The sequence below is a fragment of the Microtus pennsylvanicus genome, chromosome 6 (assembly GCF_037038515.1).
Source record: "Microtus pennsylvanicus isolate mMicPen1 chromosome 6, mMicPen1.hap1, whole genome shotgun sequence".
In the NCBI taxonomy this organism is placed as follows: domain Eukaryota; kingdom Metazoa; phylum Chordata; class Mammalia; order Rodentia; family Cricetidae; genus Microtus; species Microtus pennsylvanicus.
The window spans coordinates 123,213,826-123,274,773 of record NC_134584.1 but is presented as its reverse complement, the minus strand read 5'-3'; the positions used below and the strand labels follow the sequence as shown (position 1 = coordinate 123,274,773).

At 50.1% G+C, this 60,948-nt stretch overlaps 1 protein-coding gene and 1 long non-coding RNA gene across 2 annotated transcripts; one reads left to right on the top strand and one right to left on the bottom strand.

Moving 5' to 3' along the window:
* Positions 1-240: 240 nt before the first annotated feature.
* Positions 241-22,586, bottom strand: Rab4a (RAB4A, member RAS oncogene family). Its single transcript, XM_075977633.1, has 8 exons — positions 22,266-22,586; positions 8,709-8,789; positions 6,308-6,422; positions 5,408-5,470; positions 3,986-4,140; positions 1,797-1,892; positions 1,514-1,646; positions 241-780 (listed from the first exon to the last, which is right to left on the bottom strand). Exons 1-7 carry the CDS (start codon positions 22,294-22,296, stop codon positions 1,531-1,533), a joined length of 657 nt encoding a protein of 218 aa, XP_075833748.1. The 5' UTR covers positions 22,297-22,586; the 3' UTR covers positions 241-780; positions 1,514-1,530.
* Positions 22,489-54,953, top strand: LOC142852624 (uncharacterized). Its single transcript, XR_012910975.1, has 3 exons — positions 22,489-22,547; positions 26,676-26,829; positions 54,743-54,953. It is a non-coding gene; the product is annotated as an uncharacterized LOC142852624 (long non-coding RNA).
* Positions 54,954-60,948: the final 5,995 nt, after the last annotated feature.

Here is a 60,948-nt window from a genome sequence, read left to right as displayed (position 1 = left end):
AGCCCAAGGTTTCCTCACAAATAGACTCCTTTGCTAGAGGGAGCGAGTTTGCTAAAAATGACTACAAAACAGTGTAAGATGTGGAAGAAGAGGCACAGATGCCCTCACGATGGGAGACAGAGTGGAGGTTGAGGGTGATGTGGAAGCAGAACAAGATGGGCAGGTGGACCTGGCCCACGGCAGCTCTTGCACTGACCTTGGCTAAGAGCCTTGCAGTCCACAGAGCAGGACAGTGCAGTGTGCGTGAGACACTTGGTTCCACTTTATTTCCAGATGACAGTGAGTCCTTGAGGGTTAGCATTTCAGGTGTGGGTCACAGACACACGGTGTAGAAAGGGCAAGAGGGATTAAATTAGAAACACGCTGGCTCTTAGCGCCAGAGTCCTTTGATACTGAGTCGTGTGTAACCAACGCCATGAAGCACGCTCACATTCACAAACTGCATTTCCTGTGAGGTGAAAAAGAAAAGCTTCATTGGGTGCAGGATTCTATCTTGTCACTGGCTCCATGCTGGAGGAACGGGCCAGGCTGTGTGCAGCACAAGCTTGGTTTCTCGGAACAGGAAGGGGTAGACGTGGGGCGGGGATCTTTGCATATGTGTGGTATCTAAAGGTACTGTCCACTGAGTTAGTTCGCAGTGTGGCTGCTGAGCCCTGTCTGCCAGTGTGCACTGCGGCTTCCCCCATGAAGATCTGTTTCTGTGTGGAGTAGAAAAGGTGGCAGTAGAGACTCCAGACTCTTCAGGCTCCAGCAGCTGCGCTCCAGAAACCGCCACGGAACCTGAGAAACATTAAGTGTGGTTAGATACCTGGGTGGTTGTAAATGCAAAACAGCTCCCAGCCCAATGGACAGGACAGTTTTACTTTTGGATTAACACTAGCTCATCCTGCTGGGCAATGCCACGGTGAGCTGGGCAGGATAGCATACACACGTGATCCCAGTATTTGGGAGGCTGAAGCAGGAGGAGGGTCATAAGGTGGTAGGCCCATCTTGGGCTATATAGTGAGCTCCTGCCTCAACTTCCCTGGCAAGAAAGGTCACTGTGGTAAATGGGAGAGAGCTATCAAAGTATAATAGCTGGGCAATGGTGGCACATCTTTAATCCCAGCACTTGGGAGGCAGAGGTAGACAGATCTCTGAGTCCAGGCCAGCCTGGTCTACAGAGCGAGTACCAGGACAGCCAGGGATATACAGAGAAACCCTGTCTCAAAAAAACAAGAAAAAAGTGTTTAATGGCAAGCTTGCTGGTTTTAGAGATGCTGCTGGGGAGGCTTCAGTTGGGCCAAGTCTGCTCCATGGTTTACCGAGAAGGAATTGCTGCCCCAGCAGATACCACAGGGCTCTGTGTGCCCTGCCTTTGCCTCTGAGTGGTCGGGAGGAGTTCCTGCAGGGTTGGTCCTGTTGGGCACACCTCTGACTACCCCTATGGATCTCCTCTCCTGCTCTCCCCAACACTTCCATTGCAATTTCACACTCTCTTTTCTGTCCAGCATGCAGGGCCTCCAGCACCCACCTGTGTTGCTGGCGTGCCTAGCAGCCACACTCCTGTGCATTTGGGGCCTGTGTACGCCGTGGTGACCGTAGCTGTCTCAGGGCAGCGTCTCCATACTGGATGCCAGAGCCCATTCTCTCTGGGTCCAGCTCACCTGAGGACCAAGAAAATGGCTATTGAGTCTGTATTCAGGCGAGTGTGATCGGCATGCTATCTAGGGGTGCTGTACTACTCCAGCAAGCAGCAGGGGGCACTGTTGAGCTACAGGGTAAAACCCACAGCTGAGGTCAGGGAAGACTGTTACCTGATTCGATTTTGTTAAGTATTTTCCTTGCACACTGCATGAAAGCCTCTTCGACGTTCTCACCAGTCAGTGCGCTCGTTTCCAGGAACATCAGCTCTGAAAGTGGCATCAAAGAAGACAGCGGATCATGTTAGAAGACAGCAATCTTCACAGTTTTAATTATTGCATTTACTCATTCACTTTGGAGAGAGTGTGAACTACGGTGCATGTGTGGTGGGAGAGAACACGCTGTAGGAGTTAGTTCTCTCCTTCCACTACGTGGGTCCCAGGGATGGAACTTGGTCCTTTGTCCACTGAGCCATCTCAGTGGCCCAATGACAGTGACTTTGAACTGCTAACAGCCTGCACAGCATTCTCAGAGTGACAAGCAAAATTCAGTCCAGTCCCTAAATTCTCTAATTTCTATAAACATAAAATTAATATACATAAATTTACATTTTTGTTGTTATTTGTTTGTTTGTTTTTGAGGTAAGGTTTCATATAGTTGAAGCTGGTTTGAACTCTTGATCCTTACCTCTTCTGTCTCAAGTGCTGGAATTACAGGTACCGTCACATCCGGGTACATTAATGTATTGAGTAATGGGGAACTTATTGAAGAATGATTATTATCATGCCCTAATTCCTGAACTGACAAGAAGAAGTAAGCCGCAGTTTCCTTCTCCACGTGATCTGCAGGTCTCCATGAACGCAGACACGGAGCTGATGCGTCATGGCATTGCATTGCACACAAGCAGGACCCATGTCTGTCCAACCAGACACGGCCCTGCAGCCCAGTTTGAAAATGTGTGCGTTTGGGTGTCCTAGGTAAGTTTACTAATGCTACTCTCTTCTAAGCATCAACAGTTTTCATTGGGGAGGTGGGGCAGAAGTCTCACTGGATTTACTTTTAATATTTTGTGTGCATGGGTGTTTTGTCTGCATGTATGTCTGTGTACTACGTGTGTACCTGGTGCGAAAGGAGGTGGTGGGCTGGGATTGAACCTGGTCCTTTGCAAGAACAGGTGCGTTTAACCACTGAGCCAGCTCTCGAGCCCTGAAGTCTGGCTCGAAGTCAAGCTGCTCTATCCCCAGAGCAGTGGCTGAGTCCAGTGGAAAGCCCGCTGCGGCGTTAGCTGCACCGCCGCTATTAGCCTCTGGTCTGTCCTGATAAGGGACTTTCTTCATTGTACTAACCAGCTCCTGCTTTCTGAGTAGCTCTAAAACAGCGGTTCTCAACCTGTGAGCTAGGACCACTGGGAAGCAGATATTTAGATTACGATTCATAGCAGTAGCAAAATTACAGTTATGAAGTGGCAACAAAAATAATTTTATGACTGGGGGTTAGCACAGCATGAGGAGCTGCAGTAAAGGGTCGTGGTGTTTGGAAGGCTGAGAGCCGCTGCTCTAGAACACCCATGTACGTAGTCTGCACTGGGTCTTCCTTCTTCCTACCCGCCCCCCCTCCCACTTTTTGAAACAGTTTGCTTTGAGCTTTCAGTAATCCTCCTGCCTCTGCCTCCTAAATACAGGGATTACAGGCCCATAACAGCATGGCTGGCTTGTGTTTATTTTTTTAGTAAAAACCCATCAAACTGGGAAAACAATTTTCTGTCTTTGAGTCCAAACAGATGGGCCATAAGGATATATTAGTATGAGCTGGCTCTCAGAATTAAGGCTCTTCCTGAATGTTTATAATGCCATTATCTCTATAAACAATGGATAATTTTGCAATGCAGTTTAAACATTATTAAATTTGTTACCTAGTCTACATAGTGAGTTCTAGGACAGCCAGGACTACACAGAGTCTGTTTCAAAAACCAAACAAACAAAGATTCGTTACTATTAAACAAATGACTTAATGTAAGAAAATGAAGCCAGCTTGTCGAGTGTCTCTTCTGCTTCCTTTCTATGTGGGATGACTACTTCACCAATTAGGTTTCAAGATACACAAAATGTATGCCACCCTAAGATGGCTAACATCCCAGAGACCTAAAAGTCCTTACGGAAGGTAACTACCTTGTTTTCCCAGCACACTGGCCTTTGTCAGCAGAATGAGATGTACCGAGCTATGCTGAACTATAGTCTGAGTTCCACAATTTCATAAGATAATTTAAGCTCAAAACTCCACCAGATGTTTTAAACCCAAAGAAATGCTACTGTGCCCAGCCCACCAACCCTGTGAGAGGCTATAAGAGGAAGAAGTCACTTGCCATTCTCTTGTGCGAACCTGGAGGCTTCGAGGAAGGTGACTTCACGGTCAGCATCCAGGTCCTTCTTGTTCCCGCAGAGGATGATGACAATGTTCTGGCTCGCCAGCATTCTGGCATCTGTTAACCAATTAGTAAGCGCATTGTAGGTTTCTCGGCTGTGTAACATAAGATTGTGGAAATAATACATGTATTTTATAAAACCAGCAACTCTTTCCAGTCATCCTCACCATGCACACTGCTTGTCAACATTTCAGCAAGGGCAACGGGCCTCAGAAGTGATGTGGGAACCCAGTGCTTGGTGAGACATCAGACCCAGGGGCTATGTTTAGCTTGTGTTACGACGAAGTCTGTGAGTCAGACAGTCTGGGTTCAGAGGGAAAGGGGTCTTTTCATTCACTTCACAAATGCACCTGAGCCCTGAGGATGTGCAAGGTACACGCCTGACTGTCACCTGCAGAATTGTGGGCACCTTGATCCACAGGAGTCCACCACATTGACTTTGCAAGGATGCTCCTGCTGCTAGGAGCTGGAGGCTCAGGGACATGCAGGACTTCCTGTCTCTGTCTACCCAGGACCAACTCAGACCTACGGATTGGCTCTCCCATTTAAGGAATGGCACAAGTGATGCCACACCCTGGTAGGTTGAGCCTCTCGTGGCACCGGGGGAGAGGAGGGTGGAGTCAGGAGCGTCACCCTCCCAGAAAAGAAAGACAACCACGCACTATTCTCTTTTGGATCAGATTCCTCCCAGGAAGGGCCCCTCAATGGATCACATGCTTCCAGGACAATGTTGCAAATTCTGAGGTCAAGGCATTGATGAAATATCCCCGAGGACAGGAATGGGCTGCAACCTGCATTGGCCAATCCTGTGGTCACCAGCCACAGGAGGCATGGAGGATTTGAAATGTGGCCAGTGCAATCCAGGAAGAAACTAAGTTGTTACATGCAGCTAGTAACTGCAGTAAGTATTTCACTAGTTGGTTTAAACCCACTCCCTTCCATAGCTTTCTGGGGGTTCGAGAATGTTACCCTCATCTCATAGATGAGGAAACCAAGACCCAAACAGGGAGATCCAGGCCTGCAGAGATCACAAAGCCCCTGGCTCGAGCTGGGATCTGAACCCAGGTGATCTGAGCCTGAGTCTGCATCTTTAGCCCTTTGATTCACTTCCGAGAACTCACAGAGCCCTGCTGACCTCAAGGAATGTGTCCCATGTGGTGTGAAGGAGACCAGTGAGGCAGAAGGCTCGTTTCAGCCCCCAAGAGCTCACAAAGAAACACTAAAGACCTCTATGAATCCCCTGGAAAGGGCCCAGAGGTTTGCTGGGTTCAGCCATGCTGCCTTTCTAGACCCAAGGGAATCACGCGTCTCACCAGCACGGAGCAGAACACCAAGTCGTCTGTGGTGGGAAGCTGACTTTACCTGGTGATGTCGTAGACGAGGAGAGCCCCAGCTGCACCTCTGTAGTAGCTTCTTGTCACAGACCTGAAGGAACGACAGGGCTTCTAACAATCGAGTCCCTCTACCTCTCCCCATAAAAACCATGCTTCCTCTGTGAACCACTGCAGAGGGCTGAGACCAGCAGGGGGCTCTCTCCAAAGCAGGGACGGCTCTACTGAGCAGCTCCTTAGAAGGCACAGGAGGCTCGGGTCAGCATGTGGCCCTAATGTCCTCAGCTCTATGTGGATACCACGCTCCAGGAAACCCTCACATCTCTGTCTGCCACTTCCGGGTACCCTGTGCTATCCCCTCCCTTCTTCCCAGGAAAAGCTTGGATGGGAGCAGCCTAGATCCCTGCCAGCGGCCCACATTTACTCTTTGCTCTACAAGGACTGACTGGCCTTTTGTCTACTTCACATTCTCAATGATCTGTTTTTCAGTAAAACATTTTCTCTTCCGTAACGCCAACTTCTCTCTGTTTGCTAGTTTTATTATTATTATTTATTATTAATTATTGATTATTTTCTATTTATTATTGCATATATGATGTTGTGGTGGGGCATGTATGTAGAAGTCAGACAAGAACTTTGTGAAGTCCTTACTTCCACCTTTGCATGGGTTCTGGGGATTGAATTCAGATTGCAGGCTTGCCCAGCTTTTACCTACTGAGCTGCCACCTGAGACGCTAGACCCAGTTTTGCGTCTTGCTTGTTTTGGTATCTGGGGTCCAGTCTGGTGCTCTCTTAGCAGTGAGAGCTTCTAGGCTGAGCTGGAGCTTTTGAAATCAGTGTGCATGTTGGTTTGAGACCACACGCGGTGAGGAAATCTAGCTAAATGGTTTGGGTCCAAGTTCAAGTATTGTTAGTGAATTAGGAGAGCTACCTGAACCGCTCCTGTCCAGCTGTGTCCCAGATCTGCAACTTGACATATTTACCACCAACATTTATTATTTTCGAGCCAAACTCCACTCCTATTGTATGATTTGAGTCATCTTTGACTAAAAAAGAAAAACAAACAACAAATAATTACATTTTAGAACATGAAGGTAACAGTTCACAGATTTCAATAGTAACATTAAGATCAGGGCTGAAAAACTAAAATAAAAATAGTAAAGGGGGGGGGCTATCCCTAGGGCTCTATAGATGAAAAGGCCATTAGCTTCAGCCATCCCTTCTCTCTCAGTCAGCTGACGATCGGCACTAACTTTAGTAAAGCACACAATTCCTGCTCTTAGAGACAGTAGAGAGTTCCCCATCTCATACAAGGTATAGTTACTGGAAGAGGCTTCCCCTGAGCCTGAGACAGAAGACTAACATCAGCCACTTGACACCAGCCTGCCACGCAGTAGGGCGTGTGCCTGGTAACACTGGACACTTAGCAGTGAAGTGATCAAATTGTTGTTATTTCCAAAGAACTGAACAGAGGAGACCCGAAGATAACTTGATCATAGAACTCTGATTTGGGGTCTTTCTGGAAATGTTTTTTGGCCCTTTCTTATGTGTATTACTAATACCAAATGTTCATTAGCTGTAGCGTTGTAGAGCAAAACTATGAGTTTATTGGAGAGTCCCGTCACTGCCTACGACAGGGGATGAGCTAGAACAAATGCTACCCCTGTCCCCTGCTGGCTCTCAGGACTCGGACACAGCGTACTGCTTCGTAAATCAGGGGTCACTTGATGCATTTTTTTCTCTTCTGGAGACATGAGAGGTTAGATAATCTAGTCCTCTGTAACAGACACTCCTCCCAGGGACCTGTGACCTCCATTTTACTTCCTGACCTGTAGACCAGCGTAGGAGACAGAAGGGCCTGAGAGGCACTGAAGGCTGCCCCGAGCAGTCGAAGGCTATAACCTACCCAATGCACTCCAGTGTGGCTCTCGCTACTCGGCCAGGAAACGGGGTTCTTGCTGAAGAATCCATCACGCTTACTGTTCTGTCATCTCTTAGGATAAGGAAACACTAGAGACCGAGCCACTATTAAACTGGAACACTAACTTCAAAAAAACTCCATCAGGGCTGGAGAGATGGCTCAGAGGTTAAGAGCATTGACTGCTCTTCCAAAGGTCCTGAGTTCAATTCCCAGCAACCACATGGTGGCTCACAGCCATCTGTAATGAGATCTGGTGCCCTATTCTGGCCAGCAAGGATACAGACAGACAGAACACTATATACATAATAAATAAATCTAAAAAATAAAATAAAAAATAAAAACTCGATCGTGTAAAAGCTAAGAATGCAGTCCGAAGGCAGGGATGTTGGGTGGATCTATGAGTTCAAGGCTATCCTGGTTTACATAGTGAGCTTCAGTCCAGCCAAGGCTACATAACAAGACCTTATATTTAAAAACAAAATCCAAAACCACAACCTTGTAATACTACATAAAAGCACTTTTACCCAGGGCTAGACCCTGTGTGCCTGTGTATAACAGTAGCAATGCCACAGGAACAACCAGCCACACTCAGACTGGATCTGATGCCTGCCCTACCAGGGGAGATCCATTCTTACTACTGTAATCATGCAAAGCCCACGCTGGAGAGGTAATAGACCTCAGAGGAGAACCCGCTATAGTTGTTTTGCTAAATGGACATGCTGTCAAACTGCCTTCTGAACGCTTCTGTTTCTACCCTTCCATGAGTGCTGCTCTCAACCGTGGCCAGAGAAACTTCCTTTTGGAGGAGACAGAAGCTAATGCAGAGACGCCCAACTGCTGAAAGTGCTGAAATAAAGGCTGGCTTGTTGCTCACAGCAAGGAGGGTGGGCGGTGAGGAGCAGGTGAAAACCGTAGGGAGCCAGAGGAGGGGCTTCTGCACGGCCATGCACTCAGGAACTCACAGCGCCCATGGGAAGGTCCCTGCACAGGATCCAGCCTATCAGCATTCCAGCTCGGAGGACTGAGGGGCCCAGTAGGCTCTAGCCCTAGCTGAGGAGATGCTAGTCTGGCTGCTAGGGGAAGGAGTAATTTTACTTCAAGGGTGTAGCTACTGCTAAGTTGCCTGTTGCCTGTGATCCAGGATAAAACCCCACACACATGTGCATGTAAGCAACCTTAATCAAATTCAATGATATTACATGGAAGTAGGGAGAGGGTTGGGGGCATGCTAGGCTCTAGAGGGAGGTGGAGAGGATCAAAGTATATACATGTATGAAATTTTCAAAAATAAAATTTTAAAAGTGAAGCACTTTGAAGTTATGGTTTTCCCTCCAGAAAGCTCAGATTTCCCAGAAGCACCCTGTGCCCAGGGAAGGCTCACAGACATTACAAAACTTCTGGTTTCACTCACATTTTTTCTCAATGAACTGATGAAGCAAGCAAGATTTGCCGGTTCCCGCGTTCCCGATGACCAAGAATTTAAACAAGAAATCTGAAAGGGAAAGAAAGAGTAAGGAATTAATTTAAAGGGAGGTATAAACACACTCAGACTATGGTCATAAAAGTTAGTGGCGTGTTAGCTGTTGATAAGAAAGAGGACTTCTGCTAAAACACAGACACCAGCTGGCCTTTTCCTAGCTACGCCTTGCCCATTTGCATAGTTCCGGTACAGTCAGAGCTTTCCCAAACTGTTCCTTCAACGGCTTCAGAAGTTGGAAGGTTGGGAATTAACTGTGCCAATGAATGAAACGGGTCCCCGTTAGCCTCTACAAACATGCAGACCGAGCTGCAAGCTGCATTAGTCTAGAAGAGGAAGCCTCTTCCCAATCACTTTCTCTTTAGTAAGAACTCTAGTCCTGCATAGCTGGGAGCTGCGCGCCACGGGCTCCTTGTCCTCTGAATGGACCTCCTAGCCTAACTTAGCCCTGACCCACTGCAAGCCCCACCCTGCCTGGCACCCACGCTCTGTATTCCTAACTCTCCAGACCACATCCTCTTCCCGATGGGACCAAGTGCTGATGTCCCTAGCCACTCCTTGCTCTTCCCCGCTAAGCTGAGCCAGCTGCTGGTTTTTGGCATGGCCCCGTCACCAGCTTCTAAGAACTATCACCGTCACTCAGAAAGCAAACCTATTTGGTCTTCAGTGATATCCAAATGGCTGCAGACAATCATGGGGCAGTGGCATTAGAATTGTGCCAGCATTTAAATGCCAATAGCTTCAGCTTCTCACTGATTTTAAAGCATGACGTCGAGACTCCACTCTTCTTTGAGACGTCTACACCCACGTTCTTGAGACGCCTAGGCCCACGTTCTTGAGACGCCTAGGCCCATGTTCTTGAGACGCCTACGCCCACGTTCTTGGGACGCCTACGCCCACGTTCTTGAGACGCCTACGCCCACGTTCTTGAGACGCCTACGCCCACGTTCTTGGGACGCCTACGCCCACGTTCTTGAGACGCCTAGGCCCACTTGAGACGCCTACGCCCACGTTCTTGAGACGCCTACGCCCACGTTCTTGAGACGCCTGTGTCTGACTTTCTTCCTGAGTGCTTTTCTCTTTCTCTTATTCATTAAGTATAAAATCTGTATTAAAATATCTTTTAATAAACTTCAACTCTGGTTCAAAACCAAGTTCTAATAAGGGCTGGAGAAGTGACTTCATAGCCTCAAGCACTGGCTGCTTTTGCAGAGGACCTGGGTTTGTTTCTCAGCACCCACACGGCAGCTCACAGCCATCCTTAACTCCAGCTCCAGGGAATCCAGTCTCCTCTTCTGGCCTGTGAGGCACCAGGCACATGCATAGTGCACTTACGTACACACAGACAGAACACATACAATTAAAAAATGAAGCTTTAAATATTCATGTTCACACCAACATGGTTCACGGTAATAAAACAGGAAACAACTCAAATAAGTGTCCATCAGTGGAGGAACAGACACACAAAACGCGGTATCTCCATACAGCAGACCAGAACTTAGCCTTAAAAAGGAAGCGCTTCTAATAACTGCTATAGCAGATGAACTTAAGAATACTGGTGACATAAACCAGTCATAAGATGACAAATATGGGCTTGGGGGTGGAAATGGAGAATTGCCATTTCAGGGGCATGAAAATGAGGGTTCAAGAGATGGGTGGTGGTGACCATTACATTATGACAGGTGACTGTACTTTTATTTTTGTTCTCTATTGGAGATCTTATTTATTTTTGCTTTATTGTATGGGTGTTTTCCTGCATGCATGTTTATACACCCTATGCACGCAATGCCTCTGCACTGGCTCCCCTGGGACTGGAGCTACCAGGTGGGTGCTAGGAATCAAACCCGGGTCCTCTGGAAGAGTAGCCAGTGCTCTTAACCACTGAGCCATCTGTCGAGCAGCCCAGGAGACGTGACTGTACTTTAGCACCACTGAGATGCACACTCAAAATTTCAGTTGGTTCAGATTCCCAGTCTAAAGGAAACTGAAAATTCTCAACCTTATTCAATATTCTCTTCTGTTAGGAAGTAACATTATGTAAGTTATAAAGAGAGAGTAAAAAAGAACTTTGGTTGGGTCTGCTGTTGCCTTGGGTGGGGAGAGAGAAGGTAAAGAGACTGACAACAGGCAGGCAAAGGGAGACTCCCACAGAACACTAACGACTCTGCTCGAAGATCACAAATCCCTGCTCCTGGACCTTGGACTCGCATAGCCGAGTGCGCACTCTGCTCAGATTCGCTGAGCTGTCCTTTGCACACTAACCGCTGACTGCACCATTGCCACACCTGGTCAAAGGTGCCGCGTCAGCGTGCCGTGACGGAGAAAGGACTGGCAGGACCTAAACTACATATAGCTGCTTTAAAAAAAATGACAGCCTCGTCTGGCTGATTGTAGAAATACATACTAGAATTACTTAAGTGAGAAGTGGGACGCTAGGGAACTAGGAAGAGGGCTGGTGGGATGGCTTAGAGGTTAAGAGCACTTGCTGCTTTTGCAAAGGATCAGTGTTCAGTTCCCAGAACCCCTATAGCAGGTAACAACCTTTTGTAACTCCAGTTCCAGGAAATCTGATGCCCCTTTTGGCCTCCAAGGGCACTGCATACATGTGCACGCAGGCAAGACACTCACACGCATAACATCTTAAAAGTGAGGGGAGGTCGGAAGGAAGGAAGGCAATGATGTCATGTCTCTGGCTGTGACGCCAACAGTGTAGGGCAGGAGTGGTGTAATCGGCACTTTGTGGGGTGTGGATGCAGCAGAACCAGGAATTTAACGTCACTTCAGCTATGTAAGGACTTAGGAGCCAACCAGGGCTCTGTGAAACCGTATTTCAACAACCATAATAAATACAACAACCCCTACACCCATCCACCAACCAAACAATAGAAAGGAGAGAGTGGAGGGGACGTTAGCTACCATGACAAGGGGCTGGCGAGGTAACAGCACAGTAGGCTCTGAGTGGTGGAGTCTGACAGTTTTTTTATGAATATTTATTACATGACTTTTTTTTTTTGGTGACCTCTGTTCCCTCCCAAATCATGGATTTCCCTTCTCAGCGTCTATCTTTTTATTATACTCACAAGGTCATGGAAGAATCAGCTTGAAGGCAGGGAGAAGTCTGGATCCCAAAATAGGAATGCTAAAATGGGATATTATGCCGGTGCACTTTTAACTTTCCATATGATAAATGTCGGGTGGGATTATGGGAAAGCTATCAAGCAATCAGCAATCAGTGGGCAGGCATTAGCCACCCTCCCGCAGAGGCATCACAGAGCAAAAACAGTCACAGCTGCCAGAGGACATGACATTCAGTGCCCTTACCGTCTCCCCAGACCCTCGCAGACCCACAGCGGGACCACAAGCTAAGGCACAGAAGCAGGCTATACAGCAGGGGACCACTCAACATGACCAAACAGCACAACACACTGTGCTCAAAAGCCAGTGCCAGCGACCGCAGGCTCGGTTAGCAACAGCGCCTCTGCCCGTGTAGCTGCTGCTGGCTGTGACCTCCATCTTGCTTTAACCCTGGGCTTGTTCTCAGATGAGAGAATGCTGGGGGGGGGGGGGGGGTCAGGGAGGAGGGACTCGCCACCTGCAGTCTGTCAACACCAGATTTCAAGAGACACTGACCTGGTCCTCCCAAGAATGCTGCCCACTTCTCTTAGGAAGGGGAAAAAGATACACGAGGCACAAACATGGTGGCCTCCTCCCAGGATTTCCACCCTCACGCATGCTGCCGTCCTCACAGTGGAGAACACAGGTTCTATGACACCTCCCTAGTTTCCCCTTCCCATAGCCACTTTGATGTTAAGATTTCCATGCACCATAGCAGGTTGGAGGCCCTTGAAGTGCAGGACCCTCTCCGGGGGTCCCTCTTCTTGCCAGGAAGGGTTCGGGCTGGATGGTACTTGGTTTTGGATAGGTAGAATGTAGGCATTTGGGGGTTCCTTGCTTTCCTGCTTGGCTTGCGATGCGAAGACCCCCTATAAAGGATGCCAAAGGTTGCAAGAAGAGTCTATTTTGAGATACCGAGTGGCAGAGTCATCTGAAAACACCTGTAAGCCAACAAGGTGAGCCCACAGGAAGCTTCATTCACAGGGCTGACCATGAAGAAGAGACTAAGATAAAGGTCTCTGGTGAAGTCCGTGCCCCTGAAGCAGAGCAGAATCCTGACTCCAGAGGGCTGAAGAATCAAGTGATACCATGTGGATGGAAATGTGTAAGCCCTTCCAGAAGCTGGGAGGGAAGAGGTAGAGGATGAGGAGGGGATCAGAGTAGTGGGTACATGCCAGAGAAGAAGGAGGGGCTGAGACGTAAGCAACTGAGACCCGGGGCAGCTTGTGTAAAAGGCTGGCTCATCTTGGATGGGGAAAGAACTTCCTTCTGAGACAACAGGGAAGGCACAGGTGAGTGTGCTGCCTGGACGAGATGGGCACACTCTTCGCTGGCATCTCCATCTATTGGTGGGCTCCCCCGGGGCAAGTAATGGGTTGAGATGTGCAAGACCAGCTGACATCCAGGAAAGGGGAGTGAGCTGTACACCTGTCACGGTCCCCCTACAAAGCTCTCTGTCCTACAGCAGCAGGTCTACAGAGTAAAGGACTGAGCTAGGACTTGGCACAGCACATGCCCTAGAGGAGCATCGTTAGAAAGTAAAGATGCTGGAGCTTGGGGTGGAGGACTGGTTATCTGGAAAGGAGGCAGATGATAACCTATCAAAGAGCCAGGAATTTCCATGTCAGGCTGGATGTAGTCAGTAATGGGAAATGGACATAGGATGTCCAGGGTGAAGCCAGGGAATTGGATAACTGAAGCAGAAGAAGAGAAGGTGACCAGAAGTGACCCTGCGGAGCTGTGATGCTGAGGGACTGGCCAGTCCTCTGTCCAGAAGCTGCAGGCGCCAGGTCAGTCAGGAGCTGAGAACAAAGCAGGATGTCCAGCAGATGACCCGGATGATGGCTGGCCTGAATGTCCGTGGATGGCGGGGCTCAGCATGGAGGGGGTGCGTAGTTCAGAAAATGCCAAGTCTGGTGCTTTCCTTAGGGACAGGCAGCCCAGTATGGGAAGTCAGCTGCCAGTGCAGGACACAGTGAACCAGCGATAAAGAGGTCTGATTAGAACAGCTACCTTTAATGAGGAGCAGATTTGGGGTGCATTAAAGAGTAGACTGTTGAATCTGATCAGGTTAGCAGAGGGACAAAGCCTGCCAGACTCTATAAAGAAATAATGGCAAATCATCTGTCAAGATGATTTGCGGAATATTTCAACCAGAGGAGAGATGGAGAAGCGGGGAGAGCAGAATAGCTTCTCCGTTTTAGACAGGGTCTTAATATACAGTCTAAGCTTCTGCCTCTGCCTCCCAAGTCCTGGGATCACAGGTGTGCATGACCCCACCCAGTGTGAATAGCTAACTTGATTTGTGGCTGACCCGAAGGGCCTTCCTGATGTTCCATGATGAACTGGAAAGTCAGGTAAGCATGCCAGACAAAGAACAGTCAGCTCGCTCTCAGCTCCTCCTTTATGGGGAGCTGGCTCATGTGCCAGTTTTGACCCGCTGAGGACAGAGACTTCTCATCTTTGAAAGTCTGACCTCCTGCTGTTGTGATCTGGCCACCATAGACACACACAGAAAACAAGCGTCCTAACAGTACATTGTTCGGATGGACAGCGTCTGTGCTCTAGGGGCCTCCTAGGTCTGTGGTACCACTCAGCACTCTCACCTTTTAGTCCTAGTTAGCCCTGGATCCACAGATAGATTTTGCTCCCTATGGAACATAGTGAGTCAACAAGATCTGGTCACATCAGTAGGGGTGCTGAAGGCTAGCCTATTGGCCATCTCACAGTAGGTCTGAGTTCTACACACCAGTACACTGGGCATGAACTATACGATTCTGCTCCCATCTGCAGGCAAGAACATCTGCCCACTCAGGCACAGGACTGTCATTGGTGTCAGAAGAGCTTCAGACAGTGTTCAAGGTGTTGACCTGAAAGCTGAGGCCTGGCAATGGCTAGCAATAGTCCACTCGGGAGCATGCTTAACTAGGCAGCATGAACTGTATTCCTAAAACAGACTAGCCCATTTGGAATGTTTTTATGACTATAGAGAGCCTGCGTGGCATGCTTGATAGCCAGTATCCATAAGTTGGGTGTGGTGGTGCAGACCTATAATCTCAGCACTCAGAGGGTGGAGGCAGGAGCATCAGAAGTTGAAGGTCGTCCTTGTCTACGAAGGGAACTGGAGACCAAAGTAAATGAAAGGTTACCAAGGAGTCATCACTTGGGACAAACGCGAGTTCCTTCTGCAAACGGTAACCATGAAGCCAGACATCTGAATGCACAGGGGCCCTCCAGATCCCACTGGGGTTCCAAGCTGAGATCTGGGCACAAAGGTGCCCAACAGTACCTGGGCAGATCCCCCAGACCCTGCTTGTCACCCTGTTCCTTCTTTGGCTGCCCAGGTTTCATCTGACCATCCCTTGAATCTGGGAACTGCAGAACCAGGTCCTCCCACGCTTTTCTCTGAGGCCTGGCAGGGCCTTGGCTTCAGATTCGGGTCCTCAGCAGGGATGTTTGTGTTCCCTATGTTCAGGCTCTGTGAAGTGCCCACATGAACTCGTCAGTCCAGGAAATTCGATCTACAGAACGGGTCTTATTAGAGTTCTGTTTCCACTGGCACAATGGAACCGTCTGACTTCTTCCACAAAGAACAAAGTCAAGCCAGCCCTCCAAGTCAGGTTTCTATTTATTTTGGCTTTCTGCTTCATCTTCCCTGAGAGCAAAATCGTTTCTCAAATGGATTCGCATCAAAGTCTGTTTTGGCAGTCTGTGCCCTGGATCGTACAAGGCAGAAGTTCACCTGGACCCTCTGTCCCCGAAGATGAGAGTTTACCTTCTAGTACTGAAGGAGAGATTTTGCTCTGATCAGAAGAAAGAGCTGATCTGCAAAAGGCTCCAAGGGCTGTGCGCAGAGCCGCGTTCACTGTGTGAGCACTCTCCTGAGAACTGCTACGCAGGTACCCCAGGAGACACTGGGGCTGCTAAACGCACGCTCTATCTATCTTGCCAGCGATGACAAAGGGCGGCTGCTTTGTTCTTAAGCCTCCAATTGCTTTTCTGCACGATTAAAAATTTATATTTGAAAAGAAAATGATAAACGTCTCTCTAAAATAGACCTCACATTCATAATTTATTAGCACTTTATGAATAGTGTCCTTCCTTCCCCCACCTAAATATTATTGAGTCCTTAAGGCTTAAATGCCAGCATGCCACACCTGTGAGGGATGGAGCCAGGTATGGTGTAATCTGGGAATCTGTTTCAGGAGGTGGGGGCGGAAGGATCAGGATTAGGTCCAGCCTTGGATACGAAGCAAAACTAAGGCCTGCCTGGGTCATATGAAACCCTGTCTCTTTTATTACTTTTATTTTTAAAACATCCTATGTGTGCACGTGTGTGGGTATATGCACATGGATGCGGGTGTCTGCAGAGGCCAGAGGTGATGGGACCTCCCGGAGCTGGAGTTACAGGTTGTGAGCAACCTGATATGCAGGCTGGGAATTGAAGAGAGCAAACGTTCTTAACCACTAAGCCATTTCTCCAGCCTGAAACCATGTCTTAAAACAACAAAACAAAACCAGACGAGAGAAGCAGAAAGACCCACAAAGACTCGGCCACTAAGGTGCCGAGCGCCGATGTTTGAGGCAGGACTTGTTTTGATGCAGCACCGGCGCACATGGGCTACCTGATGCCAAGTTCACTGTCTGTTCACATACTGGTTTGTACTGACAACGTCTTTCACATCGTAAACTACCTTGGGAACTCTTATTTTTGAAACAAGTTCTCATTTGCAGCCTTTGCCGGCCTGTGTCTCTCTATGTAGACCACGCTGGCTCTGCTTGCTTCTGCCTCCGAGAGCTAGGATTAAAGGCCGTGCCACTACACCCAGCTTCCTTGGAATTCTTAGACAAGCTTAGAAAAATAGATAAATATTGAAACGTATAAGTATACAGTGCTTACTTGCCTTATGTTCTCTGCTATAATGGGGTTCCTTTTCTTTTATCTTTTTTTTTAAATATTTATTTATTTATTATGTATACAGTATTCTGTCTGCATGTATGCCTGCAGGCCAGAAGAGGGCACCAGACCTCATTACAGATGGTTGTGAGCCACCATGTGGTTGCTGGGAATTGAACTCAGGACCTTTGGAAGAGCAGACAATGCTCTTAATCACAGAGCCATCTCTCCAGCCCCTTCTTTTATCTTTTTTAAAGGCCGGGTTCCATGTAGCCAACGCTACCCTCCTTCCTCTACTTCACAAGTGTTGGGACTGTTGGTCTGACATCCAGTTCTATCCTTTAGATAACAGTGCCCTGTGTCATCTGATGTTTCATTCCACAGTTACAGTCACTGAGTCGTAAATGTCCTATGTGACACTGACTTCAAATGCACAGAAAACAGTCCAGCGGTGAAACAGGGAGGACAGCATCGCTCGGGCGAGGGCTTGATCCCCCCTCACCATCACCTGCTCAATCCCATATTCCAATCACCGCAACTCTGGTTCCACGGCATCCACAGCCGTCTTCTGACCTCTGCAGGCACCAGGCACACACGACATGTTTACATACATGGAGGCCAGCACTCGTACACATAAAAGAAAAGCAAATCTTTAACAAACTACTAAACACACACAATTGCCCTATCTCAGAAATTCCCTCACAGCAACAGGGGGATGGCGCAGGCCAGGATACAGGCCGGCAGAGGCTTCCAACACTTTAACTGGGCCATGTTCTACTAGAATTACTAAGAAGGATAAAAACAAACCAGCTCGGTTTGACCACACCCCCTAGGAGGGCTTGAGAGAAGAAATTCCAGAAACAACATGAACCTTTTCTCATTTCAAAGAAATGTTCAGGGTTAGAGAGATGGCTCAAACGTTAAGAACACTTCCTGCCCTTCCAGAGAACCAGAGTCCAATCCTAACACCCAGCTCAGTCACCTGTAACTCCAGATCCAGGAACAGGAACTCAGATGTCCTCTTTTGGCCTCTGTGGGTACCCATACATGTGGCATATTTACACACACACACACATACACCCCCAGAGATCCTCCTGCCTCTGCCTGTTGAGTGCTGGGCTTAAAGGTGTGTGCTACTACTGCCTGGCATATACATGAATTCTTAAAAAAAAAAAAAAAGAAACTGACATGGTCTCTAACAGAAAGACCACTAACATAGCAAGAAAAATATTCCAAACAGATTTACCCAATATCGTTTTTTGGAGAATTTGCAAAGTTTGGGGAATTTAATATACTCAATCACCATGGTTTTCTAACGATACTGCATTCCACCATAATTTTCTCAAGGTCCCTTCTCTCATGCACATCCAGGGACTGTGGGTCCTGAGAAGCCTGCAGAAGCATCCCAGGATAGCTATGAATGCTGCCCAACACATCTGTAGACTACAACATCTTGTAATGTCAAAGGTTGGACATCCCTGATAAAGCATCCAAAGACTGTTCCTGAGCAACAGCACCTCTCTCTCTGGAGCTTCGGGGGAGACTCTCCAGACCCTTGGGACTAACTCTTTTGTAGGTGAACCACAGAGGCTCAGGATTCGTGGGCTCTCGAAGCACCAGTGCTTGTCTCGAGACTTGGTCCCTTCCCTCTTTCTCTTTATTTCCTTCTTCCATAAATTATTTTTATTACAGTGTGTGTATGTGTGTGTAAAATGTGTGAGTGCACAGGTGTGCAATGGGTGTGTGTGTGTGTGTGTGTGTGGAGGTCAGAGGACAGCTTTGTGGAATCAGCTCTCTCACTTTCACGTGGGTTCTGAGGCCTGAGCTCAGTCCGACTGCAAAGCGTATGCATTAACCCCGCACCCCAGGCACCTTGCTAGCCTGCCTGTCTCTCCTCTCCTCTCTCCTTTCTTTTGATACAGGATCGCAAGTAGCATGGGTTGGTCTCCAACTCCCTATATAGCATAGCAAAGGATGACCTTCAACTTCTAATCCTCCTGCCTCCACATCCTAAGTGGTGGGGTCGTGGACATGCCCCCCTCCCACCCCAGCCCTAGACCTGGCTTCTTGAAATGCTCAATGGTTAGTTTTCAGTGAGTGAGAAAAAGAAAACCATGACTTTGGCAATCAAAAATGTACTGAATTAAAGAAATGTTCCATTTTCTGATGTCTGCTTGAACTGCTTAAACATTTTGTCAAATTGTGAACTAAGGTAATATTAATTCAGGTGATTCTCCTAGCAGGAAATTAATTTTACTTTATGAATGAGAGGGCTTTGAAAAGATTGCTTTTTTTTAAATTGGGGATATCCTAATTGTCGATCCAAACTGCCTTATCAAGTCTATACTTCTTAAAGACTCATCGTGTAACGACTTCGTCCTGTGAGTTAGCTTCCGAGGCTGTGCACCTCAAGGTGCCGATATTTGCTGTCAGAACCAGAGCCTGCAGAGATGTGGCAGCGTTGAGCTCCTGAGGCTCAGGGAGGGGTGCTTCCTGCCTCTTCCTAGTTTCAGGTGGTCGCGAGCTATGCTGGGGGTACGTTGGCTAGGTCCTGGTCCTCTTCAACCTGAGGTGCACCTCCGCAGCCCATTCTCCTTGCGAATGTTTGTGTCCATGAGCAGGATTCTTCTGTTGTCTCCGGAGTGTTTGCATAGCACATGGCATAACTGCAGTGTGTAGACACCTGTCTCAAACTCGTCCTCCGCACCAGTTCTCCAGCACTGAAGGTTTAAAAGCTCCCTGGCATTTTCCCACCACACACACGCTGCTGTGTCTCTAACAATAAGTAGGAGAACCTCTCTTCAGGTTAGAGACACTCGGGTTGAGGGTTTAGTCTTAGCTGGGACTAAAATGCTTGAGAGAATGAAGGGAGGAAGGATTGGTTTGGCTCGGTTTCCTAGGGGTCAGCCCATCGCAGCTGGGGATATGTGATGGACAGGTCACATCAACAGAGGCCAGGAAGCAGAGAGGCGGGACTATAAGAAGAGGCAGGGGTTAAGAGGGCGCTCCAAGGACATTCCCCCAGTTTTCTCCAATCATGTCCCACCTCCAACCTTTGATCACTTGTCAATAATAACATCAGATTAGTTTGGAGCCCTCGGGATCTAATCATGCCTAGAAACCCTCCTCAGGCACATCCAGAGCTGTGCTTCGCTGATGTCCCAGTGTCTCTGTCTAATCAAGTGGATAGGTGAACCACATTTCAATGAGAGGCCTACCTGTTTATATCCCAGTTTACATACGATATGATGTGACCGAAAGCACCGTGTTCACAGAGTGAGGAACTTCAAGGAAGTGCTGGACACCACACAGCCAGTGCAAGGCGTGGGGCTGTTCTCCAGGCCGCGAGTGGCCAGCCCATTAGCAGGAGCCATAAGAACTGGCTCCTATTTTTCATCGAATTTCCACCAAGCTGCACAGAACCTCATTTCACAGAAGACAGAAAACCAGCCCCAAACACACGGAACTAAAAGGTTAGGCAAACATTCCTATGCCAGCCAACAGGCAAACGTCGGGAAGGAGAGGTCTTGGTTGTTTTAATTTGGGGAACAATACTGTGTAAACACCGCCAAGGATGAGCGAAGGTGACAGCCTCTGCCTTGGTTTGGGGTGACTATTCTTTTACACCAGCAGCTTTAGAGGCCATTCTTGCCTTTCTAAAGATAAACTTCCCCTTAGGAGTTTCTATTCATTTTTTTGTTTATTGTTCTCCGTTGAAAGATTAAATTCAGACTTAGTTAAAAAGTAAAAACCTGGACCTGGGGGCACATGCCTATAATCCTAACACTCAAGAGGCAGAGGCAGGGAGGTTGCCACAAGTGTGAGGCATTCTTAGTCATTCAGAACTATAAAGACAGAAACTGTCTTGAAACAAAAAACAAAACAAAAATTAAAAATAAAGGCATTATTTGGAAAATACCTTAAAATGAAAGAAAAGATAAATACACCTGTGGCCCTGAAAAAGCCAATAACCCGTGGTTAGTGCTTACGTTTATAGGGTCAGACATTATGCCTCCATACCACAGGAGTGCTGGTGCCAGGAGACAGTGAACCAGGCTGCTGTGTGCCTCACAATACCCTTTCCAGGGTCCCACCCTCTCAAAGTCCAAACCTCAAGGTTCTTCAACTGCCTCCTCACCCTCCTCAAGTTAAAGTGCCCAAACCATGCTCTGAGACCTGAACCCCAGATCTGCCTGTTCACTTGCCCCTCTCTGACCCAATGGTTAGCTCTTTCTTACACAGTTGGCCAGACCACGCTCCTTTGCAACTGCTGTCTGGATTTTAATTGTTCATCTATTAAGGTCACAACCGAATTAGCAATCTATTCCTCACTAGACTGCAAACTCTTGGGGAAGTGTCTATGGCACTTTTACAATGATTAGAACCTTCCTGGCTGCCCCCTGGCCCCACCCTGGGGGCAGGAAGGAAGCAGGGGCACATTGAAATAACCTGGACTTGTTCACCATGCTTTAACATGAGAGTCCCTCCCTGGAACCAGCACATAGCAAGTCAAGTCTCAAGTCTCATTAGGGACTGGCAACCATGCATAGAATCGGTTGTTTATTCTTATCTCGATTGGGGTGGGAGGGGACACCCAGCACGGGGACACCCTGTACATGCATTGGCAATGGCTAGGTGCTGGAGGAGAGACAAAGCTGAAAGGCGTATGGCCATAGAGAGGGTATGTGTTTATAAAGAGCTATAATTAACCCATAACAGAGTGGAGGGAGGGAGGGACAGGCACACAAGGCCAGGGGGTCTCCAGAAAAGAGCTGCACACATCCATTTAAAACTCATTATAATCTCAATGCAAAGAAAGGAATTCCAAACCTCGAGAGACCCACAGCCAAGCCCCCAAAGACATTGAATGCAGGCGTAGCCCTGAGTCCTAGTCCCTGCGCTGGGGTGCTGCAGGGGGGAGGGGGAGAGTCAATGATAAACTGGCTCCCCCAACCTTGAGCTATTTAAATAATCCAAGGAGGAAAATGTAGGGTGAAATCAGGGTCAAAACAAGAGGGAACTTGGAACAGAGGATCACAACGCTCTGCACAGCTGGGGGCACCAGCTGGCCAGAGAGTCCAACCCAGCTCCTGACACCCCTAGATCCTCATGATTCCAGCCCAGCCTCAAACATTCAGGGGCTCTCGAGTTCTAGCCCGACCTTGACACCCCAAGAATCTCAGGATCCCAGCAGCTGACATCCCTGGATTCTCTACCCGGACCCTGAGACCTAGATTCCCAGAATCCCAGCTACTGGCACCCCAAGATTACCAGGAGGATTCCAGCCCAGCCGTAAACATCTCAAGATTCTCAGTATCGCCATCTGGCTTCTGACACCGCCAGATTCTCAGGATCCCAGTCCAGCCCCAACATCTCGCTATTCTAAACACCGGCTCTGGATACCTAAGCCCAGCCACAAACATTCCGGGACCCCAAGGCCTGCCCTACTACACACATGCATGCGAACCCGCGCAATTTACCGTAAGTCTCGGACATGGCGGTCTGCGCCATCCTGCCGCCACACTTCTGCGTGGTCCGGTCTGTCCTCCAGTCTCCGCAGAGCGAGGGGGAACCGAGTGTGGAGGGCCGGGTACAGGCCCACTGCGAGCCGGCCACCGGCTGCGGCCCAGCGGGACTCGGCTCCGCGCCTGCGCACCACCGCCCCGCGAAGGACCGGCGTGGGGTGGGGGGCCAGGGGGCGGGGTCGCAGGAGAAGGGAGGAGCCGGGCTGGGGAACGCGAGGAGGGAGAGCGAGAGAACTGGTGAGGAGAACTAGGGGAGGAGGTGAAGGAGGATGAAGAAGGGGGACCAGGAAGGAAGGAGGGGCGGGGCTCGGGAGGGGTGCCTGCACCCGGTAGGCCCGCCCAGCTGTCATTGCAACACAGACTCAGCCATCCTTAAGTGTGACCTACCAGGCTATGGTGGACAGGAGGCCGCCGGGGGTGGGGTGGGGTGGGGACTGTCGGGGGCGGTGGGGGCTTTTTTTGAAGGGTAGAGGGTTCATTAGCAGAAAGCCAAACTCTTACCCAACGCACAATTTGCAGTTGAAATTGCCTGGCACGGTAATCTCAGTATTCAAGAGGATATTTTTGAGTTGCAAGCCTACCTGGGCTACACAGCAAGGAGGGAAAACAAAGATAAAAGAGACACAGTTCAAAAAGAAACAAGTAAACAGGTTTTTAAAATAACAAAACTATTGCTTACAAAAATTTTAAATATAGAGATATTTCATATACGAATGTTAAAATAGTGATGAGCTGTGCTTCCGGCCCCAGTATGTGACCTTTAAGCTTAGCTTAGTTTCTTTCCCAGCTGTAAATCTGTACTATTTCTGAGGAACTGACAAACAGATTACATTCAAAACACACATCTCAGTTGGGCATGGTGACACAGGCCTTTAATTCCAGAACTCTGGAGGCAGAATCAACAGATATAGGGATTTGAGTGCAGTTTGGTCTACATAGTGAGTTCTAGGCAGGCCAAAGCTGCTTTGTGAGACCCTGTCTCATAAACAAGCAAGCAAGCAAGCAAGCAAACAAACAAAAATTTACCTTAGTCTTTGTGATTTAATATAGTAAAGAATCTTTTGGCCTTGTTGACCTGTTTTTATTTTGGCCTCTAATTTTATGGCATGTACCTCAGAAACAACTCTTAATCTCATTTTTTAAAAAGAAAGGGAAGACATCAAAATTGCCAGTGTGGTGGCATGTTTACAGCCCCATCCCTCAGGGGAATGGAGGAAGGAGGACTGAAAGTTCAAGCCAGCCAGTCTTAGCTATGTAGTAAGTTTGAGGCCAGCTTGAGCTACGTGAGACCCTGTCCTGGTTGGTTGTTTTTGTCAACTCGACACAAGCTAGTATCTGAGAAGAAGGCACTATGATTAAGAAAATTCTTTCATAAGACTGGCCTGTAGCCAAGCTGATGTGACATCTTCTTTCTTTTGGGGGGGGGGGGTGGGGGGGCATTTTCTTGATTAGTGGCCCATCCCATTATGGTGCCAGCACCGGGCAGGTAGCCTGAGTTACAAAAGAAAGCAGATTGAGCTAGCCATGAGGAACGAGCCAGCAGGCAGTGCTCCTTCATGGCCTCTGCTCCAGTTCCTGCTTCCAGGTTTTGCTTTAACTTTCTTCGATGACAGACTTTGATGTGGATGTATAATCTGAAACAAACATTTCCTCCTCAAGTTGCTTTTTGTCGTGGTGTTTTCATCACAGTGAGAGAAAACCCCAACTTAGATGGATCCTGACTCAAACCAAAGCAAGGGCGGGGGAGATGAGTCATTGGTAGAGTGCTTGCCATGCAAGGCGTCGGGACCTTAGCGGAGATTCTGAGTACCAGTGTAGAAAGCTCGGCACAGTGGTGTGCACATGTAATCCTAACCCTGGGAGTCAGTGAGAGGGACCCACGGGGTCTACGGCTCAGCCATTCTTGCTAAACCGGTAACCTCCAGATTTAGAAAGAAGCTCTGTCTCAAAAAAGAAGGGAGTGATAGAGAAAGACACTCAACATCAACATCTGGCCTCTGCATATATGTGCACAGACATACATGTGTATGTGTACACATACATACACAAAACCAAAACAAAAAACCCAGGGCTGGCAGGGCGGCCTAGTGAGTCAAGGTGCTTGTCACCAAGCCTGAAGACCTGTAACCCACATGACAGAAGGTTTGTCCTCTGACCCCAGTGCTCAGGCATGCACACACAAAATAAATAGTAAGCACACATGTGTGCAGGGACATACACAATAAATAAATGTATAAAAGAATTAAAACAAAAACCAAAATCATATATATGGTAAGGTTAAGACACTTGAAGCTGTTTCTCCCTCCCTCCCTCACTGTCTCTCTCTCTCTCTTTTAGATTTTGAGACAGGGTCTCATGTAACTAAGGCTGGTCTCAGCTTGCTATACAGCTGGAGGTAACGTTGAACTTCTGATTTTCCTACCTCTGCCTTTTGAGTGCTGAGATCAGAGCTTTGCACCACCATGCCTAGCTTATGCAGCTCTGGGGATCGAGTTTAGGTCTCGTGTGTGCTTAGTAAGCACTTGGCCATCTTCAGCCAGCACTCTCTCTTTTGAGAATGCCCCTCACCCATGTCCTTTCCTTTTTCTTTCTCTCTCTCTTTTAATTTCTGTGATTAAATCTTTACTAATCTTAAGGGAGCTGGAGCGATAGCTCAGCTATTGAGACCACTGACTGTAACCAGCGGTGGTGGCACAGGCCTTTAATCCCAGCACTTGGGAGGTAGATCTCTGAGTTTGAGGCCAGACTGGTCTATAGAGTGAGTCCAGGACAGCTAGGGCTACACAGAGAAACCCTGTCTCAGGAAGAAAAAAAAAAAAATCAGTGACCGCTCTTCCAGAGAACCCACATTCAATTCCCAGAACCCGCTTGACAGCAACCTTGGGTAACTCCAGTCCCAGGAGAACCCAGTGGCCTCTTCTGGTCTCCATGGGTATGATATGTTCATGGTTCACAGACACATGTGCACTCAAATACCTATACATGTAAGAGAAAATTAAACAAGCCTTTACAGAATTTATTATTTTAAAATTTTATGTGTACATGTGTGGGCGTGAATACACATGTGTGCGTCACACACACGCGAGTGCCCTTGAAGGGCAGAAGAGAGTATCAGATCCCCTAGAAATGGAGTTACTGGTGTGTGTGCTGGGAACCAGACCCAGGTCCTCTGCAAGAGCAGCAGGTACTCTCGACCTCCCAGCCATCTCTCCAGCTCCCCTCCCCCTTTTACTTAATAAACTGCAGCTTTACTTCATACTGACTTGTTCTAAAATTATTTTCTGTTGTTCAGTCAAGAATCCTAGCTTCGACTGGGTATGGTGGTGCACACCCTGATCCCAGTGCCTGAGAGGAGAGGCAAGTGGATCTCCATGAGTTCAAGACCAGCTAGATCTAAGTAGTGAGTGCCAGGGCAGCCGAGGCTAGGTAGACAGACCCTGTCTTAAAAACGAAAACAAACAAACCAACCCCCCCCCCCCAAAAAAAACCCAGCTTCCCCTGATTAGAGATTTTTGAAAGAACTCCGGCAGCTGCAGGCAGCTGCATAGAGCTGTCTCTTGCTTCTTGTTGCTGATTCTAATAGCAAATGAGTATCCTTGCATCTGTGGTTCAGCCAGCCGACCTCTCTGCTAAAGTACTTTGGAAGTTGTAATTTCCTAGAATTATTTTTTATCTAGTTCTTTGGGGACTCAGGTACTTCCTTCCTTGCTTTCTCTTTGTTGTTGTTGGTTTTATTTTTGATACATAGTCTCACTGTATCAAAGTGCTGTAGCTGAGGCTGGCAAACTGACTATGTACCCGCATGGAACTGGCATCATCCTTGCATCAAGTGCTGGGATCGAGGCATGTGCCCTACTGCTTGGCCTTCTGCTGCTCTGCCAGCTTAGGCTCTGAGCAAAGCCAACTGCTTCTGATTAAAGCAGTCAGAAGAACTGGGGTTCCCAGACCAGGAAGAGGTCAGTGTTACCCGAGATCAGCCTCCTCCTTCAGATCTAAATGTCCTTCCTGTCACACACTGCCTCTGGCCAGAAGGAAGTCACTGGGTATGGTGCTAATTTGTGTGTTGGCAGAAACTGAGAAATTTGAGAAACTTTCTCAGGGTCGTAGAGAAAAGAAAAGTATGCTTTTGGTTGATCAAAAGGTTGTGAGTTATCTCTCAACTGTTAACAGTCGGTTGCAGGTTGAACTCCTGCACTTTCCCCTCTTCTCATGGCTGAACTTGACTAGTTTTTTAAAAGCGTCTTTTCATATATAAATATGTACACACACACACACACACACACACACATATATATATGTTTTGTAAAATATCTGTCTATCTCTCTGTCTGTCTGTCTGTCTGTCTGTCTGTCTGTTTTGTGAAAGGTGAAGGCCAAAAGACCCTTGGGAAGGATACTGTTTGGGGGAAAATAAGACAGAACGCAGAGAGACCCTTCTGTCACCCCAGCGAAGTCAGCGTGAGAACTAGAACAAGAGGCACGGTGCAGCTTTGGCCGAACCAGGATTCTTGAGATGCGGGGTGAGTGGTCTTTGCATCTCAGCATTTGGGGTCCAGGAGGAGGCAGACCTCTCCCCGTGTTCTTAGTGTCTGATCTGGAGACACTGTCGGTTGTGCACTGAGGTTTTGCCAACGTATTAACTTGCATTTCTCTTTAGTCACCCCCTTTCTCCTCAGAGGAGTTTTTTGGCAGACTAAAAGCAGGTCCAGGTGGGGGTGAGGGGTGAGCCTATCTAGGTGAAGGAGGAGGAGAAAGGGTTGTCTCAAGGAGACCAGAATCCCACCCTATCCCAGGTCGGTGTGTCCTCTACAAAACTAGCATTTGGTTTCTGCTTCTGGACTCTATCAGATGGTGTGACAGGACCGCATATTTGATGAGGACAGTTTGGGGCTTAGGACTTGGTGACATGGGTCCTTGGGGCCAGGCTTGGTGGAAACCCTGCATAGCATATGGCTCTCCAGAGCTGGAGCTGAGGAATATGGGCCAATGGCTTCCAACAGCTGGGACTCAGAAACGTTTGTGTGTTACCTCGAGGAGGAGCCAGGCTGTGCAGTTACACATGGAAGCTTGAACGTGTGAATTTAGTTACACCCAGGTGGGTGAAAACAATCTCATGAATGAATGAATCAATGAATGCCATGAAGCAGGAAGATACTTTGGGGGATAACCTTCCAACACTAAAAACAAAACAAAACACCAAACCTTTGCCACAAACACATCTGCTCCCAGGGACTGTTTGCCTGGGTGGGGTGAGTTAGCTGCTGGAACAGGGTCATCCCAGTGCATCAGTGCTTAACACAGTGATGTTCAGGTCCTGCTCAGTCCATCTTGGCCTTCTGGGCTGGATGGTGGGGTTCGCTGTGGCTCTGGTAGCCTCAAGCATCTGAACACACCTCTAAATCACTCCGGTGAAGGCAGGAAATGAGACATTGTGTATCAGCCAAAGATGATGTCCTTGGGAACTAATGGGCCAGAGAAATCATTGACTATAGCTAATTCTAAAGAGGACAGATAAGAAGTGAGATATCAAGTCCCCAAGGGACTGAGAGGTCACGTGGGAAGCTGTTCCGACCGCACCGGAGTTCCCAGCTCTCGGCGGTTCATTCTTCATTTACTTGAAGCAACTTTGTTGAAGCACAGTGGACACCATGAATTAACACTTTGGTCATTTTGCATTTCTGTAAACCTGTGCTTGCTGCTGCAGGTGCCGCAGCTTTATCGGGCTCAGCTTATACATTTGTGTCCTGTGATCTGGGTGGTTTCTTTTGTTGCTTCTCTAGAATAATGTCTTGTAAGGTTCATTGAGTGGTGGCTGTAGGGACTCTAGCATCAGTCTCTGTATCATCCCAGCCGCCTCCAGTGGCGTCACACACACTTCCTGTGGAATATAGAACTTTATGACAATTGCCACTCGCCTCTGCCAGCACCCATGATCCGGATGTCATGGCTCTGGCTATGTGCTGTGTCTGCTTTAAGCAGCGCGTGCGCGTGCGTGTGTGCGTGCGTGTGTGTGTGCGTGTGTGTGTGTGTGTGTGTGTGTGTGTGAAAATACACTTACAACATTTATATCCCAACTAAGGAATTTCAGACTTGGCAGTCGTTCTACTAGATCCAATAATTCCAGCACTTAGGTGAAGCAGGGGGATCAGAAGTTCAAAGTCTTTACTGTATTGTAGAGTGGAGGCCAACTTTGGCTACATGAGATCTTGCCTCAAAGAAAGAAAGGAAAGGAGATAGATAGATAGATAGATAGATAGATAGATAGATAGATAGATAGATAGATAGATAGATATAGACAGAGTTTATTAAGTAGAGGAAGATATTGTGCATGCTTTAGCTTCAAGTATGAGTGTTGTAAAAAACCTCAGAGAGGCTTAATATCTACCTATGTGAACTTGTGGTTCTTAGGGCTGTACTGCTCAAAAGACATTATATACAACTAGGTTAAAAGATAAGCAAAGTTTAAAAATTAGGTAACAGTTAAAGATTAAGTAAAAATGAGTTAAGTAAAAACCTATCAGTGTTCACCTGTTTGCTTAAAGAATTTTCTCTGGTGACTGAATGGTAAGGTGGCTGAGAAGGCTCATTGTTTGGGTGTAGGGATAAAAGAGGGACACTGATAGGTTGAGCCCAAAGGTCGCCTTCTGGCCCTAGGTAAGCAGGATTCAGTTGCTTTGGTGAGCTTGTCAGCTGTGCTGCAGTTTCCGACTCTGTGCCTACAGGAAATGGAATCAGATTAAAAGGTGAGGTGTTTTTTCCCTTCCCACATCCCCTGAACTTTGCTGTTTTCCTATCTTGCTCCCAAAATGCAATTTCTTAGTTAGGTGTGGTGGCCCACACTACTCTAACCCCAGCACTTGGGAGGCTGAGGTAGGGTTACTGCTGTTCCAGATATCCTGAACTGCAGAGAAACATGCTATTTCAAAGAATCAAAACAAAAGTAACAACAAAATAATTTAAATTCTTTCTTTTCGTTTTGGAAACAGGGGCCCATGTTGCCCAGGCTGATCTCAAACTCACTACTTAGCCTTGAACTTCTGATCTTCCTGCTTCTTCCCAAGTGCTGGGATCACAGGCTTGATCACTACTCCTGATTTTACGTGATGGGGGGACAGAACTCAGGGCTCTGTGTATGCTAGGTAAGCCTCTGCCATTTGAGCCACATCCCTAGCCTGTTTTCTTTCATTGGCCAAACACTATTCAGTGTGTTGTATACACAGTCTCAGGTATTCCAGCCTGGCCTCAAACTTGCTCTATAGCTGAGGATGGTCTTGAACTGTCTTTGTTTGTTTTGAGTCGGGGTTTCTCTGTCTAACAGTCCTGACTGTTCTGGAACTTAACTTAGTAGAACAGGCTGGCCTCAAACTCCCAGAGGTCCACCTGCCTCTGCCTCCCAAGTGCTGGTATTAAAGGCCTGCACCACCACCACACAGCTTGACCTTGAACTCTTGATCCTCAGGATTACATCACCTTCCAAATCCTGGGATTGCAGGCATTCACCACCACACTAGGTTTAGACAATTCTTTTAAATAGTTTATGGGCAGCATGGATGCTCAATGGGTAAAGGCACTTTTTGATCCCCGAGCCCACGGTGGAAGGAGAGAACTGACTCCCCCAAGGTGTCTTCTTTTTATTTTATTTTATTTTATTTTATTTTATTTTATTTTATTTTCCAAGGTGTCTTCTGAATAGCAGGTGTGTCCATACTTATAGCAAGTATATGGGGGAATAAAAGAAAAAGAGCACATTGTGTTTATCAATTAAGTCCCACTTTGGGGTTATGTTGCCTGGTACCAGTTCCTTCTGCACAAAGGACTCCGGTGACAGACCTGGAAGCTAACATACTAGCAGAGAATTCCTTCAGCATCACACGTGGCCCTAAGCCATGCATTCCTGAATATGCTCAGCCGAAAGTGATCACTGGAAGGTGTCAGTCACATTTTGGGGTAGGGAACGTGTGTTCGAAAGGTGAAAACGGTGGACAGGAGTGCCTCTGGGTATGCTCAGATTGCACACAGGTTTAGCCAAAACTAAATAAAGGGCACTTTGAAGGTGTTTTACACAGCCTGCCCCTGAAGTGCCAACTCACTTAGAGGCGGACGGTTTCCCATAGTCCCACTGTTCGTCAAGTGTTTCCGGTGGCTGTGCGCCGCTCTTATCTTCATTTCTTTTTTTTTTTTTTTTTTTTAAAATATTTATTTATTTATTTATTATGTATACAATACTCTGTTGGCGTGTATGCCTGAAGGCCAGAAGTGGGCACCAGACCTCATTACAGATGGTTGTGAGCCACCATGTGGTTGCTGGGAATTGAACTCAGGACCTTTGGAAGAGCAGGCAACGCTCTTAACCGCTGAGCCATCTCTCCAGCCCCTTATCTTCATTTCTTAATGCGAAATGAGTCACTTATCTCAGCTTTTAATGATCTCGTCTTTTTCTCTGGTTTTAAGCAATTTGATCTTGATGCGCTATCAAGTGCTTCTCATTACGGTTCTTGTTCTTGGGTTTTATTAAGTTTCTTTGTTCTACAAGTTTATCATTTTTATACGACTTGGAATTTTTTTTCAACCGTTGTCTTTTCAGAGGTTTTCACCCCTGCCCCAACCCCCGTCCTTTACAGTTTGCTAGGATGCCTGAATTTGCGTTTCTACTGAATCCTTTCTCTGTTTCATCTTGTATGGTTCCTGTTTCTGTGTCTTTCAATTCAGAAATCTTTCAGCGGTGTCTCATTGCCTGCCTCACCCCCAGGCTCTGCCCTTGCATCTCTCATTCACGTGGAGAGAGAGACTGTGAACTCTGTGGTTGCACTAAGTTCCTATCTCCTCCAGCTTCTCAATTGCACAGTCTGCTTTGTATTGTGTCTGTATATATTTGTGTGTGTGTTTGCACACGTGTGTGCACATGTGTGTGTGTTTGTGTGCATGCATGCAGTTCTGTTTATGTGCTTGTGGAAGCCGGAGAGAAATCTCAGCTTTTATTCCTTAGGAATTTCTCCCTGGTCTGCAGCTTGCCCATTAAGCTAGACCACGGGCCAGTGAGCCCCACAGAGATGTCCACAACAGATCAGCCTGTCTTCTCCCCAGCATTAGAATTACCAGCATGTGCCAGCAAGCCTGGGTTTGTTTGTTTGCTTGTTTAATATGGGTTCTGGGGAGCAAAGCAAGAACTTTGCTGGCTGAGCCGTGTCCCCAGGCCTCCATAGTTCCAATGATGATTTTACCTTGCTTTCAACTGAGTTTTGTCATGGAAGTGATTCTGAGGTCATTTCTAGTGGCTGACTTTTCTCTTCATCATGACCAGCATTCCCCCCTTGATGTGTCAGGGAATTTGTCACTGACCGTCTGACACAGGGATGTTAACCTAGAGAAGATGCGGTGTGCTTGAGCTTGGTCCGGGATTGCAGCTAAATCACTTAGAAAGAACTTAATGCCCAGCACCTCCTGAGGGCATTCCACTCAACACAACACTCTTGATACAGGTATTTTCTTATAAACAGTGGGGCTAGGAACTCATTTCTTTGGTACTGGGATTGAATGGTAAGCTCCACCCACAGCTCTTTATTATTATTTTATTAAAATATTCTTTTGTGTTTGGAGACAAGGTTTCCCTAGGTAGCCCAGGCTGGCCTTGAACTCTCGACCCTTAAGCTTCTGACTTCCGAGTATTGGGGTGGTATAACACCATGTTGGGTTTTCATTTGTTTGTTGCTTGTTTGTTTTTTGAGACAGGGTCTTGCCGTAACACCTGGGCTGGAGGGAGCCTTTGGCTTTGGTCTCCTGTCCTTCTCAGTATTGAGCGTGTTCTTCCATCTCTGTTCTGTGTTTGGGCTCAGACAGTAGCCTACACCAGCTCCATCCTCTAGCTTGGGAAACCCTGCATCTTTCAGTGCTAGGAGTTTAACCTGGGGCTACGTGACAGCAGAGAGATCCAGGTCAGAGTCATTCAGATTTTTCCTCCTTTGCTGAACCTGTGTGGACCAGCTGCCAGCTGACGAACACACCACAAAACACCGTGCTGTTCTTCAGTGTTGGTGTGTTCTGCCTTCCCAGAGCTCCATGGCTTCAGAGGCTTGTACAGCAGCCAGGTTGCCACCATCTGCAGGCTGGGACACCCCCTGAGGTCAGATGTCACAGCCAGTTTCTTCCGGTACTGACAGAGCTCTTCCCTCTCCTGGTTTCTGAGGCATTGCTGCTGTGTGAGATGCTCTACACACTGCTCCAAACTGCCCCCATCCTCAAGTGACGTTCCTCCCTTGTGCAGGTGACTCAGTGTCCCCTTGTGAGTGGGACAGAGACAACTTTGGTTGTCATATCTCAAGGACTACTTGTTTGTTGGAGACAGAGTCTCTCTCTATAGCCTTGGCTGGCCTGGAACTTGTTGACAGAGGTTTCTGTTCCTCATGGACCCAAAGCTGTTCAGTCCCAAAGAAACACACAGAGGTCTACATTAATCATAAACTGGTTGGCCTAGTAGCTCAGGCTTCTTATTAATTAATTCTTACATCTTAAGCTAGCTAATTATTCTTGTCTGTGTCAGCCATGTGGCTAAGTACCTTTTATCAGTGAGGCATTCTCATCTTGCTTCCTCTGTGACTACTACAGACTGACTCTTTCCTCGTCCCAGAATTCTGCTCTCGTCACCCTGCCTATACTTCCTGCCTGGCTACTGGCCAATCAGCATTTTATTAAAACAATACAAGTGACAGGGTACAAGACCATTGCCCCGCAGCAGGAACTCAGAGATCTACCTGCCTCTGTGTGCTGAGTGTTAAAGGCATGTACTATCATGCCTGGCTGCTTTGTTTTAGGTAGTCGAGTGGCCTGTCTGAGCACCAACCCCCGGCCATGTGTGTGTTTCTCCCCACCCCTAGTGAGAGGACTGAGAGAATGTTATAATTTCCCCTACGAAAGGAGGGACTCTTGCTTGCCACTGAGCATACGACAACTGGAAATTGGTCTGTAGAGGTTTTAGGAGGCTCCGTGAAGCCTGCTGCACAGTACTGTCAGATCAAAGTTGGAGGGGCCTGTGTCTGCCTAGGAAGGAGGCCAGTGATGGGACTGGCAAGGAAGTGGCCACCTCGGTGTCCTTCCTGAAGGCTTGTTTACCATGAAAGTGCCCTCCCCTAGGAGGCTGGATCCCCACTGTCAGACTGGCTGTCTGCCCTAACCTGTATCATCCCCCTGAGCGCTAAGGAGCTCCAGCCCCTCCATTACCAATCTTCAGATTCTGGAGAGGCCTGGAGCCAGCCTGTCTCCTGTGGCAGTGAGTTCTAAAGTGGCTTAGCATCTGTGACTGAGAAGCTAGGGCATCCTCCATCGCTTGGCCTTATCAAACGTGGAGACCTTCCCTTCAGAAATACAGTTGAGGGCCAATCTCATACATCATTTTTTGGTCCTGCGGTGCCCCCTGGTGGCTGGAGTCTAGCTCCTAGCGGACTCAGCCTGGTGGCCCGGAAAGGGTGGCCATCCATGAAGGACTGTTGTGTCTTGTCTGATGATGGGGGGGGGCAGTTTATAAAAGTGATGTGGGTTGAATTGTGTACCTCAGAGATGTAAAGTTTATCTGGAAAAAGCTTCTTTGCAGATGCCATTTTGAAAAAGAAGCCGTGGGCTAGAGCGATGGCTCAGCAGTTAAGAATATTTGCTGTTCTGGGTGAGGACCCAGGTTTCTTTGTGGCAGCCAACAACCATCTGTAACTTCAGCTCCAGGGGCTCTGACAATGGCTTTTGGCTCCCGCTGGCACCGGGCATGCATATGGTGTATATACATATGCATATGTATGCACATGCTTACATACATACATACAGGCAAAGCTCTCATACGTGTCACAAAGAACAGGAGGAAAAGGTATGGACTGTTGAGATGGCTCTTCCCTATTGGGTAGTAGAGCTTGGCAAACCTGACCATCTAAGTTCAATCCCTGGGACCTAATTGGTAGAAGGACCTGACAGCCTGCTGCAAATTATCCTCTAACTTCTGCCACACGTGGACACACACACACACTGCAAAAAGAAAGGAAGGTGTAGACCTTGGGGTGGCCCCTTAACCTAATGTTCTTTGTGTCTTAAGAAGAGGAGAAATGCCAGGTGGTGATATTGCACCCCTTTAATCCCAACACTCGGGAGACAAAGGCAGGAGCATCTCTGAGTTCAAGGCCAGCCTGGTCTACACGGAGAGTTCCAGGACAGCCAGGGCCACACAGAGAAATGCTGTCTTGGGGGAAAAAAAGGAGAGACATAGAGGCATACATAGAGCAGGAATACCACGATCGCAGGTCAGAGCTTGGAGTGATGCACCTATAAGCTAAAATGTTTGAAGAGGGGCCTGGGTCAGATGGTCCTTGGCTTTGGAAGACGCCAGTCAGGCCTTCACATTCATTGCGGATTTTTAGCCTCCGGAGCTGTGAGACACATGGAGACATGTGTTGCTAAAGCTTCTTTGTAACATAGCAGATGGCAGAGAGAACAGAGAAAGGGCTAGGGACAGAAATAGACAGACACGGAGAGAGACAGACATGGAGAGTCTGGGCCATTTTGCTGGGCCTGCTTGTTTTATTTAAACAGATAAGAGAAAGCCCTAGAACTCCGCTAATACAGGTAGCTTTTGTTTTAAGTCAATGTATCCTAAACTCTACAGGAGAAGCATGATCTGAAATAGAATCTTTCTGTCTGCACTGCGGCTGTCTGTCTCTATGGGTATTGTGCTTGCCTAGCATGTGCAGAGCTGTGGGTTCGATCCCAAGCAAACTACGTGTGAAGATGCACACCTGTGGTCTTGGTCCTCGGGTGCTGGAGGCAGGATTTTAGGTCAGCAGAATAAATGCTGCACATCCTGTTAGCGCCACAGTTTGATTTAGACCCGCAGGGGCATGAGTTCGGTAAGGTTCCAGATGCTGAGGGCCACAGAGTCTGTGCTGCAGTTACTCACTTCTGCCACAGGGGCAGCACAGCTTACAGTTTAAAACGCTTTCTGTGATCCCAAGCGGAAAACATCCCCGCTTTTAAAGAATCACACCTGAGGCACGAGATTTTAAAACACCCACCCGCATGTTCCCACAGCTGCCCACCGTCCTGCCTTCTTCAGTATTTCCCTCCTTCCTGAAGACATCCGTTGGGCATTCTGTAGAACAAGGACACAGCATCACGAATCTTAGCCCTTGCTCGTTTGAAAACCTTATTTTGCTCTCAGCTTTGTCAGATGTTATTTCTTGGCAGAGGATTCTGGGTCAGCAGGTTTTTCTTCCCAGGCTGCCTGCTGGTGTCCGGCTTCTGTTGGGAAGCCAAATGCAGTTACGCCAACTTTGAGCCCCACACAAGCTGTTTTATTTTGGGTCGTTTTTAAGATTTCTCTCTGTGCTGGGCGATGGTGGCGCACGCCTTTAATCCCAGCACTCGGGAGGCAGAGGCAGGCGGATCTCTGTGAGTTCGAGACCAGCCTGGTCTACAGAGCTAGTTCCAGGACAGGCTCCAAAGCCACAGAGAAACCCTGTTTCGAAAAACCAAAAAGAATAAAAAAATAAAAGATTTCTCTCTGTGTTCTTGCGTTTTTAGGAACTTGACTGGGATGGGCTACCTGTGCCCTTCTGGCGTTGGGCCTCTCACAGAGTCAGTCTTTGAACTTCTAAGATCGGTGGCGTTTTTAGAATCCTAGAAAAGTCTATGTATTTTATACTTACCCTCCCCCCAGATATCTTTTTTGTTCTATTATTATTTGATTTTATCCATTTTGGGGTTACAACTGTAGGGTGTCGGGCCATTTGCAATGTGTTGCTTCTCCTCCAGCATCACCACCACGCTGTCCCCACTGTCAGCACCTCCCCCACCCCCCCACAGCCTCCGCCCCCCACCTTCATCACCCCCACCCCCTCACCGCCCCCACCTACCTTCACCACCCCCACCCCACCACCGCCCCCCCACAGCCTCCGCCCCCCACCTTCACCACCCCCACCCCACCACAGCCTCCGCCCCCCACCTTCACCACCCCCACCCCACCACAGCCTCCGCCCCCCACCTTCACCACCCCCACCCCACCACAGCCTCTGCCCCCCACCTTCACCACCAAAATCTGTCTCATATCAGGAGAGCCACCTGATATGGGACAGAAGAAAATCCAAAATTAAGGGATTATTCTGTTGACACTAAGCTCATAATCCTTTGGTTTTATTTTGACTCTTTAAAACGTTTCTTAAGGTATAAATATTATCTCAAAATTTGTAAGATTATCATACTTATTTAAACTTTCTGTCATGATATTAATGGTCATATAGAGTACTAGCTAATTCTAGAAATAGGCTTCATCTAGCTTCCTGTGTGTGATTTTGGGTTTGAGTCTAAAGCAGGTAACTAGGAATTAAGTTTATGTACCCTGGATGTATTTAAAAGATTATGGTCCTTTAAACTCTCTGAGATCTGCTGCATATGACACTCAGAATGTTTACATTTTCTGCAGTGAACCATGATCATTCCTGGCAGTGACCTTTGAGGTCTCCAAAATGATGGGGACCTGCAACAACAAATCCACCTGACTGCAATAATGCCATTAAAGCTGACAACCACCACCCACAAATCAACTGCTCAGGACAACTTCAAAGCTGCTAACTAAGAGGGTCCAGCTTCATAACTACTCCAGCCAGGACTTCAAACAAGCCCTGCATCACACCGAGCCTAGACACCAGCTAGTTCTCCCAGAACTTGACCATTATCTTAATTTTCTCAAGGTCTCCTAAAGGTGCCATCACCCCCAGACAACAGGAAGTAATTTTAAGAACGCAATGCCCATATTCCCAAGAGGTAGGGTGGGTGATTTTTGGCCAGTCAGAGGGTTATGGATGCTTATCATCATTTAGAGGGTGTGGTTACATGCTGTTATTGGTCATGGTGAGGGAAGAAACTAAACAAAGGAGACTAGATTCAGGGATCTTGTTCTGGAAAGAAAAAAAGGGGGGTATAGGAGTGATAGAATAAAAGGGTAGATGATTGAATCTACTTTTAAACTAATGAAGCAACTACTAGTCTTAAATATTTTATATTGATAAGGATTTTTGTATATTGACACAAATTTAAGTTTATTTTTGTTATACTATATATATATGGTTCTCCTCTTGTGTAAGGAATTGCATGTATGCAGCTAATTTAATAATGTAATGTAAATTTGTAGTCCTTGAAAGTTATTATTACAAACTATTTAAGATAATTAAAAAATACAGGTTAGTAGTTAGTCATCTAACAATCAAATTTGTGACCATGTTAGTTAAGGTATGTTTTCAAGGTCAAACAGATATATTTTAGATAGACATACGGTCTTCAAACATTTCAGAGACCTACACAATATGGAGTTTAAGATATTTTAATAACAGCTGGTCAGTGGTGGTACATACCTTTAACCCCAGCACTCAAGAAGCAGAGACAGGCAGATCTTTGTGAGTTTGAGACCAGCCTGGTCTATAAGAACTAGTTTCAGGACAACCAGAGCTTTTACACAGAGAAACCCTGTCTTGAAAAACAAACAAAAAAAAATTTTAATAACATAAGGCTTTTCATGACAGATATGTTTGTTCCAGACAGTACCAATTTACTTCAAAAAAGAATAATTGGTACCAAAGAACCTCCATATGGAGTTTACTTTCATTGAAGCAAAGTTAGCTACTGGGCAAGAAACTGCCCTTGCCTTGACTGATGACGTTATGTTGTCCAAATTGGGCAAGCAGAACACAACATAAGGTAGTGACTGCCAAACTTTGCAGGTAAGACAGTCCTTCAAAAATTCCTGCTTCACAAAAAAGTCTATCAGACAATCTAGGCCTGTAGGCCAAAGCTGGATGCCCCAACATGGGTGACTATCCAGGCAGCCAGATGTCTTTGTTGCTTTTGTTGCTTTTGGAAGTTGTTTGCTCTGCGCTTCCTGCTTACTGAGCTAATATTATATCCTTCCTGGGTCTCTGATGGTGTTGAGGACTAGATATAGTTTTCCTTGTTACCAAATTTAGAAAAGAAACTCACAAAAGAGATGTACATATATAAAGTTGAGAGACATAAAAACTTAAGTTGTTTATCTAAGAAAATGTTTTTTTAAAGATTTATTTATTTGTTTATTAATTAATTAATTATGTCTACAACATTCTGCCTCCATGTATGCCTGCACGCCAGAGGAGGGTGCCAGATCTCATTACAGATGGTTGTCAGCCACCATGTGGTTACCGAGAATCAAACTCAGGACCTCTGGTAGACCTCTTAACCACTGAGCCATCTCTCCAGCGGCCTAAGAAAATGTTTTAAGGTATTAAAAAGCTATTTCTAGGTTGGTAATACAAGTTATTATAGAAAGTGAATTAAGTACAAAACTTTGGACTCACCAAGATAGGACAGATAATAGAGTGTTTTCTCCAAAGATGTCAAATACAAATAGACTAGACATTGTAAGTGTAATTCTTACCCGACAAGTGTTCTTTTTTTTTTTTTTTTTTGGTTTTTCGAGACAGGGTTTCTCTGTGGCTTTGGAGCCTGTCCTGGAACTAGCTCTTGTAGACCAGGCTGGTCTCGAACTCACAGAGATCCGCCTGCCTCTGCCTCCTGAGTGCTGGGATTAAAGGCGTGCGCCACCACCGCCCGGCTCCCAACAAGTGTTCTTATTGTATACAGTTTTACTCTGTTAGAGTTAAAACCTTTCCTTTTTATTTAGACAAAAAAAGGGAAATGTTGTGGGATATTTGCTTGCTGAGACCACTGCCATTAAAGTTTAACCTTGAATCAGGGGCAGAGTTAGTGACTGGCTGACCAGAATTAGCCATGGAGGTTTTGGAGGACCCAGGATACATATAGAGAGACATAGGAAGCAGAAGGGATGAGTTTAGAAGGATTTGCCGCCCTTTTGGATTGGGAAAGGAGAGAGAGAGGAGATCACTGATTATTTCTCTGCTTCTTCTTTGATCAATCAGATTTTTACCCCAGTATCTGTCTCCTGAGTTTTATTTAATAATAGAACAATGCAAGTACACCCTCCTTCCTTCCTTTCTTCCTTCTCTCCTTTCCTTTCTTCCTCCCTCTCTTTCTCCCTCCCTCCATCTCTCCCTCCCTCCCGCCTTCCCTCCTCCCTCACTTCCTTCCTTCCTTCCCTCCTTCTTTCCTTCCTTCCAGTGCTGGATTTGGACCCAGGACCTTGTGCATGCTAGGCAAGTGTTTTACAACTGAGTTACTTTCTTAGCCTCCCCCACCCCATTCTCCTTCCTCTCTTTCTTCCTTCCCTTCTTCCTTTTTTCCTTCTCTTTTCTCTTTTTGTTTTCACAAAGCCTTACTTACTCTGTAGCCTAGTTTGTCTTGAACTCAAAATGATCTTCCTGCCTCAGCCTAGTTGGGATATTTTCTAGGTTGATGTAGGTCACCACTCTGTAACCATCCTACTGAGCAGAGATGAGAGTGGCAGGAAGTGCCAGTGTTGGGGAAATCGAGGTGCAGACTGTGGCTGAGGCTCTGAGTGCAGAAGTAGCTGCCCAGGGTTGCAGAGTTGCCCAGATGAGTGGTTTCCATAATCAGAGGCTCTGGAAACATGAAGTTTGGTGTTATTCTGTCCCCAAGAGGCCTTCTATGACTGGTCTCAGTGGGACCTCAGCAGCTCCCTTCCTGCTGGTCTCGAGAGCCTGAGAAGTGAAGCCATGAGGGACATGTGGCCCTATCTGGCTTACGAGCTGAACTTCAGGGTCTCATTGCAGGGTCAGACTTCTTCCAGAGGTGCTGTGGGACACTAGCTTTGCCCAAGGATTTGATTCCAGGGTCTGAGGACTTGACTTTGACAGTGGGGCCTCCAAGGAGCTTTCAACAGAGCACATTTTGTCACGCTGGGTAAATACAGCCAGGCTTAGCCTGTGCAGAGATGGGACGGCCTGCTCCTCCTCTACCCTTTGTGCTTTGTTAACAGAATGTCCCTGGCACACTGGGCTCTAGCTCGTGCCAACTTGGTTTGGCCCTCGAATTCGGCTGGGCACTTTCAGAGCCAGGGTCCTTCCTCAGAAGGTATGCTTTTCATTTCAGTACCTGCCAGGAGTTTAGTTTCAAGGTTCACACTCATTTGCCTCAGTTGCTTTCTGCTGCAACCCCGTTAATCAGCCTCTCCCTCTGGGTGGAAAGGAGACAAGGTCCCAAGCAGCAGCAGCACTGCCCTCACCGCGGTCAGCTGGTGTAGCTGGTGACGTCTGTCTCCTTCGTGCTCCAGAGCAGCCTGTGTGCTTGGGGAAGAGCCAGCCTCCTGAAGTCAGTCAAGGTGGATTTGACCCCGGGCTTGCTGCCTCTCTGGCCAGACAGGCAGGGCAGAACTCCTTGTGAGGGAACAGAGTGGAGCAACATGAGCTCTGGGTCTCAGGACCTGGAGTAAGTAAGGTTCAGGTGCCTCTGCGCCGCTGCCAACTTTCCTCCTTGTCCTTGGGAAGGCCACATTTCTTTTAAAACCAGAAAGACAACTTGCAGGGAAACTGCCAGGCCTGGGCTCCTGACTGCTCGGCTCAGGGTGAGGTGGTCCTGGTGCTAGAATAGATGCTCCACTAAGGAGGGCAGCCGTCGGTGTCCTGTGGTGAAGCCAGACACAGCGGCCTTAATCATTTGGTTTTCGTGGTTGTTTGTTTTGGTTTCCAGGGTAGCAGGGTTAAAGATGGGCACCGAGCAGCCTTGCCACACTTTAGAAGATGCTCAGTCACTTGCTACATTATGTAACCTGTCTCATGTCTTTGGCTCACTCTCCTCGCCTGTCCTGCCGCTGCCCAGCTGTGCTGCCGTATACACGCCCCTTAGCATGTCAAGGCCTCATTTCCTACAGCTGACAAACTAAATATTACTTCAGGGCTCTTCCAAGGAGCAGGAAAGCCAACAAAAGTACCACATTGCACACTGTGAGACTCAAATATTATTCTTTTATTTTGTTTTTGAGATGGCCTCTCATGTAGCCCAGGTTAGCCTTGAAAACTCTATATAGCCCAGGCTGACTTTGAATTCCTAATCGACCTGCCTCCACCTCCCAAGTAAGGCATACACCGCCACAACTGGCTTCTTAAATATTATTATCTGTGACAATAATATCTTTTCTTTATGTGTGTATGGTATGTGTATATACATATGTTGTGTAGACACGGTTACATGTGTAAGCATGTGTGTGGAGACCAGACTGGGTCAACTTCAGGTGTCAATCTCTATTCTTCCGCATCTTATTTTTTGAAAGCCTCTCATGGAGCCTGGAGCTCAGCAATTCTTTGCTAATAAGCTGCTTTCCCAGCCCCTTACCAGCCTTCCCTATAGACACATAGCTTTGCCAGTCTTACTTTGGTCAAGGACTAGCCTCATTGCTTGCCTCTTCAGTGAACTTGGAGCTCAGGCACCCCGCCTGCTGCTGAGACCTCCTGCAGCTGGAATTCTGCGCTGCCTCTGTGAGCCTGGCTTTGAGCTGCCCCACCCACGACCCTCAAACCCCTTCCCTGATATTGCCTCTGCATTTTTCTGTGCTCTTGTGTGGCGGCAGAATGAAGCTATGGCCGTTGTGGAGCCATCCTCCGGGAAGTAACCAGCAGAGGGCGCAAGCTAGCTGCTGCTCTCTGGAAGAGCTCCATCCTCTCCCTGCGGGGCTAGCTCTGCACTGTGCAAACAGAAGAGCAGCCTGGGGTGGATGCTGTTGTGTCCCCTTCTGTGAGCCATCGAATTTCCCTGAGTCATTGTTTTTAAGGGGCCCACTTTGCCTCCTGGGGTTGCTGAAGTCACAACCTGCTGACAAACACAATGATCCCAGATATATGGAGTCAGGAAATGGTGGCCTAATAATATTGGAAGTAGGAGGTGGGGGGCATCTCTGAGGCACCCTAACATTGCCTCACCTCGTTTTCCCTGTAGCATTTATTTCCTGCATAGATGAGGGGTCTTCTGGCAGGGGCTAGGGTCGCAGGGAAACTGAACCCCCAGAGGTGATAGGAGCTTCCCAAGTTTTGGGTGTGTCAGTGACTTCACCTGGTCTCTGGTCGCTCAAAACCAAAGAGTCGAGGTTCCTTAGCACTCCACCCACCCTTCTATCTGCCAGGCAGGCTGAAGGACATCCACAAGAATAAAACTGTGACAGTCGTCCACACAGTTGTGGCAAACCACTTCTGTCTTCTCATCGTCCTTGGGCACCTACCTGGGCAGCTGAAGGACAGGACACTTCAGGGGGCTGGGAGTCATAGGTCTGGCTGTTCCAAGGAGACTTAGGTCTGTGCCAAGCTGGGACAAGCTATGGAAGGGGGTCTTAGTGCCATGGTGTGTGTGTGTGTGTGTGTGTGTGTGTGTGTGTGTGTGTGTGGAGGGGGCTGTTCTAAGGAGGCTTAGGCTCTGTGCCCAGGGACTGAGCTCTGGGCTGATGCCTGTGATAGTTAGGGGAAAGCCTGAAGCCTTGCTCTCCCCCTTCGACTTGGCTGGCCCCGACCTTTGAATGGGTCTTGGATCCGATGCATTCCACGTCTGGCTCCTTCTCTGAGTCCCGAGGTCTCTTAGTGGAGGGACAAGGCCTTGTGAGCAGGTTTTCAGTTGTTCTGGTTTTAGTTTAAGTGCCCTGTTCTGGTGAGCTGGTCATCCTGTGTGTAAGAAGGCCATGTGCCGCCTCCTGAGAGGTGCCACACGTGCCTCCTCCTGACACGTGCCTCCTCCTGACACGTGCCTCCTCCTGACGCGCGCCTCCTCCAGACACGCGCCTCCTCCTGACACGCGCCTCCTCCTGACACGTGCCTCCTCCTGACACGCGCCTCCTCCTGACATGTGCTGCCTCCTCCTGACATGTGCTGCCTCCTCCTGACACGTGCCTCCTCCTGACACGTGCCTCCTCCTGACACGCGCCTCCTCCTGACACGCGCCTCCTCCTGACACGCGCCTCCTCCTGACACGTGCCTCCTCCTGACACGTGCTGCCTCCTCCTGACACGTGCCTCCTCCTGACACGTGCCTCCTCCTGACACGTGACTCCTCCTGACACGTGCCTCCTCCTGACACGTGCCTCCTCCTGACACTTGCTGCCTCCTCCTGACACGTGCCTCCTCCTGACACGTGCCTCCTCCTGACACGTGCCTCCTCCTGACACGTGCCTCCTCCTGACACGTGCCTCCTCCTGACACGTGCTGCCTCCTCCTGACACGTGCCTCCTCCTGACACGTGCCTCCTCCTGACACGCGCCTCCTCCTGACACGTGCCGCCTCCTGACACGTGCCTCCTCCTGACACGTGCCGCCTCCTGACACGTGCCTCATCCTGACACGTGCTGCCTCCTCCTGACACGTGCCTCCTCCTGACACGTGCCTCCTCCTGACATGTGCTGCCTCCTCCTGACACGTGCTGCCTCCTCCTGACACGCGCCTCCTCCTGACACGTGCCTCCTCCTGACATGTGCTGCCTCCTGACACGCGCCTCCTCCTGACAAGTGCCTCCTCCTGACACGTGCTGCCTCCTCCTGACACGTGCTGCCTCCTCCTGACACGTGCTGCCTCCTCCTGACACGTGCTGCCTCCTCCTGACACGTGCTGCCTCCTCCTGACACGTGCTGCCTCCTCCTGACACGTGCCTCCTCCTGACACGTGCTGCCTCCTCCTGACACGTGCTGCCTCCTCCTGACACGCGCCTCCTCCTGACACGCGCCTCCTCCTTACACGCGCCTCCTCCTGACACGCGCCTCCTCCTGACACGCGCCTCCTCCTGACACGCGCCTCCTCCTGACACGCGCCTCCTCCTGACACGCGCCTCCTCCTGACACGCGCCTCCTCCTGACACGTGCCTCCTCCTGACACGTGCCTCCTCCTGACACGTGCCTCCTCCTGACACGTGCTGCCTCCTCCTGACACGTGCTGCCTCCTCCTGACACGTGCCTCCTCCTGACACGTGCTGCCTCCTCCTGACACGTGCCTCCTCCTGACACGTGCCTCCTCCTGACATGTGCTGCCTCCTGACACGTGCCTCCTCCTGACACGTGCCTCCTCCTGACACGTGCTGCCTCCTCCTGACACGTGCTGCCTCCTCCTGACACGTGCCTCCTCCTGACACGTGCCTCCTCCTGACACGCGCCTCCTCCTGACACGCGCCTCCTCCTGACACGCGCCTCCTCCTGACACGCGCCTCCTCCTGACACGCGCCTCCTCCTGACACGTGCCTCCTCCTGACACGCGCCTCCTCCTGACACGCGCCTCCTCCTGACACGCGCCTCCTCCTGACACGCGCCTCCTCCTGACACGTGCCTCCTCCTGACACGTGCCTCCTCCTGACACGTGCCTCCTCCTGACACGTGCCTCCTCCTGACACGTGCTGCCTCCTCCTGACACGTGCTGCCTCCTCCTGACACGTGCCTCCTCCTGACACGTGCCTCCTCCTGACACGCGCCTCCTCCTGACACGCGCCTCCTCCTGACACGCGCCTCCTCCTGACACGTGCCTCCTCCTGACACGCGCCTCCTCCTGACACGCGCCTCCTCCTGACACGTGCCTCCTCCTGACACGTGCCTCCTCCTGACACGTGCCTCCTCCTGACACGTGCTGCCTCCTCCTGACACGTGCTGCCTCCTCCTGACACGTGCTGCCTCCTCCTGACACGCGCCTCCTCCTGACACGCGCCTCCTCCTGACACGCGCCTCCTCCTGACACGCGCCTCCTCCTGACACGCGCCTCCTCCTGACACGCGCCTCCTCCTGACACGCGCCTCCTCCTGACACGCGCCTCCTCCTGACACGTGCCTCCTCCTGACACGTGCTGCCTCCTCCTGACACGTGCTGCCTCCTCCTGACACGTGCCTCCTCCTGACATGTGCTGCCTCCTGACACGTGCCTCCTCCTGACATGTGCTGCCTCCTGACACGTGCCTCCTCCTGACACGTGCCTCCTCCTGACATGTGCTGCCTCCTCCTGACACGTGCTGCCTCCTCCTGACACGTGCCTCCTCCTGACACGTGCCTCCTCCTGACACGCGCCTCCTCCTGACACGCGCCTCCTCCTGACACGTGCCTCCTCCTGACACGTGCTGCCTCCTCCTGACACGTGCCTCCTCCTGACACGTGCTGCCTCCTCCTGACACGTGCCTCCTCCTGACACGTGCCTCCTCCTGACATGTGCTGCCTCCTGACACGTGCCTCCTCCTGACACGTGCCTCCTCCTGACACGTGCTGCCTCCTCCTGACACGTGCTGCCTCCTCCTGACACGTGCCTCCTCCTGACACGTGCCTCCTCCTGACACGCGCCTCCTCCTGACACGCGCCTCCTCCTGACACGTGCCTCCTCCTGACACGTGCTGCCTCCTCCTGACACGTGCCTCCTCCTGACACGTGCCTCCTCCTGACACGCGCCTCCTCCTGACACGCGCCTCCTCCTGACACGTGCCTCCTCCTGACACGCGCCTCCTCCTGACACGCGCCTCCTCCTGACACGTGCCTCCTCCTGACACGCGCCTCCTCCTGACACGTGCCTCCTCCTGACACGTGCTGCCTCCTCCTGACACGTGCCTCCTCCTGACACGTGCTGCCTCCTCCTGACACGTGCTGCCTCCTCCTGACACGTGCCTCCTCCTGACACGTGCCTCCTCCTGACACGTGCCTCCTCCTGACACGTGCCTCCTCCTGACACGCGCCTCCTCCTGACACGTGCCTCCTCCTGACACGTGCCTCCTCCTGACACGTGCTGCCTCCTCCTGACACGTGCCTCCTCCTGACACGTGCCTCCTCCTGACACGCGCCTCCTCCTGACACGCGCCTCCTCCTGACACGTGCCTCCTCCTGACACGTGCCTCCTCCTGACACGTGCCTCCTCCTGACACGTGCCTCCTCCTGACACGTGCCGCCTCCTGACACGTGCCTCCTACTGACACGTGCTGCCTCCTCCTGACACGTGCTGCCTCCTCCTGACACGTGCCTCCTCCTGACACGTGCCTCATCCTGACACGTGCCTCCTCCTGACACGCGCCTCCTCCTGACACGTGCCTCCTCCTGACACGTGCCTCCTCCTGACACGTGCTGCCTCCTCCTGACACGTGCTGCCTCCTCCTGACACGCGCCTCCTCCTGACACGTGCTGCCTCCTGACACGTGCCTCCTCCTGACACGTGCCTCCTCCTGACACGTGCCTCCTCCTGACATGTGCCTCCTCCTGACACGTGCCTCCTCCTGACACGCGCCTCCTCCTGACACGCGCCTCCTCCTGACACGTGCCTCCTCCTGACACGTGCTGCCTCCTCCTGACACGTGCCTCCTCCTGACACGTGCCTCCTCCTGACACGTGCCTCCTCCTGACACGTGCCTCCTCCTGACACGTGCCTCCTCCTGACACGTGCCTCCTCCTGACATGTGCTGCCTCCTCCTGATACGTGCTGCCTCCTCCTGACACGCGCCTCCTCCTGACACGTGCTGCCTCCTGACACGTGCCTCCTCCTGACACGTGCCTCCTCCTGACACGTGCCTCCTCCTGACACGTGCTGCCTCCTCCTGACACGTGCTGCCTCCTCCTGACACGCGCCTCCTCCTGACACGCGCCTCCTCCTGACACGCGCCTCCTCCTGACACGTGCCTCCTCCTGACACGTGCCTCCTCCTGACACGTGCTGCCTCCTCCTGACACGTGCTGCCTCCTCCTGACACGCGCCTCCTCCTGACACACGCCTCCTCCTGACACGTGCTGCCTCCTGACACGCGCCTCCTCCTGACACGCGCCTCCTCCTGACACGTGCCTCCTACTGACACGTGCTGCCTCCTCCTGACACGTGCTGCCTCCTCCTGACACGTGCTGCCTCCTCCTGACACGTGCCTCCTCCTGACATGTGCTGCCTCCTGACACGTGCCTCCTCCTGACATGTGCTGCCTCCTGACACGTGCCTCCTCCTGACACGTGCCTCCTCCTGACATGTGCTGCCTCCTCCTGACACGTGCTGCCTCCTCCTGACACGTGCCTCCTCCTGACACGTGCCTCCTCCTGACACGCGCCTCCTCCTGACACGCGCCTCCTCCTGACACGTGCCTCCTCCTGACACGTGCTGCCTCCTCCTGACACGTGCCTCCTCCTGACACGTGCTGCCTCCTCCTGACACGTGCCTCCTCCTGACACGTGCCTCCTCCTGACATGTGCTGCCTCCTGACACGTGCCTCCTCCTGACACGTGCCTCCTCCTGACACGTGCTGCCTCCTCCTGACACGTGCTGCCTCCTCCTGACACGTGCCTCCTCCTGACACGTGCCTCCTCCTGACACGCGCCTCCTCCTGACACGCGCCTCCTCCTGACACGTGCCTCCTCCTGACACGTGCTGCCTCCTCCTGACACGTGCCTCCTCCTGACACGTGCCTCCTCCTGACACGCGCCTCCTCCTGACACGCGCCTCCTCCTGACACGTGCCTCCTCCTGACACGCGCCTCCTCCTGACACGCGCCTCCTCCTGACACGTGCCTCCTCCTGACACGCGCCTCCTCCTGACACGTGCCTCCTCCTGACACGTGCTGCCTCCTCCTGACACGTGCCTCCTCCTGACACGTGCTGCCTCCTCCTGACACGTGCTGCCTCCTCCTGACACGTGCCTCCTCCTGACACGTGCCTCCTCCTGACACGTGCCTCCTCCTGACACGTGCCTCCTCCTGACACGCGCCTCCTCCTGACACGTGCCTCCTCCTGACACGTGCCTCCTCCTGACACGTGCTGCCTCCTCCTGACACGTGCCTCCTCCTGACACGTGCCTCCTCCTGACACGCGCCTCCTCCTGACACGTGCCTCCTCCTGACACGTGCCTCCTCCTGACACGTGCCTCCTCCTGACACGTGCCTCCTCCTGACACGTGCCTCCTCCTGACACGTGCCGCCTCCTGACACGTGCCTCCTACTGACACGTGCTGCCTCCTCCTGACACGTGCTGCCTCCTCCTGACACGTGCCTCCTCCTGACACGTGCCTCATCCTGACACGTGCCTCCTCCTGACACGCGCCTCCTCCTGACACGTGCCTCCTCCTGACACGTGCCTCCTCCTGACACGTGCTGCCTCCTCCTGACACGTGCTGCCTCCTCCTGACACGCGCCTCCTCCTGACACGTGCTGCCTCCTGACACGTGCCTCCTCCTGACACGTGCCTCCTCCTGACACGTGCCTCCTCCTGACATGTGCCTCCTCCTGACACGTGCCTCCTCCTGACACGCGCCTCCTCCTGACACGCGCCTCCTCCTGACACGTGCCTCCTCCTGACACGTGCTGCCTCCTCCTGACACGTGCCTCCTCCTGACACGTGCCTCCTCCTGACACGTGCCTCCTCCTGACACGTGCCTCCTCCTGACACGTGCCTCCTCCTGACACGTGCCTCCTCCTGACATGTGCTGCCTCCTCCTGATACGTGCTGCCTCCTCCTGACACGCGCCTCCTCCTGACACGTGCTGCCTCCTGACACGTGCCTCCTCCTGACACGTGCCTCCTCCTGACACGTGCCTCCTCCTGACACGTGCTGCCTCCTCCTGACACGTGCTGCCTCCTCCTGACACGCGCCTCCTCCTGACACGCGCCTCCTCCTGACACGCGCCTCCTCCTGACACGTGCCTCCTCCTGACACGTGCCTCCTCCTGACACGTGCTGCCTCCTCCTGACACGTGCTGCCTCCTCCTGACACGCGCCTCCTCCTGACACACGCCTCCTCCTGACACGTGCTGCCTCCTGACACGCGCCTCCTCCTGACACGCGCCTCCTCCTGACACGTGCCTCCTACTGACACGTGCTGCCTCCTCCTGACACGCGCCTCCTCCTGACACGTGCTGCCTCCTCCTGACACGTGCTGCCTCCTCCTGACACGTGCCTCCTCCTGACACGTGCCTCCTCCTGACACGTGCCTCCTCCTGACACGTGCCTCTTCCTGACACGTGCCTCCTCCTGACACGCGCCTCCTCCTGACACTTGCTGCCTCCTTCTGACACGTGCTGCCTCCTCCTGACACGTGCCTCCTCCTGACACGTGCTGCCTCCTGACACGCGCCTCCTCCTGACACGTGCCTCCTCCTGACACGTGCCTCCTCCTGACACGTGCTGCCTCCTCCTGACACGCGCCACCTCCTGGCAGGTGCCCCATGAGGAACTGTCAGTGGGAGTCTCAGAGAGAGCCTGTGGTGCTAGGTTGTGACGGGGGCTGCTGGAAGAGAAAAACTGACGACTTCCTCCCGTCCCAGAACTAAGGCTTCATGTTGACTTAGTCCTCAGAACACCTAAGGCCAGGTCTGACCAGCCAGCCAATTATCTGCCACTGGGGCAACCTGAGTGAGTGCACCCTAGACTGGTGCCGGTGGCTCTTGAACTGGTGTCTAGGTCCTGTCTGAGACGTTCACAGTCAGATAGGATGCCTGGGGCAGAGAGGAGGAGTATCCATTCCATACCTGAGAGCTTAGCCTTAGAGCTCTGGCCCATACCCGTGTGAGCACTGACCACACTGGCAGTTCAGGCACGTGACCTCACCTTCATTCCACCAATCACGGTGCTGGGCTCTACAGCTCAGCAGAATGACAGAGGCAGGGCTGGGGAGGGGCGTTAAACCAAGGCCACACCTGCTGACGGCACTGATCACTGTGGCTCTGACCAGCTCCAAAAAGGGATTGGCATCTGATGCAGGACCTCTGCAACATCAGACTTCTCGGCAACATACAGTCCAGGGGCCACAGGGCAGGACCTTGTCCCCACAGAACAGAGTTGGTGTGGGAGGGGTGGAACCTCCCTAGAGCTGGGGTGTTGGCTCTGAGAAGCAAGGGGACCGGAGTGCATAGTCTATGGCACACTCCACTTGTGACCCTTCTTGGCCTCCTGTGTGGTACACGGCCGTTTACTAGGCTGCATTAGAATACAGAAGAAGCCAGGCTTTATTTCAGCCTTCAAATGATCAAAGGAACCCACTTCCTGATTGGTAGTAAGGGCACCCAAGCCTGAGGAGACTGCTGCCCTGCCCTGCCCTGCCCTGCCGTGCCTTGAGCACAAATCCTGTCACTTCTGATCATTCCGGCTACAGAGGTCAAGCCTTCCTCATCCACAGGTGAAGACAGTTTTTATTAGGGCTTCAATTGCTGTGACAGAATACTGTGACCCAGAAGCAGTTGGGGAGGAAAGGGTTCATTCAGCTCACACTTCCACATGGTAGTCCGTCACTAAGGAAGTCTGGACAAGAACTCAAACAGGGCAGGTACCTATTAGAGACAAGAGCTGATGCAGAGGCCTTGGAAGGTGCTGCTTACTGGCTTGCTCAGCCTGGTTCTTATAAAACCCAGGATCATCAGCCCAGGAAGTCACCACCCACCTCCCCCATCAATTAAGAAATACCTTACAGATGGATTTTACGGAGGCATTTTCTCAGCTGAGGTTCCCTTCTTCCAGGCAATTCTCTAGCTTGTGTCAAGTTGACATAAGACTAGCCAGCATATACACCATCACAGAAACGTACACACATGAACACACACAAATATATACACACAGCAATACTATTATATACATACACATGCATACACAAACACACAGACAGACATACTCGAACATCCACCAGTGCATACGCATGCACACACATATACAAACATACATTTAATTAGACATTCCATACAAAGCACACTCAATATGTATACTACATATGGACAAACATAAATTCATCAAATACGTGTGTTTTTAAACACACAACACAGGCACACGTATGTAAACATATACTTGTCGCAAATGCCCACACACACCTTCTGTTGGCGGGTGGGTTGGGAATGAGAGGAATCATGAACTTTTCTCCTGGGCTTTACCACTGTGCTTCCAGAAGGTAATTCCCTAGGCTTTTCAATATCTGGTTGATAGCCCCCTAATGTTTGCTTCTAGAATATATCACTGCTATGAAAATATACATACTTCCAATGGCTCATGGCTTCCAAAACCCAGTCATTGGCTCCACATTTGAAGACCTAAAGCCAGAATTGTTCTGAAGGCTGTCTTGTGCCTCGCTGGCTCCTCAGGCTTTTCTCCAGGTCCGAGTCAGTCTCTCAGGGCCATGTCCTTGGACTGTTTCTGATCATGACCAGCCTCACATGCCGAGTTCACCCTGTTGACCAGGACCCGTGTCTCTAGCAGGTGAACTATGTGGGGTTGACCCTCCGCTGGGACCACTGACTTCATTTTCAGGGATGGTCCCCAAGGGCTGATGGCTCTGAGGACCTGTGGACCAGCTCTAGCCTCAGCCATGCCCTTGGTTCTTTTTCTGCCCTCAATCTCGCAACACCTGCTTAGGATTCTTGGGAGGAGCAGGTGGGCATTTGGTAGGATGCTCAGCACTGGTGACAATCCAAAGTTGTCACCTACTGATGGAATGTAGTTTGTGGCCAGCTCTTGATTAAGTAGGGGAGCAGAGGGAAATGCCCAGTGACTAAATTCAATTCTCATAATCCACTTAAAAAAACTGGGGAGGTGATGTGGGATTTCCCTCTGTGTGCTGTGATTATCATTAATGAGCAAAAAACTGCTTTGGACCTATAGCAGGGCAGAACTTAGCTAGGTGGAGAAAACTAAACTGGATGCTGGGAGGAAGAAGGCAGAATGAGAGAGAAACCATGTAGCCCCGCCAGAGATGGACTCTGGAACTTTAGCCAGTAAGCCACAGCCACATGGTGATACACAGATGAATAGAAATGGGTTAAATTAATATGTAAGAGTTAGCCAATAAGAAGCTAGAGCTAATGGGCCAAGCAGTGATTTAAATATGGTTTCTGTGTGATTATTTTGGTTCCGGATGGCCGGGACGAACAAGCAGCCTCCTCCTACAGGGGGTGGCATGGGTTTGTGATCTTAGTGCTGTGGAGATGGAGAGAGGAGAATTTTAGAGGCTCACTTTCAAGCCAGTCTAGACTACTTGGCAAGTTCCAGGCCATTGAGTGACCCTTTCTCAAAGAAACAAGGTGTTGGATGCCTGAGGAACAATAGTCAACATTGTTCTCTGGCTATGTCTCCCCCCAAAACCTGCGTGCACACACACACACACACACACACACACACACACACACACACACACACAAAAATGCACATGATACTTAATACACTTAATAGATCTTGAACATGGGGTTCTAAAGTTGATTATGATAAGACGTGATGATAGCTCCAGAAATATACTCAAAGGGACTATATCCTGGGGAAGTTTTCCTCGCAGGTAGGTCCCAGACCTCATTCCTTGATGCACCCTGGGGGGCAGATCTCAGGCAGGGTTGAGGCTATGCTGATGGAGCATAGGAGAGATCTCTGCCGCAGCCCCACTGGGACCAGGACCTCAATCAGGGTAAGCAGATGAAGTTATCTGGAGCTGGGGACTTTTTGAAGATAACCTAGCTGTAAGTAGTACTGGGCGATGTGCACCCGGGATAAAGGATGTGCCCTCTGCTTCCTGATGGCCCTCTGGCTCTTTGGATAAAGTGTTGCATAACAAGGACATTTGGGGAACACCGAGTCAGTGTTAGATACATCTCCCCCCTGCTACACCCCGCAGCCTCCATCCTGGCCTCCAGTATCTGATCTCTATTTGTATCACCTGGCCATTGCTTTGTGACAAATTGTCTCACAACTTAGTGACTAAAGACAGGACTGACAGAGGTACCACTCACAGTCCCTGGACAGGCTGGATAGTGTGGTCTGGACAGGCTGGATAGTGTGGTCTGGACAGGCTGGATAGTGTGGTCTGGACAGGCTGGATAGTGTGGTCTGGACAGGCTGGATAGTGTGGTCTGGACAGGCTGGATAGTGTGGTCTGGACAGGCTGGATAGTGTGGTCTGGACAGGCTGGATAGTGTGGTCTAGATAGGCTGGATAGTGTGGTCTGGATAGGCTGGTTCCAGGTCTCCTGAGCTGCGGAACTATAGGCTTTCTTGTTCAGGTTGGGCTCGGAGGAGTTCTTGGGGATGGTTCCTGCCGGACTGCAGGTGGCATTTGGGAGGAGCTCAGATCTCCGGGGATCCCTCTTTACAGAACTGCTGGTGGCCCTCAAGCAACAGAGACTCCTCTTCGAGGGAACAAGACAGAGCTGCAATGCCTGACAAAGTGAGAGTTGATCACACACTGTCTTCGTGACTAGTGTTGTGTCAAAGTGAGATCCTGAACTTCAGTGGAGACCCAGCGACAAGGTCTTGGATGGTTACTGGACCAGCGTTCAGTAGACTTTGGGGTGTGTGGTATATATGCATATGTACAGTGCGTGCGTGCGTGCGTGCGTGCGTGCGTGTGTGTGTGTGTGTGTGTGTATGTGTGTATGTGTGTTTAGCCCAGACTGTGAGGGAGGCTAATGGAGTTTACTCTGTGTGTGTGTGTGTGTGTGTGTGTGTGTGTGTGTGTGTGTGTGTGTTGGGCAGGGATCAGGAGGAGGCAAGGCCAGGGTTCTGTGGCACAACCCAAACTGGGGGAACCCTCAGGTCTGCAGACGACACCCACTTTGTAGTGCAGGGGCCGTTTTTCTTGTTAGAGCAGTCAGTGCCCCTTCTCGGTACACTGTTGCCGGGAGTCCCCAGGTCTCGGTTTGGAGTTTCTGTCCTTCTCAGGACTCCCCTCATCTTCTATCTTCTTCCGCCATTTCTCCTCCTAAAGCCCCTTTCTTGACTTTTCCTCCACAAAGACCTTCAGCGGTCCAATCAGAAGGAAACGGCAGCTGAGATTAGGTGCCCGTCTTAGCAGAGACTTGCTCTCCATGAACGCAGCCCCAAGTCCTTTTGGAAAAGGCAGCTCTGTCTTGTGCAAACAGAATGGGCAAATCCGGTTTGGGGTTTCCCCAAATTGGGAAAAGAAACAACAGAGTTTCCACGCCAAGTCCGACGAACAATTGTCCCTCGAGAGGCCATCACCTCCAGCAGTTTTGCTCAGGACCGAGCTCTTTTGCAGTGCTTTGGCCTTGTCCCAAGAAGCCTGACTTGCTTGCTGTGCCCAGGCGCTGGTTGCCACCAGCTCCCCCGCTCGCCCCAGTTAGCGCTTAGGTTTCTGTTTACCAGATTCAGCTGTTGGCCCATAGCCTGTTCTGGAAATGGTGTGAGGTAGCTGAGGCAATCGGTACCCAGAACTGTGGCCTGGGCTGGTTTGTACCAGCTTGGCATGCACAGGGTAGGGAAGAGCCCAGTGTCGAAAGGACAGACAGGCTCACCCTCTGAGTGTGGCCCAGGAGGACCAAACTGGGCAACAAGCTCACCAGGCAGCTTTGTACCTTCCGGGGCTGAGATGATATTCACCAGTACAGGTCTATCTTTTAGGTCTAAGTTTTAAAATATCCTCCTGGTTTTTTGTTTTTGTTTTTCATTTAGAGACAGGGGTTTCTCTCACTCTGTAGACCAGGCTGGCCTCGAACTCACAGAGATCCACCTGCCTCTACCTCCAGAGTGCTGGGATTAAAGGCGTGTGCCACCACCTACCAGCACAGACTTATTTATTTATTCATTCATTCATTCATTTATTATATAGTGTTTTGTCTGTATGTATGTTTGCAGGTCAGAAGAGGGCGCCAGAACTCATTACAAATGGCTGTGAGCCAACATGTGCTTTGCTGGAAATTGAACTTGGAACCTGTGTAAGAAAAGTCAGTGCTCTCAACCGCTGAGCCATCTCTCCAGCCCCCTCCTGGGTTCTTATACCATGGTGTGATGATTAGTTTTATGTCAACTTGACATAAGCTAGCCATTTGGGAAATGGGAACCTTGACTGAGAAAATACCCCATGGGAAAAGGCAAGACTGCATTTTCTTGATTGATGATCGACGTGGGAGGTCCTACCCCCCCCTCCCCACCAGTATGGCAGTGTCCCAAGAAGCCTGTCCTGCCGTGTCAGGCTATGCCTGCGGAGACAGAGTCTAGTGACCAAGGACAAAGAGTAGGGACCACAGTCTACTTGCCTCTCCTCAAACCAAGAGCCTTTCTGCTGTGAGTCCCATTATGGCAACACTAGGGGAGCAGGCAGATGTGAGCTCTGCCCGGAACTTCAGATCCTAAGGCAGCCCCGAGAGAGAGTGAACTGTCCTGAGGGACACTGTAATGACCCCCAGAGAGAGTGAACTGTCCTGAGGGACACTGTAATGACCCCCAGAGAGAGTGAACTGTCCTGAGGGACACTGTAATGACCCCCAGAGAGAGTGAACTGTCCTGAGGGACACTGTAATGACCCCCAGAGAGAGTGAACTGTCCTGAGGGACACTGTAATGACCCCCAGAGAGAGTGAACTGTCCTGAGGGACACTGTAATGACCCCCAGAGAGAGTGAACTGTCCTGAGGGACACTGTAATGACCCCATGCATCATAGCCAGGCTTGGGGCTCCATCTGGAGTGAGGACTGGGTGCTGGCATACCCACCCTAGTCCAGATCTCCTGGGGACAAGGACAGAGGATGTCATGCTGACTCCACAGGTAAAGAAATGAAGGCTCACGCCGGGCGGTGGTGGCGCACGCCTTTAATCCTAGCACTCGGGAGGCAGAGGCGGGCGGGTCTCTGGGAGTTCGAGGCCAGCCTGGTCTACAAGAGCTAGTTCCGGGACAGGCTCCAAAGCCACAGAGAAACCCTGTCTCAAAAAAAAAAAAAAAAAAAGAAAAGAAAAGAAAAAGAAAAAGAAATGAAGGCTCTGGAAGGGCTGGGCTCACAACATGTATGCTCTAAGCTAGGAGAGCCAGAGTCAGGGCCTGCTTGCTCAATATCAGTGCCCATGAGCAGGAGTGTGGGCAGGAGTGTGGGCCGAGACTCTAGTGACAGTGAGACCAAGTGAGACCATAGATGAGCCAGATGCCATCTGTGATGGGGGAGGAGCCCTCAGCTACTACTGCCGGTGAGTCTGGTGGGAAAGGACAAGCGTGTGGGAGGCTGTGAGCCCTCAGCAGGCTGGAAGTGTGGATTTCCTCCGGAGAGTCCCACTCCATTCGAGAAGCCGCAACCCTGTGGAGGCTGTCAGAGGCATTTTTCACCACATCCTACTCTGTTACAGAATCCACAGCCCCGCAGGAAGTCCGCAGGTGCTCAACAAGCCTTTGCCTTGGTGTCTGAGGTACGGCTCCACTCCAGGCTGTCTCTGCATCTCTGTGAGGGAGATGACGAGAGAATGAGACCAGACTGGAAATCTCATGGTTTCTCTCTAGAACCATGAGGTAGCACCGCTAGCCCCAGACCTGACCCCTTAACTATGCCAGGTTCCTTTCCTAGTGACTGTCATCAGAATGGCTTTGCCTGGGCGCCCTCTCCTACCCTGCTTGCTGTGTGTTTTTGCTAGACAGCCACCTCCTAATTGCTTTGCTTTTGTGTTCATCAACAGCCCCTACTTTGCTACTGCTATTTGGATTCTTATGAATTTGGGATCTGGCCCAGTGGCAGCTTCTTTACCTGTACCCAGTGTGTAGCAGAAGTCCTGAAATAGTAATGGCGTCCCTGTGTCACCCTCCCAGGAGACACAAGACAAAACCTGAGCTGACTTTGCTAACTGGTAAGGGGTCTGAGGAACACAGGAGGGTGTGATTGGAGACACCAAGAGAATTGGAATGATTTTTCATGTGTGCAGAAGGGAGTGGGAGGAAGGAGCAGGGTTCTCTTTGGCTCTGCAGGGGAAACATGGCTGTTATGGCCACTACAGCTGCCAAGGCCAGGTACAGGGCTCCATGCATTTGGTCTTTTGAACCGGGATCTAGTGTAGAAACTGAAGATGGGGGTCAGATCCAGGAGGTCAGGGTCATCTCTGGAGGGAGCTGATCACAGGGACACAGTGTCATAGCAGTGCTGATAGCCACACAGATTGGTCATTCTTTCTGGATTCAGGCTGTGCTGTGGGGTACCAAGGAGGAAGAGGAGGCTAGGGATTGGCGATCCCTGGACCCATATCCCTCTTACATTGTCTTAAACAGTCTCTGGGGTTACTGATATCAGAAAGTGACTCTCCAGAAAGCTGGGACAATTACAGTCGGGTAGATCTGATCTCACCCAGACTCTCAACCCAGACTTGGTTCTAGGAAAAGCAGCCTGCACCTCCCTGATGGTCCCTTGCTTGTCTTTCCCTCAGACCTGGGACAGTGGGTTGCAGGAACAGGACACACGTGTACGGTGGAGGCCCATCCTGTCCTTTGACTCTTTCCTCTTAAGAGATTAAGGAGCTAGGCTGTGTCTCCTAGGAGAATTATTTTTGCCCATGGCATAAATAAACCCCAAAATCAGCTCCAACAATCACAAAGTAGAAGCAGCTTCCAGATCACAAAGACGGAGGCAGGAGTAGTGAACAGCCCCTGCTCCACGCTAACCTTACAGAAGTGGCAGGGACTTGTATTTAAATCACCAAGGAACCGGGGAAATGGCTCCTCCGGCCAATGTGCTTGCCAGGCAAGCATGAGACTGGAGTCTGATCCCCAGAAAGAACCTGCAATCAAAAAAAAAAAAAAGTTGAAGCTGTATCCTGAGCATAGGAAACCTCAAAGCCTGCCCCCACAGTGAAACACACTTCCTACTCAAAGAAAGCCACACCTCCTAATAGTGCGCTCCACTATTATAAGGGCCAATTACATTACAATTAAACCACCACAGCCACCTTTTGAGAAGTAACTTCAGAAGCCACCAAAAGCCTCTACTTGGTTATTGTAAGGACACTCAACTTCAGCTCTCTGGGGGAGCCCATGACTCAGGCTTGGGGGTGTGCGAGCCTTTCTCCGAATTCCTCTGTGTTACACCCACCCCCACCTGCGCCAGCTTAAATCTAAGTTAACCCTCTTCTTCATCAACTCCAAGTGTGCTTCATAATCTTTCTTGCCGGTTCACCTGAGCCAAGGTCTCCCAACTGAACTCCCCAGGCGGCTGCTGCAGGTGGCGGTGTGGAGCCAGCCCTATTAGCCCCTCGGCAGTGGGAGTTTTTAACCCTTTCTCAGGCATGTGGTTAGCATTGTTTTTCTTTTTTTTTTTTTTTTTGCCTTTCCATGGGCTGTCTTTTTGCTATTGACTCCTTCACAGCTTTCAGATTTGTCTGTGTTTGCTTCTGTTGCATGTGTGCTTGGTGTCATATCCAAGAAATCCTCGCCAAATCCAAAGCCGGCTCTTAACCAGCAGGTGTGAACGCTTACCCCGCTTTACCGCCCTTCCTCTGCTCTTGCTGGCTGTCACCCAGTGGAAAGGCCACTGTTCCGCGCGGCAACTGGCTTAGCTGGTGAGGAGTCCTTGCTCAGTGTGGGTTCATGGATTTCTGTGGTGCATCGGCAAAGGAGAGAGAACTCACTTGGCCCTCCTGTCTCAAGACTGCTGTTTGGGAGTAGACACACAAAGCATAAAGATTGAGCATTGTGGGAAGGGGCATAGCCTCCCACAGCTAAGGCAACTCCCATCCACCCAACACCCACTTTTAGAACAACAGAGCACAGACCATGTGGGGTGCGGTTTTGAAAGCTGCCACTTGGGGGGCAATCTGTGTCTTCTATGGCTAATGTAGTTTAATGTCTTGTTAGAAAGATTTCAAAATCAGAATCAACATTTGGGAAGAAACAAAATCTTTTCACGCACTTAGAATTTGAGCGGCACCAAAAATGACAGAGCTGGGTCCTCTGCCGGTGCCCTGGACCCCGGAACTTCCTTACTCTGCGGTGCTGCTCCTGGGCTGCTTTCCTTCCTGTCTCTGCTCATCCCTACCGCCCACTGACCGTTCCCCAGTGTCTGTCCCGGGCTTCCCTCCTGTACACATCCTTTCCTACCAAGGTCGGCAACAGGGACTTCTTCCCACTCTTCTTTCCTCCCTGCCCCCTGGGTTCCCCATTCCACTGTCCTTCCAGGGAAACAAGCTCCTTAATGGCATTGTGGGGCTTCAGTTTCCTTGTTGGGGAGCCAAACCACATCTTCTTTCTCTCTTAACATAGGAACAGGAAACACTGGCTCTGCATCAGGTTTATTTATTTATTTATTTCCCTTGGGCCAGAGGTTAAAAAGCCCAGACCAAGGTAGGCACAGTCTGTGAGGGTCCACCTAGATGGAAGAGCTTTGTTTCCTAGGTCGCAGGGGAATCAACATAGGCCTTTGGGCTTGGCTGGGAAAATCTTAGACCTTGATATTTTTACTCCATTTAGTTTTTTAGCTTAACATCTCCTGCAGCCTTCAGCTGGCTTATGCTGGTGCTCCACGCCTTTCTCGCTCACAGGGGCCTGATGGTGAATACTGTTTCCCACACAGAGAACTTGTCAGCAGGACCTCGAGCTCCGCAGATGCCACCATCTGATCCTGATAATCCATCTTGGAAAACTACATACTTGCGCTATCTGGGCTGAAGAGATTCATCCTCCCTCCCAGTTAGCCTTCGGGGCCTTGGGGCACAGACACCACACCTACTTCTGAACCCTGGGCTTTAGCCTTGGGCCTGTTTTCTTTTTTCTTTGTGTGTTTTCTCTTTGGGGTACCTAGAGACAAGAAAAATACAGTGAATTTGATACTATCTGATCTGTGATTTAACAGACAGCAGTGGGTGCTGGCTGAGCCAACACTCACCACTGGGGAATGCATTCTGCTGTCCTGTTCTGGCTCCCTAATCTGTGCACTCTCAGCAGGGCACAGGATTCACACTTAGGTCATGTGAGGCTCTCAGTGAGGCTATAGCTGTAGTGCGTAGCCCCTTGCTGGCCTCCAACTCCAGATGGTTGGCCAAGCTTCTATAGCTGCATTCGGGAAGGTGCTTCTATGGGATTGTCATTTAAATCAGTAGAGTTTGGGTGCAGACAGCCCCTGAGCCTCATGCTATGGGTGGCTCCCTCCAGATGTTGACATCCTTGGAAGAAAAAGTCCATGTTCTGGATGAAGCAGGAATCTGTTAGCTGATGCCTGTGCATCCAAACTCAACGCACGTGTATAATGTAATATATTATACAGCACACACACACACACACACACACACACACATACACACTATGAGCTCTCTGCATTTGGTTCAAATCCCAGAACTTCAGCCTCTGTGAGGTTTGGCCAGGCTAACCCAAATCTTTTGCTTGCTTCTCAGGTACATGGAGGTCACACATCTGTCTCCACTATCTGGCATCTGGGCAACTCATAATAAATTTTAAAATGATTTCCCCAGGAGCTGAGGGTAATTATGACAGTCCTGGGACAGACAGGAGATCCTGTCCTTGAGCCGCCCAATCATCCCCACTGCTCCTCCTAAGTTCTAAAACCCCAAGTGAACCAAGGCAATGGGGCTCTTTCTGCTGCCCAGCATCCAGGACAGAACCCATTGATAATATTCCTGCCAGGGCAGTTCTGCTGCGGAGATCGGGTGGCCAGCTGCAACCTTCCTTTCCCCTAACTGCCGGTAGGAGGGAGAAATAGCCAGTGGTTTCCAGTCAGGACATCTTTCCTGGTTGTCACTGGGTCGGAGCCAGCTCTTCCTTCCTGTTTCAGTTGTTTCTTATCTGTGTAGTTCTCTAGGGGAAGATCAGAGAGCTGATTTCTTCTCTAAGCAGCGTGACGTACCGGGACCCTTTGCTCTCTAGGTCTTCAGGACAGACTCCAAATGCCCAGCCCCTCCTGCCCCTGGGTGGTACACGAGGGCCTGGTTGGTGTGAGAATGGGGTCCAGAACCAGGTGGGGTGCATGTGAGGGGCGTGAGGGTGCGGGTGGGTGTCAGGTACAGAGGTACGGCACAAATGGTAAATGAACAGGGGTGTGCGTGTGGGGGGGCTGCATGGGTGTGGAGGTAAAGATGGGCATGAGA

Excerpts from the sequence above, each read along its gene's own strand:
- Rab4a (XM_075977633.1), bottom strand. The coding sequence starts at position 22,296 with ATGGCGCAGACCGCCATGTCCGAGACTTACG. Across the intron at positions 8,790-22,265 it reads CGCCATGTCCGAGACTTACG|ATTTCTTGTTTAAATTCTTG; the intron begins GTAAATTGCGCG and ends TTTCCCTTTCAG. Across the intron at positions 4,141-5,407 it reads CTCGTCTACGACATCACCAG|CCGAGAAACCTACAATGCGC; the intron begins GTAAAGTCAGCT and ends TATGTTACACAG.